A 72,089-nucleotide genomic window follows, 5' to 3' on the forward strand; every position below is an offset into this window, starting at 1 on the left:
TTGGTGGTGGGTGTCAAGAGGAGGGAGGGGATTTGGTGGTCACGCGGAGCTTGATATGGTGTGGACGATGGGGTAGCACAGACGATGGTGGGGCGGAGCCATGATGGGGGCAGCGCGAACGATCGTGACCTGGGCCTCATGCGACGGAGGCAAGGGGTGGGGGGAGGTGGCGGAAGGAAGGGAAGGAAAGTGAAAAAAAAAAAATATTTAGAGAGGGAAGAAAAAAATATTATTATTTTATTATTATTAATAATACAAAAAAAAAATATTAATTTTAAAATAATAATAAAAATATTATTTTTTTCAAAATATTATTTTAAAAAATAAATTTTTATTATTAATTTAAAAATACTTTGTGTATATAACATATTATTTTTAAAAAATTATTTCAAAAAATTAATAATAAAATATTATTTTTTAAAATAATAATAAAAATATTATTAAAATATTAATTTATTATTAATAATAATTTAAAAATAAAATTTTATTATTTTATTAATAATAAAATATTATTATTTTTAATTAATAATAAAATATTATTATTTGATTATAATAAATTATTATTTAATAATAATAAAATATTATTATTTTATTAATAATAAAATATTATATAAAAAGATAATATGTAAGCAGAGGATCCACGATTTTTCTATCTCTCTCGATCGGGGGGTCATGGCTGGGGCATTATGGGCGAGCAAGGGGCGCAGCGGAATCGAGCGAGTGATGGAGCACTAACAGTTGGCAAGAGCGTGGACAAAGAATGGAGGTGACAGAGGATGAAAGAGCTCGTTCCATCGCCCGATGGAGTATCATGCTCTATTTGTGGATAATTTATTAGGTTTGACCTGATTCAGATCTCGAAATATATTATTTTTAAAAAATAATAAAAATATTATTTTTAAAAAATAAATTAGTATGTTATTATTTTTAAATTAAAAATAATATATTATTATTTTTAAATAATAATAAATTAGTATTTTTAAAAAATATTATTATTATTTTTGTAATATTTTATTTTTTAAAATAATATTTTTTTAAAAATATTATTTTCATCTCTTATCCCTCCCCTATTTTTTTTTTCAAATATTATTTTTTAATTTTTTAAAATACTACTTTATTATTATTTAAAAATAATATTTTAAATTATTATTAATAATAAAATAATAATTTTTTTCTTTTTTTCTTCCTCTCCTCAAATATTTTTTTCTTTTTTTTTTTCCCTTTCCTTCCTCTTGTCGCCTCCCCGCCCCCACCCTCATCACGTGAGGCCCGATCGCGTGAGGCCCACTTGCGTCATCTACACCACCCTCATGGTCATCTGTGCGCCCTCGCATGGCCCCGCCCCACCACCATCCGCACCGCACTGCACCGCACCACGGTCAAACCTTCTCCCCTCCCCGCTCCAGCGCCATCAATCTCCCTTGCCTCTTCTCTCCGGCCCTGGGCGCCTCCCTCGCCCCACACGACCACCCCCTGCACCCTCTATACCCCCGCCCCGCCATCGTACCCTCCCCTCCCCCGACTCCGATGAACCCGAGTCTCTGTGACTTCACAAAAGACGATCGTTCACACCTCTCCATCCACATTCCTCGATAGAGCAGAGCAGGAAAAAAATGAAGGGCGGCTGTGTGCAGGAAGAAAAAAAAAAAGGAGGAGAAACGGCTGAAAAAAAAAGGGAATGAAATTGTGGGCTCAGTCCAGACTTCAGTAAAAACGCGGATTGAGCTCACGATTTTAAATTTTTTTGGCTCACATCAGATGAACATGTGGATTTGCAACCTATGATTTCAGCTAGGTGGCATCATAATCGTGAATTCATTGCAAAATAAAATGAAAAATAATTTTCAACCTGCCATAGTTTGAAAATATTTTATTAAAAAATATTATTTTAAAAAAATTTTGCATAAAGCTGCTGTTACCTATTCTCTCTATGTGTGCTCAAGAAGAATTTTCATCATTGAAGCCTTTCCCCCAACCGGAGAAACGAGCAATTTGCTCGCATGAAAAGAAAAAAAAATTAAAAAATATTTTATCCAATCACTGCACACATCAGAATATTTTTTTTTATTAAGATAAAGAAACATCTATCATCTATGAAGAAAATTAAGAGGATAAATTATATTTTTTATTTTTAAATTAAATCAAATTTTTTAAATGATCTTTAAACTATAAAATCATATCTTTTGATCTTTGATCTTTTCGAATCGTCTTAATATTATCTTTCGACCGATTTTTGATACTTACGTGGCTATTTTTTGAAGAGGTGGCGCTGACGTGATAAAACACCAATCGCAAAGCAACTAGAGAAAAAAAAAAGGAACAAAAAGACCCAAGAGTCTTCTCCTTCCTCTTAACCGACCTCTCTGGCCGCACCCCCACCCGCTCGACGCAACCCCCCTACCAGCCCCATCGCAACCCCGCCCGTCCTGATGCCGCCGCGTTGGTGGGTTGTGCACTGGTGCCCCCGCCCCACCCCCATGTGCCCTATGCTTCCACTTCTCAGTGCACGCCACCCTGTAAACCCCCCACCCCCGTCACCGTCGGCTCAACAGGGTGGGAGGCTTGGAGTGATGGAACATAGAAGCTTAGACGACCCCACCACCCTGGAACATCCTCCGCTTATGAGCACATCCTCGAAACCTTCACTGAAAAGCATGTCCTCCCACCCCCTTCCCATCCTCCTCCTCTTCCCTCCGTCGTCTTGCCTAATCCTCTCCTCTTCGCCGCCGCCGCTGCCTCCTCCTCTTGTTTCTTGTTGTCCCCATCCCCATCCTCACTGTCACCTCCCTCCATCAGCCTCTCGCTCTCCCGGCCAGAGGGATGGCTGCTGCTGCTGCCAGTTGTGGTGTAACTGTGCACGGAGGTGGAGTAGGGGCACCCGAGCTGGGCATAGCACTGGAAGGAGGCGGCATGGTGGCTGAGCAGGCTAGAGCAGCAGATGGAGACGGAGAAGGCAGGAGAAAGTGGAGGAGGTGGAGGCTAAGATCCATCGCTGCTGCCCCACCGCCTCCCAAGATGTTCTCCACCTCCGCCATGGATGACTCTAGTGCCGCCGCCCTTATGACCCTCCGCACCCACCTCTGCTCATCGGCAGCGGCCCCACCACCCACACAGCTACGATCTATGCCGTGCGATCCGAGCTCAAGCCCATCATGTTCGAGGGTGGATGGCAAACGACATCACCGTCGATGGCCAGCTCACCACCACACCGACGTCGAGAACTTCCCTAGATTTCCGACGGGCATCCTCGACTTTGACTCATGGACTGCTGTCGTGCCCAGTCGCTCCATTTCGACACCCACATCCTCTCCTAGATCGTCACTACCGTCGACCTCACCGTCCGTCCCTTTCGGGTCCTCTCCTCTCTACCACCATTGTAGAGGGGTGTGGGTGGATGGGGGGGCACCAGCACACAACCCACTGGCGTCGGAGTGGGCGAGGATGGGGCTGGAGGGGGTGGGGCGGGGCAGGCGCTGGGGCGGACGGGGGTGCAGCTGGAGGGGGCAGTCGGGAGGAAGGAGAAGAAGAAGAATAAATAATAATAATAATAATAAAATATTATTTTTTGCAGGCATCAGGGGTGCAGCTGGAGGTGGCGGTTGGGAGGAAGAAGAAGAAGAATGAATAATAATAATAATAATAAAATATTATTTTTTATATATTTATTATATGATAATTAATAAAAAATAAAATATTATTTTTTTATTTCAGATCAGTATCGTGACTGTCACATAAGCACCGGTGACGTCACGTAAGATTTTAGAAAGGATCGAAAATTGTGAAGATAATATTAAAATATTTAAAAAATTTAAAATTAAATTTAAATTTTTATAATTTAAAAATTATTTTAAAAAATTTGATATAATTTAAAAATTATTGATATAATTTATCCAGATTAAAACTATAAACGAAAGTTTAATATTTAATGCCAATAAAAGCAACAGGAGAAGAAGGTTCTCTACTAAATTACAAGGACGAATTGCAGCCATTCCCTATGTTCTGAGATCGCGTTTCCCTATTCCCAGTTCCGTTTCCCCAGCTAATAACCGATGGACGGCCGAGTGGGCATCGGTTCGGACTCCAAAGCCAAGATAAAAACAGATTTAAAAATCCGATGGTCCATCGGAGAGGATCCAGTGCAACACGAATTCTAAGAAATGACCTTGTAGATCGAATAAAGAAATCGACAAACATTTCCCGAATTCCATTTCTTGCAATTCATATTGCAGCGGATCCGCTTTCTTCTATGTACCACGTCCGTCTCCCTGGCTCTCAAATGACCTCTCGCCATTTCTTTGGACCAGAGGCTATTCTTCTTCTTGCGCAGCTAAAGCTCCTGCTCCGAGGGCTTGGTACTCTCTCTCTCTCTCTCTCTCTCTCTCTCTCTCTCTCTCGTGTTCTTAGAGCAAATTAGATGGATATTTCGTTTAATTCTGATGTTGATGGACTGTTTTTTGATTCTTGTTCCCTTTTTTTCCCTTGAATGTTTGATAGCTGGAGGAGGTGAAGTCTTTGTTCAAGTGAGTATTCTTTTCCTTAGGTATGATTTCTTGCTTAGATAGTTCTTTTCTCTCAGTTTATTTTAATTTGATATCGTTGAATTAGAATGTAATTTTTCCACTCCCTGGTCTGTGTGGAAATTATAAAAGTTGTTGTATTTTGGTGCTGAAGCTGAACTTGGTGGTGATTTTTGGATTTTCTTTGGATTATTGGAAGCTGAGCATCTTGATTTATGGAGCTGCTAAAGATTTATATCTTGTTCATCACTGTGATGGTTTGGGAGGGTTTCAGCAACTAATAGTTTGTGTACAAGATGAGAAAGATGCTGTGCCTCCGAAACCACTCAATCCTACTTTTTTTCTTTCTTTGATCTCTGCTAAGAGTTGCTTCTATGCGTTGCACCGAATAGCTCAGAGGTCAATATCGCATGCCATTTGCAGGTCATCTACTTTTCGGTAATTGTTAAGCCGATGACTTCATATTATGATATTGTGAAAAGGTCATGCTATAAAAGCAAACTAAGAACCATTAACTTTGAGCTCGCATACACATCAGATTCCCAGAATGTTTGTGCAATTTATGTCATGTTTTGAGTTGCCTGCAAAATGAACAAGCGGGCTAACAATCTGTGCAACCATTAGCATCCTTCATTTATTAGGAGAAGACTTGACGATTCAAGAGGAAACTTAGTAAATGATACCTACACCTACCACATGAGAGATAAAAATGGTAACAGATCTTTCCGGCAAGATTTTCTTGCTTGGTGAAAATCCAGACAATCATCAAAAAAAAAAAAAAAAAAAAAAAAAGATCGTGCTATATATGTTTAAACTAAGTTTTTCAATATAAAAACTTAATATGCATTTGAGAAGTTATAAAAGAAAATTCATAAACTTTGTTGTATTCTGGTGATACCCCAAGCATGTAATCCTTTTTTATGATTGCTGATGTGATGTAAATGAACAGAAACAGAGTAACATTAGAGATTTTAAATAATCTCCTTTGTATACATACTTCACCCACCAAAAAGGAAAAGAAAAAGAAACATCCATAATAGAGCACTTCAAATCAATATTGATCTTCTAGCATCCACCATGAATCAAGTTGTTTTTTCTAATGTATGAATTGTTGTGTGGGTAATTTGTGGCATAGAGTCATGCTAATGACATTTTGGAATGAGCTTCATGTTTGGAAAACCCAAAAGCTGATGTAATGTATTGCCATATGGTGCTAACTGATATTAATGTAATATGCACCAACTCTTAAAGCCAAGATGTTAGAACAATCTCTAACACCCATCTGCACCTTTCCATACTTGATTCTCTATTTGTTTTTGCATTTATCTAGGAAGTAAACGAATGGGAGATAAATCAACTAAAGCTTCTGAAGTCCCTTCTAGAAAGGTTTGTTAGTTGTGCTTCTCAGCATTTTTTTTTTTAATCGTAAAATGAAAATATTGGCTGTCTTTACATGCTTGCACATTTTCCTTGTCCTTGCAGCCATTGAAGTTCACACCAAAAGTTCCAACCCATAAAACAGCAAAGCCTGCAATTACCGTCATGTTGTTCTCTCGTAGTTTTGCTGCAAATTGTACTGTCGCTCTTCATTTTAGGCATTTATCCTAAAATTTTCATTGCTTGCCATGTTATTCATAGGAAACCACTGAATGAAGCAGAAAATATTGTTGACAAGGAGCTGCTGCAGAGATTGAAGGTGTTTGCAGTTTTTTGCTGTGTTATCCTGTGTTACATGGTAATCAAACTTAGCTTTCTCAAAGTCTTTAATACTTATTTTGTTTTCAGCTGTCTCATAAAGGTTTAGGAAGGAAATCTGCCAAGTCTCCGAGAAAGTGTAAGTGTGATTCATCTCTGTAATTTATATTATTGTGTTGAACAATCAATGACCTTTTAATATTGATGTCTGATATGTTGTGGAAGCATGAAATTGTATTTATTATCTTCAAATCTTTTTTATTTTCCTTTTGTCCATATTTTTAGAAAGCCTACACCAAACTTTTGATGTTGTGGCATGTGAGATGTTAATAAGATGATTCTGGAGTGAGCTAGGCTATGCTTTACTTGTTTGTTTGTTGGATCCAATCTGACTTACTCATATCAACAAAGGGGCAAAAGGGTTGTCTTTCAAAACGGCAGGCATGTTGAACCGAGCTTACCCTTGCCCAATTCTTATGTTCTGGTGCATTATTCTAGGTCTAAGGTCAAATATAGAAAGTATGATTAATAGTTTAAATAGAACAAATAGATATGTGTATATTAATTTCAGTACATTGGCATCAATGGTAGTAGCAGTCAGTTGGTTTCAATCTTGTGTCATATGCCTTCCTCTAAGCTGATCCAGCTTGTCAGTAAACTCAAACTTAACTTTGTTGGTACATTTCCTCTAAGTGCACCAAACTAGTAAGGTGATACCCGGCTACTTAGGGCAACCATCTCACATGACATTGCAAATGTTTGCTTTTCTTTTTAATTGTCTACTTGTTCTTCCATATTAGTTCAATGGTCTAGGCTGTCTAGTGGAGTGGATGCAAGAATGAGGACTCATGAAATAAGTTGTATGTCTCTTGCAGTTTATGTTGTCTTAGGGAACAAAAGAATTGGAAAAAATAAAGCTCAACAATGGATCAACTCCATAACATGGCAGTGCCTGCTTCTATGTATAAAGATTATAATTAGGTACACCATACAAGGTATACAATTTTTTTTTTATTAATATACTAGTGCTAGTGGCTGATGCACGTTATTATTTTGGTTATTTTTTGTTGTTTAGATATGCTGATGTTAAAATTTAGTTTGGTTTGAGTGGATGTTGGCAGAAAAGCAGAAACATTGGTTATTGAAAAAAAAAAAAATCAGATGTGACTTTTATACACTGGCACTATTTTAACTCATGTTAACCAGGTCAGGCTTAATTATGTGGACTATCTATCAAACTTTTCAATGCTTATCCATGTAATAATATGGATAAGTACTTTTGTTGTCCTTGTACGTTTTTTGTGGTGTATGTGAATCCTTAGATGCATAATCTCGAGACTTGAGCTAGAATACTCTGAAAAGCTAGAAGGGCTGGGTTACTTATGGATCAAAATATTAGAAAGAGAGAGAGGGCATATAAGCATAAAACGCACATAGTAATAGGCAGATGTTAAGGTCGATATATTGGATGGGCTATTATAATGTAAAATCAACTAAAGCCGAGCTTTTTGTACAGCCTAAGGATCTACAATAGAAAATAAACATATATAACTTGTGGATGCAATGTTTGATCTAAATGTATTACATATGTGATAATCAATATAAAATAATGAAGCACCTCTCCATATCCTTGCTGGCTTGCCTCCTTTATCTCACAATGGATTAAAAAATAGAAATTAGTAGTTTGTCAAGTTGATGATGTGAATGCTTGAGGTTGCACGGGTCTTCTTGAAATAAACCAAATCTTCATAAAAGTTATGTGAAAAAGTAGTACAAAAATGAATAATACATCATGACACAAATTTTTGTATATTTTATTCATTACCAAAGGTGCCAAGTATGAAACTTAGTGCCTATATCCATTTATTTGTCCTGATATAAGTGGGTAGGAATGGTGAAGGCTCCCAAAAGTTGGAAGAAAAACACATGCAAATGCCAAGCAACTGTCATAATAATGTGAGATTGTGCAAATATGCGATCTTGATTAGCATAAGATATGATATGATGTTTCTTTTTTCCCCACCAAAGGGAATCTTCAAGAATGATACAGAAGCTAATATTTGAATACAAGTCAGAGGGATCATGGGTCTAATTTATGCGCATGTTGGCTACGAGCTTGAAGGAGATGGAACATAAGAGATCGAGCAATTGTTGTTTGGAGATATTGAAGACAAGATGGTAGATGTTCATGGCTAGCATGAGGAACCAAGGTTCGCCAAATTGTACCAAGGTTTGTATTGGCTAGTGGCTGGTTCAGTATAGTACTGGTATGTACCATACCAAGCTAGGGCATACCAAACCAAGGGGAAGGAGAGGGAGAAGAGAAATGAAGATAGAGGTGAATAGAGAGAGGAGAGAGGGAAGAAGAGAGGGGCTTACAAAGAGGGGGGAGGGGGAAAAGGAGAGGGAGGATAGAGGGAGAGGGAGTGGAGAGAGAGAATGGGGCTTTCTGGAGGGGGGAGAGGGAGGGAGGGAGCGGCAAGAGAGAGGGGGGGGCTTAGCTCGAGGGTGATAATGTTGGTTGGCATCAAAGATGGGGGGAGAGAGCAAGGGAGCATGAGGTTAAGAGTCCTTTGAAAGGCTATCAAACCATCAAAGTGGCCCATGGGGGTGGGGGGTGCGGTTTATAAACTGAACTGATTGGATATATTGAATGATCTTGATTTGGTATTGGTTGGGTTCGGTACAGGCCGAACGACCTAGTCGGATTGGTTCAGCACATGCTGTGAGGAACATTAATGAATTCAACATGCAATTTTTTGCATGGCTATTTGGTCATCAGAAGGTAAGTAGACAAACCATCTATTAATTAACAGTGTGGATGAGTGTTAGTTCTCAAAGGAACTTAGCACTGAATGGAGCTTTTTGGTGGGATATCACTGATGCCTATTATCCAAAAGGCTTGATTTATCAAGAATGTATACTTACTGCAAGGAGAGGAGGAGTCCTCAAGGATTAGGAACTTGATGTCTGCCAATGCTGTTCATCTCAATTTAGCTTCTAATATGCTGCATGGATAAGTAAATGCAAAAGAAACATCATTACAAAAATTCATATTCATTTGGATAGAGTAGTGTCACAACGCTGCTAGAGGAATGCTGTTAGAACTTCAACAAGAGCATAAATGTTATTTCTCTCAGTGAAGCCACTGGTGGAAATGCTCAACCAGTCGCAGGAACTTTGTTTGATTATCTTGAAAGCAACATTCACTGAAAGGAGGCTTTGACAGATTTAGAGTAGTCAGCATGTAAAGAGGTCAGTATGTACCTTTGATCCTCGCATCAGGGAAAAGTCATCTTCAAGACAGAGTGGTGATCTTCCCATCATCAATGCCATACTCTAGAATGAAGCCAGAGGCAAACTAGTTTTGAAGCACTCCATCAAACTACCAGGAAATGTCTTAGCTTTGTAGACTACTTGCAGTTGTTGGGTACCTTTCATGGTAGCAGGCTTCCAAAACACAAGCTTTTTTGAAAAGCTTAACACCTTAGTCAAAGTGGTTTTGTCAATTTGGATAAGTGAGGTTTCCCAATAAAACTTAGTGGGTGTGAGTTATTATAAGAAAGAATTGAAACTGTAAAAACTTGGTTCTAGCTTTAATAATGTTTAATTAAACAGTAATCAGGAGCATGACAGCTTGTGTGCTTAGGACGGTAATTTGGGGAAGAAGTAAAGCATCATTTACTTTATATGGAAAAGGCAGATGGGAGAAACATCACTATGAATTTTAATGCAAATTTAAATAGCTATGCTTTAATGTTTGCCATTGCTCGCTTGTAGTTGAGCGTTCATCAAAAATCCATGTTGTCTTGATAGTGCAAAATCTTTCAGGGATGATTAAATAACTTAATCAGCATTTAGCATGGATCATGGCATTCTGTTATGTAACATTGAAGCAATGTTTTGCACCAAATGCAACATGAGCATGTAACCTCTGAGAATATGGAGTGGTTCTTGGAGGCTAATTTTTATAAATTTATGGTTAAAAATAAGCACATTAAATGCTATTAGTAGTTGTATATATGCAGTTGAGGTTTTAGTGAAACTTTCAATAGCTAATGAGATGCCCAAAGGCACAAGCTTTTACTATGTTGTCCTTATTGTTCAGAAAATGAAAATGAAGATGAGGATTGATAAGGTGGAGATTATTACAACTACATGCTAAGAAGACTGGAGTAAAATTAAGACGATTGTATGCCTCGCAAGGTTTTATGGATTAAAATGCCATGTAAGACTGAACTTTTAAGGTGAGTGTGTGGTAAAACTAGAAAAGAATTATAAAATTCAATTAAATTAGTGGTAACTTTGTAGTCACACAAATATTGGAAGAAGCAATGAGAAAGGCCTAGAGGCTACATAAAGGTGGACAGGAATTGGGAAAGATAATGGAAGATACTGATCTTCAAGAATATGCATGGCTTTGGAAATAGGATGTAAGCAGGTTCATAATGCCAAACTTGAAAAGATGGCTAAGGCTTTATAATCAAAGTTCATCGTCTCATTTGTCAACTGTTGAACATCCATGATCTTCCTAATGTAGAAGCTCATTTCCTTGGCTTTAGCAATTATTTAATGGTGTACTGAATATTGTGACATCCAAAACATGTAAAGGCATAACATTGCAAATATCTTCAAATTGTTTGGTCGAAGGTGATTGATGTATCAAATATTTGTCTTCTTAAGCAAGTGTGCTGTCCTTAACTGAAAGCCATTCATGCTACCATGTGTCTGTTGCCCAAGATCTTTGAATTTTCATAATCCAGCCATACCTTTTAAGTCATTGCTGGGCTTGTCATATTACTGTTGTTATTAGTTCAACATTTTTCTGTATGACTTATGAACACCAGTATGCTGAGAATCTTATTGGTGCTCTTCACATTGACCATCTAAAATTTTAGTTCGTTCCTGAACAACAACTTTTTTGCACATCAAATATGATTTTGAAAAGTGGGACAATCTATTTCTGGTTTTATTTACTGTAGAAAGATAAGCAGGTATCTGTAGGGGTCTATATGAGGACTTCAAAATTATGATTAGTGGACATACAAGAGGCTCAAAGAATGCACAAGGTTCCATCCAAAGCAAGAGGTTGATTATGGAGCACTAGCAATCTCTTACCAAGCCAATGACTCATGTTCCCCCTCATTCACAAGCTGATCATCAGAGGGATTGATCTTAGATATGCCTGTTGGAATGTGATTGCAATTTTGGCCTTAAGTCTTTAGATATAATCCGTTAAACTTCGTAAGTATTTTTGACTCTTGAAAAGACTGAATGAGAGGAGTGGGGAGGGGGGGAGGGGGGGGGGACGGACGTGGGTTTGGTTTATCTTTTGGGTAACAATTCTCACCCCTGTTTAATATCCTCTTCTGCACCAAAGATGGATTATCTTTTGGTCAACAATTCTCACCCTTGTTTGGCATCCTCTTCTGCACCAAAAATGGATGACTGTCGCCCTATTATAACAGGAATTTCAATTATGTATTTACCCATCTGAATTTTGTGACCTCAATTTTCAATGTTGTAAGATGTTTCACTATCTGCATGTGTTAATTGCTAGTTAACCTTTATTCTCAATTGCATGATCTATAGCCTCTCAGACCCATCTGTTCATTGATTCTGCATGCTATATGTTTGACTCTGTGTAAGTAACCAGGACATAAATCAATCTTTTAACTCTTGGTATCAGGCTTCATTCTGGTACCTTACTTGTATCAACACATGCATGGTACAGTATTGGAGTACTTAAAATGATAATGTAATTTATGGTTCTTATACCAGTGATCCTCTAATTTGCAGTGGAGCCAATGCACATCAATCGAGGTGAATCAACATGTGCAAGGTCATTTGGTGTTTCTCCTGGCAGTATTGATGGAAGGAAACATCAAGATCCCAGTATTGATGGAAGCAAACATCAAGGTCCCATGTCCAACAACCATCTCATTTTCTAGTTCGACTTGGCAGATGGTTTACCATCCTCACACAATGGAATATTTTTTTTCTGCAGATAGCAGCAATATAGTCACCCCATTAGCGAAGAACAAATATGTTCAGCCATGGGTGAGTGACCAGAGTTCGTTCTGTCTTATATATGATTTCTGCTTGAAACTTGATAAAAACAAGGGATTGCTGTGTTTATGCCTGCACCTTCTGCTGCAGAAAAAGGACTCGTATTATCCAGTCACTCTTCCTTTGAGGAGGTCAGATGACATAGATCCAGGTAGATTTTTATTTACCGCTCAGAACCGTCTTGCTAAAGAATGATCCTTCATCGTATCAAACTTTGATTACCCACAGAAGTTCTTGATGAAGAGGAATTCGGGGAGGCTTCTGCAAGTTCAACTCAAGATGAGACCTGTATTAAGCCAGCTGAAGAGCTTGGTCTGCTGGTATGTCCCGATCAGTACTTTGTTGGATATATGCAGTATTTTGACTCTTTATTTGTTTTGGCAGGAGGAAAGTGAGAAACCACAGATGCTCTTTTTCCAGCTACCTGCATCTTTGCCATTTGAAAAGCTGCCCGCTCTTGGTGGGAGGGGGAAAGAGATTGCAGGACAGAAGAGTGCCTTGGAGAAGGGATGTGGTTTGCAAGAGCTGCCTGCAGGATTCATGGGGAAAATGATGGTGTATAAGAGTGGCATTGTTAAGATGAAGCTGGGAGACACCCTTTTCGATGTGAGTACAGTCAAACCAGATCTTACAATCTGCATTTATTTACCATCAGGAAGGGTATCATTGAGATTGGGAGTTGTAGCAGAGTGTTCATTCCAGGTCAATGACACATGCCATGTATCACTAAGGTAGGTTTGAGTGCAGGTTACTACAGTGTGTGGTGGTAATGGTTCATACACTGGATTCATGTGGGACCAAACAACTGCATGGTCATAGTTTTAAGACGGTGATTCATTGAACTGTCAGTTATTGAAGAGTACACTTTTTGATGGGCCCTACCTGAGTGTAAATATGTATATTCCCAATGGGAAACACTCCCATTTGGCATGCTGTTGATTTTGTGGGCACTCCTGGGCCCCATGGCTTAATGCTGTTTAAGCGGCCTGTCACATTCAATAGCTTTGAAACTGGAAAACAAGTTTGCAATGTAGAGTGGCTTTATGTACCTTAGCTCATGTACCTTACATGCCTTTGTAGCAGTTGTTTAGAGATTCCACAGCTCCAAGCAATGACACTAGCTTGAAATACATTTTCTAACCTTAATTTTATGGTGGCAGGTTTCTCCTGGGGTGAACTGCATCTTTCCTCAGGATGTTGCAGCAATAAATACCAAAGAGAAGCACTGTTGCATTCTTGGGAACATTGATAGGCGTGTCGTAGTAACCCCAGATCTGGATTCCCTCTTGGATGGTATAACGAATTAATATTGCTGTTTGATTGACGGTAGTACGTGTTTGGTCATGTAAATTTCATCCATGTGTAGATGATGTCTCTTTATGATGTAAGGAGCTCCAGCTACATTCAAGATTGAAACCAGGTGCTGGGCAGTAATCACCAAAATGTGTTGTTTATATATAAAAATAGGTTAAGGTTCAATCTGTTAGTCGACTAAGCCGCATCTAGCATCTATCTTTTCTAATAACTGAAGCTTTATTAAGATTTGAATACTACACGATGCAGGACAGGTTTTAAGATCAATTAATTGAAATAGACATCAAAGAGCCATGTTTGCTTATTTGAATGCCCTGATGTTCTGTCCTTCCCGACCATCCCTGCATGCTGGGATGCCTCTCCTACAGATGGTGGCAATTTGTTAGCCTTGTCAGCAAAGAAGGGACATATTCAGCCAGGGGTGAATGAGTGGACCACTTTCTCTTGTCATGCCTTCCCTTCTTTAGCTACTCTTCATGTAGCTTGCCGGGCACGGAGAAATGGATGTGATTAGATGATTAGGCTCTTTGTTTATCTTTAATATTTGCAGCTGTAGAATGAGGGCCTTCCTCTGGATTCAGGTGACGCGGTTTGAAGTTGAGTTAATACAGGAGTGACAAAATATATGCACAATGAAGGGGCCTAAGCTTAGTGCTTTATTCAGATTTCTTCTAGGGAGGGCTGGGAAGGATTTGCCAAGTTTCGAGACCGGGCTAAAATTCAGACAGACATGAAGCTTGGCCTGATGGTACATTATTTTGATTAGCATAATATTACTTATTGGGCATATGTGATGCCCTTATGCTTTATTGGTGTTCAGGATCAATGTGAGGATGATCAAATGCTCGTTTTCCTACTGCCCTCATCCCTTCCGGTTGAAAAGCAGGCTAACGCCGCTGTTGTGAAGGAGAGAGAAATCAAGGTACAAGGGACGAGACTTGTAAGAGATGCCACAGTTTAGGCGACGCAGCTTCCAAGAACTGCCATAGGGTTAATCAGGAAGATGCTGCTGTATGCAGCATTGTAAGGCTGAAATTGCAATGCATGATTTTGACGTGGGTACATGATTTCATCGGTTTATCCTTCAGGATGGATCTACTATCACTATTGTAGGAAACATTGGGTACCAAAGCGTCCGTCTCTCCTACGTCTGCAATAGGTGATGTTTGTGAACGGACGGGGAATTATGTCGATTTTTAAAAGCGGCCATTCTTGGTCGCTTCAGGCCTCAAGAGTTGCCAATTTGAGAGTACAGCTAAATAGAATGCTGATATCAAACATAGAAATCTGGCTTTTGGAAATTAGGTAGTCAGTGTTGGACCATCATGCAAGCTATGTATGTTCTATTATGCTTATGCTAGTACTTCCTGGTTTCAGGAGCACGTAATCTTAAAAAGGATGCATCTTGATTCCGAAGCTCGGCTTGTTATGTTTGTTCCTCTGCCCTCGCTTGTAGGTTAGAAATACCCCCTTCAATAATTCCACCAATTTGCTTCTACCATTCTGCAAAGAATAACTTACTTTGCAGATTTTTCCACATGAGGAAATCAAATTTACCCACTATGTTGCATCAGCTATCAACATTAGAAAGAAGCCTTGCTGCGATCTAGCCAAGATCAAGAAGCATGTTATTGTGACACCAGATGTGGACTCCCTTCTGGATTGTATGATTCCGACTGATGCTGGTGATGTTTTCGAATTCAACTTCTCTCAAACAGGCAAGAAAATCGTAAATACCAACTGTTGTAGATAAAGAGATCTCATTCTTGTATGAAAAGTCGCATATAGCAACAGAAAACTGATAGTGATATGACGTACCGAAGAACAAGATCTATAGCTGATTGTACAGGAGCATATATAAGATATAGGATAAATTTCCTGGAAATTTTCCTAATATACTTGCAATTTTTGCTGCTAGACAGGGTGCATCATATTCATTCCTTTCGGATTTCTTACTGAAGTCAGGCACCAATTTTTGCTGCTAGACAGGGTGCATCATATTCATTCCTTTTGGATTTCTTGCAGAAGTCAGGCACCAGAAGCTTGAAAGATAAAACTGCCAGTTAATTTCAGTGAACATCTTTTTTGGATTGTAAATATCTTGTTTTCAAACCCCTATTCAAGTTTTCGCCCTTCACTTTGCGCACTCAAATGTCAATTTATATAGTTAACAGTTTTGTTCATTTTATTTGTTATAGTTCAACAAGGCACACTGCTTGGTGGGATATGATGAAAATGACTACTTAAACAATGTAACTTTTCACTTTCTGTAGGCCAGAATGAAAATTGTGATGTATGATCCAGGGGGGAAGTGACATCACATATGCCCTTAGAACAGAAAGCAGTTGTGTTTGAGAATGGACTAGATGTGTCTACCGAATGGTTTATTTTACTGACAGCACACTGACTGCTTTCTTTATTATACTGACAGCACACAACTTCCTGAGCCAAAACAAGATGAAATCTCTTATCAAAATCCAACTAAGCTTAAATTATTGATGAGCCGCAGCTCACTGTGAATGAAGTTTCTGTTCGAGTGAAAATAGATTAACAACCACAAAGAAAGGGCTGTTGTGGGTCAGATTATCTAAACTTGCAGGCTAGATGCTGATATGAGTACAAGAGGGAGAGAGAGCATTACCCAGGAAGTCTTCCAAAAAGTTCACAGAGCATTACCCAGGAAGTCTTCTAAAAAGTTCACCCTTAGTGTTGGGTGAATGGGATGAGAATGGTCCTCTTAAAAAATAAGGTGATGAAAATTGGGTCTTTGCAACTTTTGTGACCATGCACATGAAGATTTCAGCAGAAGAAACTTTAAGTACATGGTTATCAAGACAGGGAAGCCTGTGTGAATACATTACTGAACATCACCATTTATTTTCATGATCCCATTACCTCATGCTTGCAAGATTAAATATCTGCACCTACAATTACCCAATAGACCATGGTGAATTTTGTTGATGAAAAGTTCATTGCTTTATTATGACCTAAAGCAAATTACTCCGAACGCCAATGAATAGGAAATGCAGTTTATCTCAGATGGAGATGAATCTGAATTGGTGAAGTTTTAGTATCATACTTACCAAGTAGACATGGTGAAAAAACACTAAATATTGGTGCAATTGAAGGCAATTGGCCACCACTCAGTTTGCATTTCTCAGCTCACAAGTACTCATCATTGCATCCCAGAATGCAGGTACAGCATCATAATCAGGGACTTCCTTGAATGCAGGAAGATAGTTTAGGTCCACTATGAAATTTGCACGACGAAAGATAAAGAAACATCATTTAACTTTCTTGCTTAAAAAATGAATCTTTCATAGTTCAATTAACAGTTTTAAAGAACTCCCAAATCAGTATGTAGAGAACCCTAACAAACCTTATATCATGTGAATCATGGTGGATATTGTCAAATTCTGCTCAGCAGCAGCAACGGTAGGGCTCAAACATTTCCAGTAGAGAAGGGCATGGATCACTTACAACAACATCAAGTCCAAAAAAACATTTCATTCACATGGAGAATCATAGCCATTCAAATTCCTATCAGACACTGTTTAGCATTGGTGCAGATGTCATCTTGCTTCTAAACCACACAGATTTGGCATTACACTCATCACTCAGTTTATTTTCCTACAGGATGAAAAGATAGAATTGCATACAGCAAAATGTAAGAGCATTTATTAAGCTACATAAATAAAAGGGGAAAAAAATTGATCAGATAAGATGATCACAGCCATCTATATTTCATTCCATTTACATGGCATTGCAGGGATCTAATTTAACATAATCCAACATTAATAGCCTCAAAATGATGAGAAGCACTTCAATTTTATAAGTGAATTTCAGTTTATACTTTATAGACACAGAGAACCACTGGTTGAACTTACAATCATTTCAGCTTGACAGCATACAGGCTGCAGAAAAGAAATAAAACACCAACATATTTTGCTAGTGCTGAACAAAAGAACAGCAACACATTAAATTAACTTGGTTCTTGTGCCAACAGGAGCAATTTTCCAACAAAAATTACTGTCAAAATTATGAAAGACAAATAAATTTGCTATCCTACTGAATTCTTGATTCTACAAACTTGATTTCTCCAGGCTCTTTGGTTGTGATAAAAATGGGGGTAGTACAATAATTCATTCAGTGATAATCAGTGAAAAGGAACTGCTCTGCCTTCCACTCATTCGCATCATTGAGAGGAGTCGAGTTGACATCTGTATGTCAAAAGCTATTTAGCTGAACATATTGGGTAGAGGTCTGACAGCCATGAAAGCATCCACCATCTGGAAAAGAAAAAAAAACAGTGAGATTTGTTAGTCATCGAACTCATTCTGGCTTAAATTTAAACAAGAGCTATGAATTAGGGAAAGGGAGGAACAAAAAAGTTCATGTTATGGCAAGAAAGAGGAGATAAAAATAAGAAGATTTCATAAGGTCCAATGTATGGTTCTAACTTGATGGTGGAACAAACATTATATGAAAACTCAAGTGTGACAAGAAGATTTGACAAAATCAAAAGCAGAATAGACATACTACTTAGTTCTCCTGAATGTTTCAGCCTTTTTTTCCTTTGAATATATATATATATATATATATATATATTGGTAATAGAAGATGCTTCTCAATCTTCAAGAAGGCAGTTAGCAATCATTTTTGTGGACCAAAGGGTACCACATGATTCTTCAGTCTGAAAGGAAGATGACAAGAACTTCTCCATCTTTCGATGCATGAATGGGTTGTTAATGCATACGTACCCAGATGTGAGAGAGTTAATAAAATGAAGAAGACATTGAACAGACAGGACAAGGTGGCATTCACCATTTTCAGAGGTGGAAGGTTGTAGTCAAGGATAAGTTAAATCACCTTCTAAATCAAATTCATTATCCTAGTTTTTAGGGGATAGCAAGCGCCCACAACCACCAGCAATCTATTCAATTTCTCCAGATACCTCACAGCTCCTCAACCCTGCTCATCTGAGGGAGTTTGTGCATGAAAAGCCTGTGCGTGCATCCAAACAGGGCCTAAAAGCTTGTACTAGGAGGTCCCATGGAAGATTGAAAAGAATCAAAACTGATATTTCTACTAACTCTTCTTTATGAAGGACACTTAAGTCTTTTTGAAAGTGAACAGGTTGCAAAAAATGGTTCTGCTTAGTTGCATACCTCATCAGTAACTGCAGCTCGAGCCTTGCGATGTCTCTCAACCAACTCTGAGAGGACCTCAATAAGACGTTTCTTGACCTCGCCGGTCAGCATCCTTCCAGCACCATATTCCTGTAATATTTCATGAAAGGAACAGTGGAATTAGATAAACAAAACCCAGTAGGCACCAAATTAAAGGGTAACTTGATTATAAATAAAAAAAGAAAAGGTTAACCTTAAACTAAACAAAACAAATCTAGAAAAAAATACCTTCTTGATTTGCTCAAGTTCAGCATCATCTTCAAGAAAGAAACTTAGGTACTTGACAGGAATATCCACCTAAGAAAAATCCAGAACAGGAGAATTATTGAATTGTAAAATTGTTCAATGAGCAGACTTCAAATGCTCAGTCTAACAGATATGTGAATCTTACAATCTTATAATGTAGATAATCAACATAAAGTGCAGCAAGTTCAGTAAACATCCTCAAGGATGAAGAGGAATAACACAGCTATGGATGCCATGACATGGATCAGACACCAAGGACTAAGCAACAAAGGACATGCACATTGTATACCAATTCTCAAAGATAAACTTCCATGTGATGAACTCCATGAACTTATGCATGTACCTTACCAAAATAAAAGTAAATTATTGACTTTATCCTATATTTCTCGATCACCTTCATGCATCATTTCTTGGATCTGGTTCCTTCCAATGGCCAAATCCTCAAAGGAATCTTGAATGCCCATCTCACAACCTCTACCCAAGGTTTTGTTCTTTTTGCTTTGGTTTGACTTGTTTTCCATCTTCTCCAGCTTAATCCGCAAATGCCCTTGTATTACACAACCTTTTATGCCTGTTTGGACACTTGAGCACCCTTCTTCCATGCAGGTGGGTGTTGCTAGATAAAGGGAAGGAAAACTGAAGCAAGAAACACAATGGAAGATTCCTGGGAAGCTGAAAACCATTCAAAAAGATGGTTCTTGAAATCCCAAAATTCTTGGGTTTGCAGGAGCTTGGAATCTTGGATTCCTTCAATCACTCCAACCTCATCCTTCCATCTCATCTGTTAAGCCACTCCACTCCCATGAAGATATCCAATAGGCCTCTGATCAATGTATGATTGATTGATTGATCAATCAATGTATCCATGTATGCTGAACTTGTATAACCAAAATTTATGTACATCATATGCACATTATAAGCACAGACGACGACAACAAGGAAAGCTTTGAACTGCTAATGCCTCAACCAAGGGGTCAGATGAAATTAAGATTATCTATAAATAATGTTGAAAAAACTAAGAAACTTTCCAATGAAAATTTTGATAAAAACTACATCAGCACTTGCAACTGCTTAGTATAATCATAGTAATATTAACTACTAAAATTATGTCTCTCATGCCATATATCTACAAGAGCAATGAACTTGATGAGCTTAACAAACATAACAAACAAAATAGAGAAGACACCATACCTCTAGGTTGGCTCCATATTTCCTGTGGTTCTCTATAGAATCTTGGCCACCAGAGAAGGCATACCTATTCACCTTTTTAAAGAAAAAGAAAGAAGAAAGCATCAATATAGATAATGCCATTTTTTGCTGGAAACATACACAGATATCATACATGTTCATTCATGACATGCAAATAGGGTTTGCAAAGGGTCAGGCTGGGCTAGGTCAGCCTTCACAAAGATCGACCAGGACCCAACCAGAGCCATCAAAATTTGCGTTATTCAACCAATAGCCATGAGCAAGTCAGATGCTCCAGGCAAACTTGCCATCCATCCTATCTAATACCAAACCAGCTCAATCTAAATAACAGCTTAAATTTCATTTTTTGGTCAATAATTTTAAATACAAACCCTCATCAATTTTAGTGAACAAAGCCTCATTCACTTACATAACGAGAATGAAAGACAAAGTAATGAGAAAACCAGCACGTATATTGATCCTTTTATATAGTTATTTTTTGTTGTTATATGGAAAAAGCATTTACAAAAGCATTTGTCTTGGTTGTTTCAATATATAAATAGCATGCATGTATATTCTCGTCCAAACCCCCAAATTAGCTGTAGGACATAAGAAACGCAAGACTTTTGCAAATTTATTTTTAATACCAACATCCTTCATCAATCTGTAAAAAGAAGGCCTACAGCCTACTAATGTTATTATGTGGGTGAAGCAAACTCTACATTATTTCCTTGGTAAAGAATTCAATGATTCAAAAACCAATCTCAGAACATCCATGTTTGATCGCAATCTACGCCACCAAAAATGCCTTGAAATCATATATTATATGTATTCAAGGTCAAGGTTGCTGCCCCATGCAGCCAAATAGAGGACTACATCACATGCCTCCTTGACTTTTAGAAGGCAGGTAACGCAGTGCTGTTAAGTAACACTATAAATTACAATGTTGGATGGAGAAAAGTGCCCTAGATCTTAAGAATGGTAGAGAAAAATAAGTGGGGACACAAGCAATAGAAGAGTCTAAAATGAGTGCATTATTACGCCAACAGAAGAGAAATTGAGGATTGATTCTACTGAGACAGTGTTGGCAACAAAGAAATGAGCAAACCCCAATGATGACACTCATACATATGTTTATGGAACAAGGAGTGAAGATCTCAGATTCTAAGAAGCAACAGTGTAAGCTGGCAATGAAAATGGTTGTAGCTCGTGGTAGAATCAAATGCAGACCCCACATAGTCAGGAGTCAGGACAGAAGCTTATTGGTTATGGTTGAAGGTAGCATAACACAATTGAATATACGCGACAAAATACTTGCATTGTGTGTAATTAAGGCTAGGACGCAAAGCCTCAAAAATCAGTCATAAAATAGTTTTCTCATATGAGATGTGGGATGTAGAAAAGCTTAGCAGATTTGCAGTAACCATCATATGTTATTCACAAAAATGGACAGATGTAGCTCAAGTCTCGATTACATTGGCATGTCATTGTCAGCATCTGCCTAATGTTCTAAACTTGAATGCACCATTGACTAAAATATTTTAGAGAAAATGCATGAGCAAATTAATAACCTTGAAAAAATAATTACTAGGAAAAATTAGGCAGCTGAAATGAGAGAAGTGAAATCTAGAATGTATTGAAAACTCCTACACTATTTTTTGTACCATAAAATTATCATATAGGAAAAACTTCAAGAATACAGTTTCTGTTTGATCAATTTTCAAATGCACTAAGGCAGTCAATTAATTTACTAGTGTGATACAGTCTATTTTAGTTGCTAATCAAATATCTAGCATCGAGGATTCTTCATACACTAAACAATATCCTAGTCTAACCTGATACGAATGATCTGATAAAGCATACCAGAACTATAGGAGCTCATGTGAAATGCCATGATCAAAAAAATATATAGCAAAGAACAAATATGGATCCAAATCCTGGAACAATGAAAAGTGAAACTTCAACTAGAGGAAAATGCCTAGTTAACATTCAGGATTACCAATACAAGTTAAACCTTAATTTTAATAAAAATTGACACATAACATACAGAGAAACAAAAAAATGGGTGATGTGATGTAGAAGACCAACCTTGTTTTTTATGTCTTTGGAGGAATCTGTCACATATATAGCAGAATTAGGATCACTTGCCGACATCTTTCCTGTCTCCCCCTGATCATATTCAGGTTCAGAAAATGAATAGGCATGAGCGGCTGGTTCATTGGAAAACATACATCTAAATGGAACTCACTCAAATCGGTAAACTCTTGTACAAGAAAATCACGGAGGTCAAGAGACAATGAGTGGATTACAAACAGCAGTCTCATTCAATATGAATAATGATTATCAAGTGTTTATATACCTAGTCATTCTTATCTTCAGATGAACATGCAGAAAAAGTAATCATAGATCTCATTCCATAGTACCACAATTCACTCCATATGAACTGATAAAGGCAGATGCCACTGCATGCCACAAAAAACTAGCCACCAGTTGTCCTGGTATAGTGCTTACCTGGCGTGTGGAATATTAATAAGGCAAGTAGAACATCAACGCATATATCTCGCTATAGTATCATGTTAAACATATATCTTGCAAAATTGTCATGGATCTGAGAACTTGATCACCTGATGCTACATGTTAATGATTTGTTTAGATCTGAAATGATACTCAAATATTTTAAGTTGTAAACTTTTATTTTTAAGATTGATAACTAAGAGATTTAATATGCATCTGACAAGCAAAAAAAGTGAAACAAGACACTTGCCCATGAGAAGGCAAGCAATAAGAACAAACATGGAAGTTATTCTTACCACTTCATAGCAACAAATGCATGTCCTTGTCAAGTCAAACTCAGTCAGTTTATTTGTTGCCCCATTTCAATTTTTATGCATGCTATATGTGGCGGGGGTGGGGTGGGGGTGGGGGTGGGGGTGGGGTGGGAAAAGGTTTCACATGATATAACACTTGCCCAACCAACAAGATGATTTTCAAATAAGCAACATAGAATTATGAAGGAATATATGCAGCCAAGCTTACTCTAGTGGGCTCTCATTTTCGCCAAGGAACTTGATGCTGCTATTTCACCTATAATAATGGCGAAGAACTTCTTAATTATGCTTAGACAAATAATGGATGAAAGGTTCAGCATACATGCTAGGACAGAATTATACGCTGATGGGGTAGCCATGGTGGGCACTAGTATACTCTCCACTCTCATTACCACCTCAAAACATGCCTTACATGTTAATGATGGCACCACCACCCTAATTTAGAATGACCTCCGCACTATTGTATTCCTCTATTAAATCTTTTAGAGACTATACCACCAACAACCTCACATAATTCCTTCTCTTCATGAAACAAATCTCCTTAGAAACAACCACCTACTTATCAATTTTATCAGTTTCCACATCCCTCCAAATCTGAATCACCATAACCATCTTTCCTTTGAAGTCATCAATTTCCACCAAAATCAGCAGAGCGTCTTCTTACTTCCCAACATGTGAATATCTCAAAGTATTACCTGCTACCTCATCATCACACTTCATGCTCATAGTCCTAATCACATCTTTCCCTAACCCAAGGTTTTAAATCCCGTGGGATAGAGGTGTCCTAGTATCTTTATGGAACGGGATATCCCGCTGTCCCGTCCCATCCCGATAGCCGTCCCAATTATACATCCCCGTAGATATCCTCCATCTCTATGCTCTTCTTCTTTCCTTTCTTTCTTTATTTTTTCTTTCCTTCTTTCTTTCTTTCTTTTTCTTTGACCTTACTTTCTTTCCTTTTTTTCTTTCTTTTTCTTATCCCTTCGTTTCTTTTTTTGTTTTGTTTTCTTCATCTTTCTCTTTTCCTTCTTCTTTCTTTCCTTCATTTCTATTTATTCTCCCTTCCTTTCATTCTTTCATTTTTCTTCTACTTCTTTCTTTTCATTTTTTCTCTTTTCTCATCTTCCTTTCTTTCCTCTTTCTTCTTTTTTTTTCTACATGGATGGGTTTCAAAGTCCCAGTTCCATTTTCTCACAAGAACAGGACAGGATGCCCCCTGTTTCATTGAGACATAAAACCTTGCATTGACCATCATTCTGGAACTGAAGGCAACCCCTTTAGATATTATTAAAAAAAGAGAAGAAAACTAAAGGCCTAGTGAATTATATGGAGTATATAAAAGAAAGCAACAAAAAGAAACCAAAAAAAGGCTAACTAACATAACAAAGCTCATAGATGTGATCAATGCAGTTTTTCGTATCTATAAGAAGGATATAACCATTGAATCTTTGAAAAGAAGATAAGTAGATGTACAGTCACATCCTTGCTTGTTGATTGTCAAAAATCTTAACCAGAATGCCATTTTCAATGATTACAGACAAAACTTGGATGTAAATATTATGCATCCATCAAATCTTTCAGTGCATACATAAAATATGTTCCTTCTCGCTAGATTCATGTGTTATCCATGCATTAATAATGCTCCTGAGTTTATTTTTCTAGCAAGTAGGCATAATCAAAATGTTGAAAAAAATGTTATACTTGACACAGACATGCACTTCTTACTTTGAAAAAATATAATAAAAAAATGACATGAATTTATACCTTGAAAATGCAATTTATCACACTCACTAGTTGTTTAAGTTGTCATCTTGGTGAAATTTAACTAGCAGCAAATTTCATGGATAATTTGAAAGAGTAAGCATGACAAGAATTTTGGAGGAGGTTGAAGACAGTCTGTGCATGCAAATGACATATGAAAAAGTTTGGGGAAAAAGCCTTAGACATGCACCAGCTGGACTTCTAATGAAGAGAGATACATGGTCAAAACAATGCTAGTTTATTGTGCTGAGACAAGGCTCAATCAATGCAAGGAAGATTAAATTAATGAAAAAAATAGTGGAAATATATAATGATGAAATGATAGGACCTACTTGTTTCAATTGGAAGAGCGACTGCTATGTTCTTTGTTTTAGGGGTCCATCCAAGCCTACAAGGGCTACGAGTGAAACTAAATAGAAACTATATGTATTGATTTAACCTAGTAAGTCATGAACGTATATCTAGTTGGTCTTCAAAAATAAAGAAGAAAATGTGTCGTACAGTTAAATGTTTGGTCAGGGAGCCAGTGCTTTTTATAGCTGACAGATTTCACAAAAAATTATTTGGTGCAATCCAGATGTTGCTTCCCAATGATGGATTCTGAGCTCCCTTTCTTCTTATCCTTACTGTTATCCCCCATCAGCTAGCAAACCTATAACTATCTTGGTTTACACTAGTGTAGTTGTACAATAGAAGTACTATTTTGCAACAACAATACATCCATAACATAACCGATGACAGCGAATAAGTGCTAATCTTTTTCTAAATTGAATAAAACATACAACTTCAGATAGAGAGAAAAATCAAATCATGAATTTCATTAAATACTACCATAGTACAGCATGTGATATTGGTGCAAATCCAATTGCAAATGAATTCCACTTAACTACCTGAAGAGCAGGAAAGAATGACGATTCAATTAAAGCTGGTTTTTGGTATCCTATCCTGGGAGCAACATCTCGTGTCATTCTGAAATAAGGATCCTGGAATGAAGGGGGAAACAAAGTAGGGTTGGGAAAGTGGTCAGAAACATATATGTTATATCATAGTATACAAGGGAAATGGTCATGAAACATGAAATTTTAAGAAAAACATAATTATGGAGCAAGAAAATAATTAAAGATCAGGTACAAGTACAAGTAAAATCAAACAACCAGAAAGCAGAGATACAAACATATCGATCTCTTACAAGGCTTGACCGACAAGACACATGTAGAAGAACGAAAAAATAGCATGATACATCATATCAACCTCAAATATAACTCATCTGAAGTGAATAAGCAATTCATCTATTTGTTTATCATAAAAAGCTTAACTAAAGATTACCAATCTCTAATTACAAAGATCTTTGACAGAAATTTCAAAAGATTATAGTGACAAGAAGAATGCTTTGTTATTTGTATGATCAATGACATTGTATGGTAAATAATAATTTCTTAGCGGCGATAATAGCCATCGTATACAAACAAGAGTTTGCAAATACCAACAATAAGAGTAAGCTCGCCTATCTTAGATACACAGGTGTGCATAGGCAAGTTCCATATCGACATAAAAAAAGTAAAAAAAATACACATCAACCCCTCTTGGACATGGTGAACAAAGTAGCATTTTCTGAAGCAGAAGTGAACGGCCTTGTATGTCTGACATCTGCAATGTAATTGGCAATTGTCGATAGAAAAGCAAGAGCTTATTAACAAGTGATGAGAACAAAGCGTGAATCAGACTACATTACATATGCTCATTGTGAATAATAAAAATAGTTGCAAATTAAATTGCATTGCATGTATGCTAGGATTTGCCAGCAGCGAATGATCTCTAACATGTGTTGTTAGATGGTCCCAACTTTAGAGCCAGAATTTGAGATAAAACATGGCTTTCTGCTTTTCAAATAAAAGAAACAGAAGAAAGATTTAAAAGCTAGAACCAATCAGTGGAAATACTAATAAACAGCATCAATGCAACAATATAGAGAGATGAATTTGGTTGAAGAAGGCGGCAAGTGACTGATGATTTCAATTAATAAATCAAATAATGCTTTCAAAAAGCGCATGTTGGTTGGACCTTGGAGCACTAACAACATGCCTTGCAAAGCAAATTACGAATGAGGGGTGGACTGATGGAGTATCCGATAGTTCCTACAATAGCAAGCTGAATCTTTCAGGACCTATTGGAGGGCTCAAATGGTGAGTTGAACAGAGGTTAACCACTTATTTGGTCCAGTGTAAAGCATTAAAATATCGATCTAAACCAACACTTATAGCTTTTAAAAGCTATTGGAACACCTTATTAAGGTTTAGCAATGACCAAAAGCTGTAAAGTATGACAAGCAAAATTGAATATTTATGTCCCATATCTTAGGTAGTTCTAATTCTTCAAAACAGATGCATTAGCAAGGTATCCCCAAACAGTCTACATCATTGGTTACCAAACAACTAGGAAGTGGGTCAAGAAATCAAGCTATAATAATCAACCATGAGATAGAGGTAACACAACCATGTTTGATGACTTCATTTTGTACAAACCAGTCTGTCAAGATGTGATTCAAAAATTGAAATATGATGTCCTCACATTGTCTCTAAGTTGTCTCACTACTCTTGCTTGCTTTATCACGCTCACAGACAAGCAAAGAGTTCCAGATTTTGATCATGTCCCTGTGAAGTACGGGCTTATTACCAAGTGTGCCACCTCTCTTCAATAGATAATATCCATACTTATGCCAAGATTTTCATGAACTAATTAATCCAATAGCAGACCAGTATGTTGACGACTACTTCCAAAACCAATAATAGAAACCTAAGAAAATGCAACCAACAATGCTTTCTCATAACATCAAAGAACTTCTAAACTTGTATATGAAGAGTTTGTAGAGTCTATGGATAATAAGGTTCTTCCATCACAGTATCAACTGATATTTTTCATTATTCTAGTGATCTATAAAGCAACAATTGATTACTTTAAAGTCCAGGACATTCGAAATATCATTGCACCTCAACATTTTGACACTGAATAAAATGACACTGCACTGCTTGACATGACATTTTGTAATACAATTATACACCACTTTTCATGTCAACCATTGAAACTTGACATTATTTCCCAAATGAGCACTTGGAATTTGTAGTGAACAGTGTCAACCATAACATAACATCAGGGTCTTGTTAATATTTTCGAAACATAAGGAAGCAAATCCATCAATTTGTACATTATTTGAATAAGTCCAATGAAGTTATACATAAAAGTCACAGATTCCACCCCCTCCTCCCACCAATGCATAGGCACGTGGGCTTGCACGTGCAAGGTATAGGACAGAAACCAGACTAAACTGGCAATTGATAATTTCTATGTTACTTACATAGCATATAAATAAAAAAGGGAGCACCAGGCTCAATTTTTAAATGTTTGAGGCAGAATCCTCAGGACACCCTGACCATGTGCCATGTGCCCAGGTTCAAAAAAAAAAAAAAAACAGTCATTCACTTGTGCCAAATCAGTGATCAGTACAAACAATAACCTAGTTAAGTGGGTAAGTGACAATCTTTACTACATCATATACCCACTTTTACATTCCAAAATATAGTATTGAAGAATAAGGAATTAGCACCTGGTCAATGGCACATGGTATCAAGCAACGAAGCTGGTCCTTGCCAGGGAAGAGGTGTGGAAATGAACTAGGAAATGATGGGACTGCCTGCAGAAGAAAAAATTTATGTATGACATTAAGCTCAAGCAGTTCTTTCTAAACTGCCAATGCAGATATATTAGAGAAAAGAGCAAGTCAGGTGCACAAACATATAAAACCTTGTATACATAAACCATAAAGCAAAATATCTTAAAATTCATAAGTATTTTAACAGCATTTTTAACAGAACCTGAACAGGTGGGAAGCTAATTTTTCCAATATGATCTTCCAGTGTGAAGCCAAATATTCCCACAACCTAAGTTGCACAAATGCAAGAAAAAGCTTTTCTACATCAGGTGGTGATTCATGTACATTACTATAATAACAGAGCATATCCACAAAAGATTTAACATTTACCTTATTAAATGTAACGCATTTTGCAACCTTGACCATGTTCTCATAGAAGGCACTGCAATAAAATCCAGAGCATTAGGAGGCAAAACCTATTGAATGAGAGTTAAATTCAGTATCACATGAAAGTTTTATGGATGAATGCATGAGGAATGGCTAAGATTCGGCATCTTAATATTAAATCACATACCAGTTCCATCTTATTTCAATGTTAGTACACCTGGTATGGTATCCGATTCGGCGTATCAAGTATCAGTATGCCCCTCATACCATATACCGGCTCAGTACCGAGATGGTTGGTATGCACCGGTACCGACTAGTACGGAAAAACTTTCAAATAGCATAGAAGTTGCCATGCCACCCTCTAGTTTCCTTTGTTTTATAAAACCAAGAAACTAACGAGACAGAGATATATATGCACAGGACAGTTGTGAGGATTTCTGTGTTTTTGTCCCATAAACACCATTGAATATTCTTCTGCAGCCTGCAGTTACTTATTCATTTTATTTGTCTAAAAAACATCGGGGTCATTATTTTATAAATGATGAGTTCAAAATTATCCAAAATTCTGTATGCGTGTTACCACTTCAGCTGAAGTTGAAAACCAAAAAATAAAAAGAAAAATGATGATGATCATGATCATGATGATTACATGAATAATGCTGCAACCTATCAAGTTTAATGCCCATTGCCAGCATACACCAATGAACTTTTTGTATATCAATAAGACAACAAAAAACGTCAATCTCAATGATAGGAAGAACTCAACAACATCCACAATGCAAATGGAATTAAAGTCATCTTGAGGTCAACCACATAAGAATATTCAGCACAATGATAACTTAGCTTTAAGTTATACGAGCAAAGTATCTAAGCATATCAATGCCCCATTGTGAAATATATGAACTAAGGAGAAAATATGAAATAGAAGCCCAATGGATATGGCATTAATTCTACATCAAACATAACCTCAATAACAACACTGTTGTCAGTGCCTTCCCACATGTGGATGCAGCCACTAGATATTGGCATATCTATTCATGCGAATGAAAAGAAAATATTCAACCACAACTTACCCACCAACAAAATTAAAATCTGAGAAAATAAATGTTCTTGTTATGTCAAAGCCACACGCAATTATGTCTTTTGCATTCTCACGAGCAAGCCTTTTACTCTCTTCTACTGAGAGGTTCTTCCACATGCACTTCTCATCATCAGTTAGCTGTATTACGAGAGGAACCTTAAAAGCATCCTGCAAATATCTGCAAACAATCATAAGGAAAACCTATTAGTAAGTTACTGATTTATCTTTTTCTAGAAAATTGATAAAGCTAGAGAACTTACAGAAGATAAAATGCACACCATGTAGAGGGAAAAGAACATATCATTGATAAAACTTGTCTATGACAACTTCAGCACAAGTCCAAGCATGATTAAGTAGATTGGCTGCACTAGGTCATGATTAAAGCTGGGCCAATAGATGATGGGTTATAGAAATATGCATTCATTCCTTTTCAATATGTCTATTTTCATGTCACAATCATCAAATTTTCTATATAAAAATTGAGCCTATGTCAGTAAGGATTTGAAAGAACTGGAAGTAACAATGGACAAAGCCTAATAGTTGACTTCTAAGAGAAGGAGACTCTTAAGGAATAAAAGCACATCTTCACAGCCCTCATTTTTAAGGGGTTTAAAGCTGATATACTTGAAGAAATAAAATGATTTACAAAATTCCAAGGGGGAAACTATAAGAAAATATCTTACTATGGGTTGTCATACATCTGAGCAAAAATGGTTCATCAGAGATTCAGAGGTAACTAAATTAACAAATTTTCCTAAGGTGAAGTCCATCAAAGTGCTATATAAGTGAATATATAGCCTAGAGAAAAGTGGCTTAACCCAACAAATCATGCTTTTCTAGAATGGAAAGAGTGAATGGCTTATTTCTCCATCAAATCAGATTAGCCAGGAGAACAATTAATGATTCTATCAAGCCCACATGTTGATCAAGCTGACAGGAATGAAAAAATAACAAGGTTTTACTTAAAAACATCAAGAAGGCATGTGATAAGAAAGTTGAAATTCCCAACCTCAAGTTGAAAAAGGAAAAACAAAGCATTAATACGAATTCCTTTTTTTTCTTGCCTGACAATGCAAATCCAGCTGAATTCTTCAAGTTATAGTGCATTGGACAATATTACCTGGACATGTCATATAGTCTCAAGGTGTCTTTAAAAGAGGGAGGGGGGTGACAGCACAAATTAAAAACAACCGTATTTTATATACACAAAAATCCATAATATATAGAATATTAAGATTAGTTGTGTGGCATAGCTTAATAATTAAACAAGACCCAAAAGTACAGTATTTATACCTAACACTTTCCCCAAAATTTGAAGCAAATAAAAGATACATTTGTAGGCATACGTCAATATAAAGTGTCCAGATAAACCAATAAGTGTTCAAGGACCCAAGTACTGACATATCCCAAAATGCCAAAGTCTCCTAAATCACTAACATGTCAAAGAACCCAAGAGGAATGTAAATTTCATGTTCAAGCTCGACAAAGCAACAAGCATCATCACGCAGTCAAGGCATACAGAAAATTCTTTTAATTGGGTTTAGAGTTCACAGAACAAGAAAAGAAGCAAATCCCAATCAACCAAATGAAGAACTCGTATCCTCATGACTCAAGTGGATTACACCCTGTAATAATGAAACGGAAATTCAATTCAACAAAGAGAAAGACACCATCGGTGAATTTTTTCTGGCATTGTTTTGCTGACAGATTTTGTTTCTTGTCAGTATTTTTCATTTATTATATTGATCGAACCAATATGAAACAGGCACAGTATTCATCATATGATTATCAAGACTGTGAATTGGGATTGCGTTTAGCTCCACACTTGCCATCAAAAAATTTTTATACCGATACATCTAAAGATTAAATTTTGACAACACCCAGCCGCAAAAAACCAAAATTAGTGCAACAAGCAAGCGAGGTTTTCTTTACATCACACTGATGAATGTGAATCGAGTTGAACTCATATACAGACTATCAACAAAGTCAATAACAACCAAAGAGTCAAGTGAGACGAAAACTTACTTTGTGAACATGAAGGGAACCAGATGACCCAGATGCAGAGCTTCCGACGATGGCCCCCTCCCCGTATACAAATAGAACTTCTCCCCCCTCTCGTACACATCAAGTACCTCATTGAAGTCCCTATGAGGCAACAATCCAGACGGAAATCACTCAATACCACCATCAAAACGTAGAGGGCAACGGAAAAGATCCGATTTTTGAGAGAGATAGAGGGACCTGTGGGCGAAGAAGACGCCGCGGCGGAGGAAGACGTGGGCGGGGCGGCCGGTGAGGCGCTCGACGCGGTCGACGAGGAAGCGGTCAAGCGCTGGCAGCCGAACTTCTCGATCAGCTTGTCGTAGTCGATCTTGCCGCCGTCTTTGGCGGTGACCTCCCACGGATTCACCACCTGCTCCCCTTCTTCTCCTCTCTTCTGCCCGTCGTCCGCCATTGGAGATGGTTGTCGAGATGGTGGAGCTAGCGTTTTGGCTAGGAAGAAAGGAGGAGGGGAGACGTTGAGGTGGGTTAGAAGCGGAGGTAGCAGGGATTAGGGTTCAGACGGCAGGGTTGGGCTCCTCCCCCAAAGTCTGCATTGCAGGCAACGAGATTGGGATATCTAAGCGGACCGCATGTCCAGCGGATCAAATCTTGAGATCGGGATATCTACGCCAGGGGGTATCCAATAGCATTGTGTCTGAGTAATGAGAATTTTTTTAAAAATATTATTCTTTTAAAACTCAATTCCTAACATATCTCATTCTAAACTTATTTATACATCTACAGTAGTTTACATGATGTAGGATACCACGTCAATCGGCGATTTCATTGCCATGCAGAACAAAAACGTGGGTTAAACCATCATTTCCTTTTAAAATCATGATTTCTCAATAAAATCATAAGTTCAACCTATAATTTCATAAAATTATGGTTTTACTCCCTTGGTGGAAGGCAAAGTCGGTGCACGACAATGAAAAGCCACAGAGCGCAATATGGTGTGGAGCCCGATATGGTGTGAGCCCCATACAATGTAAAGAGTTGTGGTGGCCATCTATTAAAGATTCCATTGATCTCATGTCATACATGAAATATAATGCATAAACTCACACTGCTACTATGATATTAATGCATCATTTATAAGCCTCACATCGGAATCAAGGAATGTGATGAAAGAAATAATTAATGGCTTTATTATTTCAGCTAATAGTGGGGGAAGAGTTTAATCTGTTAATAGTTTATTTTTCTAGAGATGAAACTATGAGGATGGCCACATATCTCACGGACATAATCCATAAATGAATGACCTACTTCTATATAAAAATATTTAAATAATGATTCTAAAATGAAAAAATGTTGATCTCTAATTTAAAGAAAATTTTGGGATGTACAAAATTATTTTTGATCTTCCCTATATAGCTCTAATTCTTGGTCCAATATCTTATTGTTTGATGTGCTACTTTTTAGGCTCTTTTCATCCCCAAGGATGTTTTAACATTTGTTCACCTAGTATAATCTCTTGTTATGTTTTTCGATGTAATAATTCATCTACTGTTGAACATCTCATTGCTATTATACCTCGTTGGATTCGACTGACAAATAGTATTATTCTAATTTACATCAAATTTGTACATGGATTTTTTTGGATCAATAAATAGGTAATCAAATATCTTAGAGCTACTTGATTGTTAGTAATTTTTAAATAGTTGGACAATTGTGAAACCACATATTATATTTTATTATAATATTAAAAAATTTCACGCTTCACAAATTAAGTTTTAAGTATTAAAATCTTCAAGAATTAGACTCGAATTTTGATTTTATCAATATGATAAAAAAAATTGCTATCCATCTCTCTCTATTTATGGTTTTATATGAGTATTTTTTTAAAATATCGGATAAATAATAAAAATATCCTCTCAATTTTAGTTCAATTTTACTTATATCTTTTTTATTTTAAAAAATATTAAACTAGCGCTGTAAGTTTTTAAGATATTCTAAAGTCGTTCTGATTTACTTACCAATAAATAATATTAGTTTATCATTTTAATAGACGAAAATATTCCTCGCTCATATAGGAGGAGTCATCGGTAAAGAATGGATAGAGACAGGTGGAGCCACTGTGAAATAGGAGGGTGGGGTCTCGAAGGTCGACATGAAAGAGGAGGATGGTGTTGAAGGCTTCATGGATGGCATTTCAGGAGGAAGAGGATGAGGAGGAGAAGGATATGAGGAAAAAGAGGAGGGGAAGAAAAGGTTGCTAGCAAGGAAGGAGCAAAAGTAGAGAAAACCACCATAAAAGAGGATGGCTTATAGGTGAAATTGGAGGAGGACGACGACAAGGAGGAGAAGGGGGTGACAAGGAAGAAGAGGGGAAAGGAGGGTTTACTAGCAGGAAAGGAGCAGAGGTAGAGGGAGCCTCCATGGAGGGAGAGGGCTCATGGGTGGGCTTGAGAGAGGAGGTCAAGGAGAAGAAGGGGGTGAAGAGAAAAGAGAGAGGAAAGGAGGGGTTACTCAAGAGAAAAGACGGAGGTGGAGAGAGCCACCATTGAGGGAGAGGGCTCTTAGATGGGCTTTGGGGAGGAGGACAACAAAGAGAAGGGGTGAGAAAAAAGAAGAGAGGGAAGGAGGGGTTACCAACAAGAAGGTTAGAAGTGGAAAGAGTTATCGTAGAAAGGGATAACTTATATTGGACTTAGAGGAGGAGAAAGATAAAGAGGAGGAGAAGTAGATAAGGAGGAAGGGAAGGAGAGAAAGGAGGAGGGAGAAGGAAGGACATTGGAATGGAAGAAGAGGGGAGCAATCAAGGAGGAAGGAGGGATGAGATAGGGATAAAAATAGTTTGATCATTTTATAAAATGATGATATCATGTGATGGTTATATGACATCATTTCATTAATGAAGATAAATAGTAGAATTATTTTGAAACATCTCAAAAATTTGAAGGATTAATTTGATATTTTTTTAAGTCAAAGAATATGAATGAAATTAGGTTAAAGTTAAGAGGGTATTCTTATAATTTATCCTTGAAGCAATACCTGAAATATAAACAAATCATAAATACTTATAAAGGTGAGAGAGAGGGAAATAATTTGAAAATAATTTTATGGATATTGTAAATGCATTAAGCTAAATAATCATAAATTATGTCTATTCAATGAGGTAATATAATACCTCCTCAGGGAGATCTAAACTATTACTAAAATATATAAGTTTTAGTATAGGCAAGTAAATAATACTTTTGCCTTTGCTCAAGTATAAATCGAAAAACCCAAGAAGTAGGGGATGCCTTGGGAAATATAACAAGAGATTATATTAGGTGAACAAATGTTAAAATATTCTTCGGGGATAAAAAGAGCTTAAGTAGTAACACATCAAACAACAAATTAAGTACTAAAGGTCCCAATAAAAAAGCATCCAAGTCTTGCATTCCAAGAAGTAGAATTAGGTGGGAAAGATCAAGAGCATCTTGTACATACCAAAATTCTCTTTAAACTAGAGATTCAGCACTCTTTGGTTTTAGAATCATTATATGAAAGCACGTCATTTATTCATGGATCATGTCTATGAGATATATGACCATCCTCATAGTTTCATCACTAGCAAGTAAACTACTGACAAACTAAACTCTTCCTCCACTATTAGCTGAAATAATAAAATCATTAATCATTTTCTTCATCACATTCCATGATTCGAAACTAGAAATGCAAATGAGTTAAGCCACTCACAAGCTACTTGAGCTGGACTCGATTGATATCGAGCTCGACTAGTGAAATTCTTAGCTCGAAGGCTCATGAGCCTACTCTAATATTTATATATTATATTAATTTAATATTTTAAATTATAATATATATTGTTGGGTACAAAATACCCACGGCCGAAGTTCTCAGCAGGATTAGCCCTTGCGAGCCCCGCCCGGCCTCCTACGGGAGCCGGGCTTCGTCGCCAACGTCAACCGCCGGTAAGGTCCGTCCGGACTCCTACGGGAGCCGGACTCCGCCAACAACTTCAACCGCAAGTAGACTCCGCCCGGACTCCTACGGGAGCCGGGCTCCGTCCTCAACATTAGCTGCCGGTAAGCCTTGTCCGGACTCCTACGGGAGCCGGACTTCGCCTGTAACTTTAATTGTAGGAAGACTCCGCCCGGACTCCTACGGGAGCCGGGCTTCATCCTCGACTCCAACGGCTGCAGACAAACTTCGTCCGGACTCCTATGGGAGTCGGACTCCGCCAACAACTTCAACCGCAAGTAGACTCCGCCCGGACTCCTACGGGAGCCGGGCTCCGTCCTCAACATCAGCTGCCAGTAAGCCTTGTCCGGACTCCTACGGGAGCCGGACTTCGCCTTTAACTTTAACTGCAAGTAGACTTCGTCCGGACTCCTACGGGAGCCGGACTTCGCCTTTAACTTTAATTGCAGGAAGACTCCGCCCGGACTCCTACGGGAGCCGGGCTTCATCCTCGACTCCAACGGCTGCAGACAAACTTCGTCCGGACTCCTACGGGAGCCGGACTCCACCAACAACTTCAACCGCAAGTAGACTCCGCCCGGACTCCTACGGGAGCCGGGCTCCATCCTCAATATTAGCTGCCGGTAAGCCTTGTCCGGACTCCTACGGGAGCCGGACTTCGTCTGTAACTTTAATTGCAGGAAGACTCCGTCCGGACTCCTACGGGAGCCGGGCTTCATCCTCGACTCCAACGACTGCAGACAAACTTCGTCCGGACTCCGCCAACAACTTCAACCGCAAGTAGACTCCGCCCGGACTCCTATGGAAGCCGGGCTCCGTCCTCAACATCAGCTACCGGTAAGCCTTGTCCGGACTCCTACGAGAGCTGGACTTCGCCTTTAACTTTAACTGCAAGTAGACTTCGTCCGGACTCCTACGGGAGCCGGACTTCGCCTTTAACTTTAATTGCAGGAAGACTCCGCCCGGACTCCTACGGGAGCCGGGCTTCATCCTTGACTCCAACGGCTGCAGACAAACTTCGTCCGGACTCCTACGGGAGCCGGACTCCGCCAACAACTTCAACCGCAAGTAGACTCCGCCCGGACTCCTACGGGAGCCGGGCTCCATCCTCAACATCAGCTGCCGGTAAGCCTTGTCCAGACTCCTACGGGAGCCGAACTTCGCCTTTAACTTTAACTGCAAGTAGGCTTCGTCCGGACTCCTACGGAAGCCAGACTCCGTCTTCTATTCCGACTGCGGGAAGACCTCGCCCAAACTCCTATGGATACCGGACCTCGCTACCGACTCCAACCGAACTTCGACCGACAAGTCTGGACCCCCTAGCAGGCCACAGTAACGAACAACACTGCTCCACTCCCTACGGCGGACCCTACGCAGCTCCATTACTCCCTGACAGGCCATATTAACGGCCACGATTCTGCTCCACTCCCTGCGGCGGATCCTGTGCGATCCCACCACTCCATGACGAGTCACGACAGCGAACGCCGCTCCACTCCCCATAACTGACTCCACGTGGCACACCCCGGTGATAGCCACGGGTCCACTCCACTACTCTTCGCAGCAAACTCCGTCTGACCCTGGGCAGCCCACTGCCAGACGGTTACAGATGTCGCTATCAGGCTACTGCCTCCTCCGCCTATAAAAGGAGACCCCAGATACGTTATTCTATAAGCTTTCATCTTTCATCTAAAAACTCTGCTAAATTCTCCGTTCGAGCACTCCATTCTTGTTGAGGCAGAGAACTGACTTGAGCATCGGAGGGTCTTGCCGGAGCAACCCCACCTCCAGTTTAGACTTCCTTTGCAGGTCCCGGCGGCGACCACGACTTCCTCGACTCCAGCTTCTCCGGCGCGAGCGGATTTTTGCACCAACAGGATTGACGCTAGAGAAAAGGCGTGTGTCTTCGCAGTACCCTTGTTCTTAAAGGAGCGCTCAACGGATCCACCTCCGGTCATCTTGTCCGGCACCCACTCCTCCTTTCCTCATCTGATGCCTTCTCGTGAGGCCTTCGCACAACTACCTCCGGCTATGGTCGCCGACAAGGAGTGGCCGGACGATCGGCCTCTATCGGATTCCGTCAACACCATTTCGGGGGGATCCCAGCGGGAGGCAACCAACATACCAGCTGTATCCCCCAAGCGGCAAAAAGTTGAAGAACCCATAACCTTTACCAAAGAAGACACCCAGGGAGTCCAATTTTCTCATAACGATGCGGTCGTAGTTTCCTTGAATATAGCAAATTACGACGTCCGTCGCATTCTTGTCGACAACGGAAGTTCGGCCGACATCTTGTTCTACGATGCCTTTTCAAGAATGTCCGCTCTTGACGGTCATCTGAGGCCGATTTACTCCCCCCTGGTAGGGTTTACCGGTGACGCCGTTCTGACGGAAGGAATGATAGCTTTGACTGTGGCCGCGGGTCAATATCCAAAGCAATCCAGGGCTCTGGTGAATTTCTTGATGGTGAAGGCGCCATCCACCTACAATGCAATCCTTGGCCGACCCGGCCTCAATGCCCTCCGAGCTATCGTTTCGACCTACCATTTGAAGTTGAAGTTTCCCACCAACCAGGGGATCGGAGAGGTCCGGGGAGACCAGGCCCTGGCCAGACACTGCTACAACATCGCCTTGCAAAGAAGCGATCAGGCTGACCCCTGTCCCGTCGATGGACTCGATGCTCACGATGACCTCACCGAAGAAAGGGGCGGCCCAATCGAAGATCTGGTACCAATCCCTTTGAATGATGGGAACGCGGAGCATGTGGCGTTGATTGGCTCCAACCTGGGGGAGGAGGTGCGGATGCGTCTTATTGATTTCCTCCGAAGGAATGCGGATGTTTTCACTTGGGTTCCAGCAGACATACCGGGGATTGACACGAAAGTCATGGAGCATCATCTGGCAGTCGATCCGAAGCATCGACCGACAAAAGAAAAAATCCGGAGTCATGCCCCGGAGAGGCAAAAGGCGATAGCCGAGGAAGTGGATAAGCTTCTCAAGGCCGGATTCATTAAGGAAGTCAATTATCCTGATTGGATTTCCAATGTTATTCTGGTCAAAAAAGCAAACGGCAAGTGGAGGATGTGCATAGACTTCAAAAAGCTGAATAAGGCTTGTCCAAAGGATAGCTACCCCCTCCCCAGAATCGACCAACTGGTGGACGCGACCTCAGGCCATGAGCTCCTCACCTTTATAGACGCGTTCTCTGGCTATAATCAAATTAGAATGGCGTCTGAAGATGAAGAAAAGATAGCTTTCATCACTAATCGCGGCCTTTACTGTTACAGGGTCATGCCTTTCGATCTCAAGAATGCGGGCGCAACCTACCAATGGTTGGTGAACAAAATCTTCAAAGAGCAGATCGGCTGAAACATGGAGGTCTACGTGGACGATATGCTCGTAAAAAGCAAGTCTTCCAGGAATCATGTCGCCGACCTCGAGGAGACCTTTGACGCCCTCCGAAAGTATAGAATGAAGCTGAACCCAACTAAATACGCTTTCGGAGTAACCTCAGGAAAGTTTCTGGGCTTCATGGTATTAGGGTGCGGGATTGAGGCCAATCCAGAGAAAATTCGCACCATCCAGGAGATGACCGCCCCCAAGTCGATCAAAGAGGTTCAGCGCCTCACAGGGAGGATAGCGGCTCTTAATCGCTTCGTCGCGAGGTCGGCCGAACGGTGCTTGCCCTTCTTTCAAACCCTCAAGCAGCCGAAGAACTTCTGTTGGACCCCTGAGTGCCAACAGGCGTTCGAGGAGTTAAGAAGCTACCTTAGCTCACCCCCACTGTTGGCAAAGCCTGAACCTGGAGAGGAACTATTTTTATACCTAACGGTCTCTCCCATGGCCCTCGCGGCCGTCCTTGTCAAAGAAGAAGCGAAAGTCCAGCGACCAGTCTACTACATTAGCTGCGCGCTGAGGGACGCCGAGACCAGGTACACCAAATTAGAAAAACTGACCTACGCCTTGTTGGTTGCAGCTCGGAGGCTCCGACCCTACTTTCAAGGGCACACCGTGACGCTACTCACCGATCAACCGATCAAGGCGGTTTTACACCGGGCTGACACCTCCGGAAGAATAGCAAAATGGGCGATCGAGCTCACGGAATTCGACATCAACTACAGACCTAGACCAGCAGTAAAGGCCCAAATACTGGCAGATTTCATAGTAGAGTGCACCATCCTAGAGGAGGTCGAACCTGAGCAAAGCAAAGTTGACGACCTGAAGTCTCAACCGAACTCCCCCAACGAAGAGGCCAATCCCTCCGATTGCTTTTGGACCCTCTATGTGGATGGATCTTCCAACATGTCGGGCGTAGGTGCAGGCCTGATCTTGGTCAGTCCGGAGGGAGTCATAGCGGAGTACGCTCTGCGTTTCGAGTTCCCCGCAACAAACAATGGAGCGGAATATGAAGCTCTGATCGCAGGACTAAGGATCGCCAGAGAGCTGGGAATAAGTCAGCTCCGGGTGCACAGTGACTCTCAACTGGTGGTGGGGCAAGTCAGTGGGAGTTATGAAGCGCGGGAGGATAGTATGGTCAGATACCTTGAGAAGGTAAAGGAGCTCACCCCCGCCTTCAGCAGCTTCAACATTAGACAGATTCCCAGGCTGGAGAATACCAGGATCGATCTTCTCTCCAAGCTGGCAACATCGGCTCCGGCCGAATTGCCCAGAGGCATCCTCTTCGAAGTTCTAAAACATCCGAGTACAGAAGAATCGCGGCCCGTAATGGAGATCGACCACGAGCCCAGCTGGGTCGACCCGCTGATAACCTATCTTAAGGATGGAGTTCTCCCCCAGGATGCGAAGGAGGCTCGGAAGCTCCGAAATCAAGCCTCCCGGTACATCCTTTATGAGGGCAAATTGTACAAAAGATCATACTCCTTGCCCCTCTTGAAATGTCTCCGGCCCTCGGAAGCTGACTACGCCTTGTGGGAAGTACACGAGGGGATTTGCGGAAACCATTTGGGGGCTAGATCTTTATCCCACAAGCTGCTCCGCCAGGGATATTACTGGCCAACAATGCATCGTGATTCAATTGAATATGTCAAAAAGTGTGATCGATGCCAGAGGTACGCCAACATCCAGAGACAGCCCACCACCGAACTCACACCCTTGAGTGCCCCATGGCCTTTTGCACAATGAGGGATGGATATCCTTAGCCCTTTTCCCATGGCATCTGGGCAAAGGAAGTTCCTCCTCGTAGCGATCGACTACTTCACCAAATAGGTTGAAGCCGAACCACTAGCAAAATCACGGAAGCAAAGTTCAAGATTTCGTTTGAAAATCGATCGTGTGTAGGTTCGGTCTGCCTAGAACCCTAATCACTGATAATGGACGATAATTTGTGGGAGCGAAATCCGCCGAATTCTGTGAAGATCTAAACATCTCCCACAACTTCACATCAGTAGCCCATCCCCAGGCGAACGGTGAAGCTGAGGTGACCAACAGAACCCTTTTGCAGGGGATTAAGACAAGGCTCAAAAAAGCGAAGGAAACTTGGGCGGACGAACTTTATCATGTGTTGTGGGCGTATCGAACTACTCAGAGGCTACCTATGGGGGAGACCCCTTTCGCTTTAGCCTTCGGTACGGAAGCCGTCATCCCCATCGAGCTTAAACTCCCGTCAGCACGAGTCGTGGTGTTCGACGAACATCAAAGTTCGCAAGGTCTTAGAGCCAACCTCGACCAACTGGAAGAAAGACGGGAGATAGCTCAGGTTCGGATGGCAGCCTACAGACAGAAGGTTGCTCGATATTACAACGCCCGGATTAAGAACAAAGCCTTTAGAGCGGGAGATCTAGTGCTTCGACGAGCCGCTGTCTCGCAACCTCAGGACCGAGGAAAACTCGCCCCAAACTGGGAGGGACCGTATGAAGTCAAAGAAGTAGTCCGGCCCGAAACTTATTATCTTAAAGAACTCGGAGGAGCCGACCTCCCGCGACCGTGGAGCTCGAAAAACTTGCGGATGTACTACCAGTAATTTTATTTCAATTGAAAATCACATACCTATATGTCCTTGGACAATGCGAACAAACTATATCAAAAATGAAAGGGAAACCTCATCCCGACAAGGTCGAAGGCCCGGTTCCATTTAGACTGGATGGGGGGAGAGGTCCTACAACGCCCATATGCGCCCCCACAGCCCTGTTAGGGACAGGAAGAGAACCTCACCCTAACTTGAGCAAAATCGAAGGCCCGGTTCCATTTAGACCGGATGGGGGGAGAGGCCCTACAGCGCCCTACTGTGCCCCCACAGCCATGTCAGGAACAGGAGGAGAACCTCGTCCTGACATGAGCAAAGTCGAAGGCCCGGTTTCATTTAGACCGGATGAGGGGAAAGGCCCTACAGCACCCTAATGTGCCCCCATAGCCATGTCAGGAACAGGAGGAGAACCTTATCCTGACATGAGCAAAGTCAAAGGCCCGGTTCTTTAGACCGGATGGGGGGAGAGGCCCTACAGCGCCCTAATGTGCCCCCACAGCCGTGTCAGGAACAGGAGGAGAACCTCGTCCTGACATGAGCAAAGTCAAAGGCCCGGTTCTTTTAGACCGGATGGGGGGAAAGGCCTTACAGCACCCTAACGTGCCCCCACAGCCGGGCCGGGAACGGGAAGAGAACCTCGCCCTGGTTCGAGCAAAGTGGAAGGCCCGGACTCCTACGGGAGCCGGGCTTCGTCCACGACACCAAGGAAGACTCCACCCGAACTCCTACGGGAGCCGGGCTTCGTCCTCGACGTCAAGAAAGATGCCACCCGGACTCCTACGGGAGCCGGGCTCCGCCCACGACCCCAATCACAGGAGGGTTCCGTCCGGACTCCCACGGGAGCCGAACTTCGCCTTGACTTCAACGGAGAAAATTTTTGAGCGAAAAGGAAAAAGGAAGGCAACGGACCAGGACAGCTATGGTTGGAAAACGGACAGTGGTCGAGGTACAGAAAACTCCGTCACCGCAAGGACTGGGGCTCCCATCGGGAGTCCCAGCTTTTGGGGAAGTTTTCAACACAAAATAAGATAATTTACTTAGGGTGACAGAAGCTCAGATCCCCGAATTCAAGCCCTGGGAGGGACCCCAGGCCCGAATGGCCCCAAGCGAGCCTGCAGCCATTGACGGAAAAATGACAATCGGGTATCTTCGAACGGCATAAAAGTCGAAAAGGAGCTCGGCAAGTAACAATCCTACATGAATAAAAGAGGCCGTCGATGACCTTAGGACGATGTGAAAAAGAAAAGAAGAAAAGGAGGAAGAGAGAAGAAAGAAGAATAAAGAAGTTCGATGGATGACTATTCGATGCAAGATGCAGACGAGATAATAAAATCTCCTTTTCATTTTTCAACCAACAAGGTATACGTTACAAGACCCGGTGGGCCAAAAAAAAAAAAATATATATATATATATAAATACATCATCGACGACATCGAGAACACGGTTTGGAAAGGATACGCCGGAAGCCGCTTCAAGCTGCAAACTTCTCTTCCTATTTCATGTCCAGTGCGTGTGGCGGGCCTATCGGCTTTCATCCCGCCTTGCTTCGCCCCACCTCTGAAGTCCCAACCTCAGGGGGAAAAGGATGGGATAGATTCTTGGGGGCGGTAAGGGCAACGGTAGCGGTGACAAAGACCTATTTCAAGAAGAACCGGAGTCACCTTGGGGGCAACAGTGGCGCCAGAAATATGCGTCATCACTGAATACTCCGTGGTGGCCACCATCCAGAACGCTCCGGCAAGGTCGGCATGCGCTACTTCCACCACCCTCGCAACAAGTTTTACTGCCCCACCATCGACGTCGACCGCTTCTGATCCCTCGGCCCCGACGGCATCAAGGATCCCACCACAGCTTGTGACGACAGCTCTGTCCTCTTGACCGGTATCACCCCGCCTTGCTACTCCAAAATTTTCGGGCAGAACACCTTTACCGACGGCCCCCGTTATTAAACCCCTGTTGTTGAAGAAATTCTTCCTTGAGCCCCCTTTGAGACGACGGGGATCCTCAGCGGCCACTTGATGACCGAAGAACTCACCAACCGCTGTTCTCCTCCTCGCCTTCCTCCAAGCCCTAGACATCCCTTCGAGGATGGCCTCCGGGGTGGAGGACATGACGTGAGAACCCCTTAGAGAAGAATCGAGGAGCTGAAGATGGCAAGGACCGGTGCGGAGGAAGTGGCTGAGTAGCTAGGCTCTCAGACGGAAGAAAGGTGCCGTCCTCTCGACAGGATGAAGCCCCGAAGGAAGAGCAGGGGGTTTAAATAGCCAACGGATCTTAGCACAGTTATGGCGGCGGGCATCCCTAGGCCAACTGGTGCGTGCCACGTGTCCCGCGTGTTCCACTCGCCGCTATCGAGGATTGACTGTTCGCAAATTTCCGTAACGCGACGCTTGAGATCACGTTTCGATGGGAGTTTCGAAAAGACTCTTCAGGTTGCCCTAACCGAAAAAAGGGCTCTGACGTGCGCACATTAAATGCCAACATATCCGCGCAGGATTCGAGGGGATAACTTCGGCCATCTCTCTGTACTTCCTTCATTCGAACTTCAAACTCGGAAGTAGGGGGACTAGTGTTGGGTACAAAATACCCACGACCGAAGTTCTCAGCAGGATTAGCCCTTGCGAGACCCGCCCGGCCTCCTACGGGAGCCGGGCTTCGTCGCCAACGTCAACCGCTGGTAAGGTCCGTCCGGACTCCTACGGGAGTCGGACTCCGCCAACAACTTCAACCGCAAGTAGACTCCGCCCGGACTCCTACGGGAGCCGGGCTCCGTCCTCAACATTAGCTGCCGGTAAGCCTTGTCCGGACTCCTACGGGAACCGGACTTCGCCTGTAACTTTAATTGCAGGAAGACTCCGCCCGGACTCCTACGGGAGCCGGGCTTCATCCTCGACTCCAACGGCTGCAGACAAACTTCGTCCGGACTCCTACGGGAGCCGGACTCCCTCAACAACTTCAACCGCAAGTAGACTCCGCCCGGACTCCTACGGGAGCCTGGCTCCATCCTCAACATCAGCTGCCGGTAAGCCTTGTCCGAACTCCTATGGGAGCCAGACTTCGCCTTTAACTTTAACTGCAAGTAGACTTCGTCCGGACTCCTACGGGAGCCGGACTTCGCCTTTAACTTTAATTGCAGGAAGACTCCGCCCGAACTCCTACGGGAGCCGGGCTTCATCCTCGACTCCAATGGCTACAGACAAACTTCGTCCGGACTCCTACGGGAGCCGGACTCCGCCAACAACTTCAACCGCAAGTAGACTCCGCCCGGACTCCTACGGGAGTCGGGCTCCGTCCTCAACATTAGCTGCCGGTAAGCCTTGTCCGGACTCCTACGGGAGCCGGACTTCGCCTGTAACTTTAATTGCAGGAAGACTTCGTCCGGACTCCTACGGGAGCCGGGCTTCATCCTCGACTCCAACGGCTGCAGACAAACTTCGTCCGGACTCTTACGAGAGCCGAACTCCGCCAACAACTTCAACTGCAAGTAGACTCCGCCCGGACTCCTACGGGAGCCGGGCTCCGTCCTCAACATCAGCTGCCGGTAAGCCTTGTCCGGATTCCTATGGGAGCCAGACTTCGCCTTTAACTTTAACTGCAAGTAGACTTCGTCCGGACTCCTACGGGAGCCAGACTTCGCCTTTAACTTTAATTGCAGGAAGACTCCGTCCGGACTCCTACGGGAGCCGGGCTTCATCCTCGACTCCAACGGCTGCAGACAAACTTCGTCCGGACTCCTACGGGAGCCGGACTCCGCCAACAACTTCAACCGCAAGTAGACTCTGCCGGACTCCTACGGGAGCCGGGCTCCGTCCTCAACATTAGCTGCCGGTAAGCCTTGTCCGGACTCCTACGGGAGCCGGACTTCGCCTGTAACTTTAATTGCAGGAAGACTCCGCCCGGACTCCTACGGGAGTCGGGCTTCATCCTCGACTCCAACGGCTGCAGACAAACTTCGTCCGGACTCCTACGGGAACCGGACTCCGCCAACAACTTCAACCGCAAGTAGACTCCGCCCGGACTCCTACGGGAGCCGGGCTCCGTCCTCAACATCAGCTACCGGTAAGCTTTGTCCAGACTCCTACGGGAGCCGGAGTTCGCCTTTAACTTTAACTGCAAGTAGGCTTCGTCCGGACTCCTACGGAAGCCAGACTCCGTCTTCTATTCCGACTGCGGGAAGATCTCGCCCAAACTTCTACGGATACCGGACCTCGCTACCGACTCCAACCGAACTTTGACCGACAAGTCTGGACCCCCTGGCAGGCCACAGTAACGGACAACACTGCTCCACTCCCTGCGGCGGACCCTACGCAGCTCCATTACTCCCTGACAGGCCGTATTAACGGCCACGATTCTGCTCCACTCCCTACGGCGGATCCTGTGCGATCCCACCACTCCATGACGAGTCACGACAGCGAACGCCGCTCTACTCCCCGTAACTGACTCCACGTGGCACACCCCGGTGATAGCCACGGGTCCACTCCACTACTCTTCGCAGCAAACTTCGCCTGACCCTGGGCAGCCCACTGCCAGACGGTTACAGATGTCGCTATCAAGCTACTGCCCCCTCCGCCTATAAAAGGGGACCCCAGATACGTTATTCTATAAGCTTTCATCTTTCATCTAAAAACTCTGCTAAATTCTCCGTTCGAGCACTCCATTCTTGTTGAGGCAGAGAACTGACTTGAGCATCGGAGGATCTTGCCGGAGCAACCCCACCTCCGATTTAGACTTCCTTTGCAGGTCCCGACGGCGACCGCGACTTCCTCGACTCCAGCTTCTCCGGCGCGAGCGGATTTTTGCACCAAAATATATATATTAAGATATATTATTTTTTAATTTTAATTGGTTAAGTAGTAAAGTTTAACCACTTAACAGTTAACACTAAAGCCTAAAGCCCCTAAATACCCGTCCTTCTCGAAGACCGTCCACTACCAAAGCCTCTCCAAATCTAGGATTTCTTCTCATCGCCGCTAGCAATCTTGCCCTCGCCAGCAATCTGGCCACCACTAGCAACCTCGTCGCCTCACCGTGCCTATCAACTTCATCGATCACCGCCTCGCCATGTCTATCAGCCTTGTCGTACCCAGCAATCTCGTCATGCTCTTCCACCGACTGCCTAAAGCAAATCACCACCATTCTATCACTCAATACCGCCGACATCCCCTTCTCTCGTGGTCATCACTTCAGTCACCTCTATTGTCAACACCCTAGTTGCCTTAATATCGATCAACCACCATCGATCACCTCATGACCTCTCCCTTCTCCTCGAACAGTCATTATTACTCATCATCGATTCATCGTTAGCCACCATCAGCTTTTTTAAGGCCTCTACCTACTACCATAGTTCCATTAAAAGTCCGTTCAGTCTCCGTGAGATTGCCGGCTTGCTGCTCATAGCTGTGACTAACCCCTCCCCTTCCCACTTCATCATCATTAAGAAACCTCGAGAATTGAGATCCCTTTCGGGCCTTCCATCTATAGCACCTCTCCTCTGTTTGGACTTTGGAGCTGTGGTTCACCGGCATATGGCATTGGGAGCCTCTCCCCTCCCTCGATAGATCGAGTAGCATGATCTACAATTAGTTCGGATAAACATGCTTAGCATTATGGTTTTGATTGATTTGTTGCATAAGGCCTCTTTTAGCTTATATCCAATAGATTTTTTTTTATTGATTTTCAACTCTCAGTAAAATAATTTTATATTAATGCTTATAGAGACTCACCAAATCTTTGAAAGAGCTCTTGATAATTTTAGCACCAATTTTCTTGATAGCTGAGCTTCACATAATGTTTAAGTTTGGATCTTATCCTAATAAATCAGTTTTGAGTGATCTTATTTTCTATTATCAATCAGGGGCTGTAAGGCTCAAGTTTCTACTAATTTTACAAGCATAGGTTTTTTGAAAATTAGACGTGACTCATTTATGAGTCAAGTCCTAAACCAAGGCTTGAGTTAATTTTATTTTCTAACTAGGCAGGTCGTGTTGATTTGAATATGTCTTGTTTATGAATAACATTGTTTATTTTCAATCATGATCTTATCTTCGAGGTTCATCAGCTGACCACATGTTGGATCCTTAGGGAGATCTAACAGTCGTGAGCTCCTCTAACTTTTTTCCCTTATAGTTAATTGATTTCATGTTTTGTTACAAATTTTATTAAATTTGGGTTATATTTGCAATTAGTTCTTTAATTTTTTTGAGATTTTAATAATAGAATATATATATTATTATGTATATACTGAAATTTTATAGATTTATATAATATAATGGATAGTTTTTAATTTTTAAATTTACAAATATGTTAACTAGCCCACTAGAAGTTTCTTCCACATCAATTTGTTCTAGAGAAAATTTATCTCCAAGTAAAATCATGTTGGATGATGATTATTGTCCAGAATAAATAATGAATATAACTAATCCAACAACAAATAATAAGACTGCCCTTGTAACTACCACCACTACCAATGGTTCTGGTGCTATAGAGGGGCATAATGAAGATGATGATACCAACCCATTTCAAAAGAAGAAGAGAGCAAGAACATCTCAAATTTGGTTAAAACTCAAAGAGATTGAGCTTTTGAATGGTTCTAAGAAGGTGCAATGCATCCATTATAAGTCACAGCTTTCAATCATTGCTAGTAGAAATGCAACTCATTTTGGAAGGTACTTGAAAGATTGTCTTCAATGAAAGCTTACTGAAAAGAAACAACAAAAGTGTAGTTTTCAGCCAACTGATTCGGATGCTCATTCCGACCCCTTTCTCCATGATGGCAAATTTGATATGGCAAAGATGAGAGAGGCTGTAGCATGTTGGGTTCTAATGCATAAGCATCCATTTATAATTTTGGAGAAGGAAGGCTTTAACTTGATGCAAAAATATAGGATGCCCAAATAGCAAAAAATAACATACACGACAAGCAAAAATGATTGTGCGAAGATGTATGAGATAAAAAAAAAAGAAATTAAAAATGATATTGAAGAATGTTAGCAAAATCAGTTTGACGATAGATTTGTGGAAATCTAAAAATCAAAAGATTGAGTATATGGTTCTTATAGGGCATTGGATTGATTCTAATTGAAAATTATAGAAACATGTTCTCAATTTTGTTCACATTCCTCCTCCTTGTCATGGTGTTGAAATTATTGATTCTATTTTCAAATGTTTGAAGGAATGGAGAATTGAGAATAAGGTATACATAATCTCGATGGATAATGCCTTGAACAATAATTCTGTGATAAGGATCTTGAAGGATAATTTCTCAAGAAATAAGAATTTGTTTTATGGGAGAAAATTATTTCATATTTGGTACTATGCACATATCTTGAACCTGATGGTTCAAGATGGTCTTGATGAAGTTGGTGACATCATTAAGAATATATGTAAAAGTGTGAACTATCTTAATTGAATCGAGAGGAGGCTTATGTTGTTAGCTAAGATTGTATAATAATTATAATTACCTGCAAGGAAGCTGATTCATGATTGTAGAATCCGATGGACTTCAACTTATGAGATGTTGGCAACTATAGTTAAGTTCAAAGAAGTCTTTCCAAGGTTCAAGGATCGAGAGCCACATTATGTTTGTTGTCTAAGTCTGCAGGACTGAGATAAAGTTGAAAAAATTTGCTCAATTTTGGAAGTATTTTGGATAGCCACTCATATCATTGCTGAAAGTGAGTGTCCAACATCAAATTTGTTTCTTGATGAAGTATATAGGGTGAAAGTATTGTTGGATAAAAAAATACAAGATGAAGATGATTTTTATTCAAGCATGGGTTAAAAAAATGGAACAAAAATTTGATAAGTATTTGGGGGAGTGTAATTTATTGATGGCTATAGCTACTATTTTGGATCCATGATGCAAGATGTGAGTGATTGAGTTTTGCTTGCCTAATATATGCAACATATGAAGCACAAGCAAATATTGCAAAGGTTCAAGAAGCTTTGTATGATCTTTATGGGGAATATGTAGACATACATATTAGTAGTGAAGATGAGAAAAGTATGAAAAATCAAATATCTAGTTCTTCAAGTAGGCCTAATGGTTGTGTTGAAGCTTCTTCTTCTAGTTGGTCAAATTTTTTTGATTATTTGAGGATGGTTGAAACTATTTTGCTCCAAAAATTTGATCTAGATATACATTGAGAGGAGGATTGTTACATTTGTGATTCAAATTCAGATAAATTTGTTGCTTTAGAATGGTGGATGGTAAATATATTGAAGTATAGAATTTTGTCTAAGATGGCTTGTAATATACTCACCATCCTTATCACCATAGTAGTTTCAGAGGCTATCTTTAGTGTTGGAACCAGAGTTATTAATGCATATCATGCTTCATTATCTTCAGATACGATGCAAGTATTGATATGTGTAAGAAATTGGTGTCACAATATTCATGGAGTCAAGAAGAAGAACAAAATAAGTTTTAAATAAAAAGTCTTTTTTTCTCTTTAATACAAAAATTTATGCTAGTCTGATTTTTTTTTTGTCTTTGCAGAAAGAGAAAAATATCAAAAAAATATTTTACCTATCCCTTGATGTGCTCAAGAAGGAGTTGAGCTAGCTGGTGAGGTTTATTCAAATAATTCATGTTTATATCATCAAATCTGCTTGTTTTACTATAGTTGATCATTGAGTATAGAGTAACTATATGTTGCTATTGATATTTGTAGGTTGTTGTGGACTGATCCAATCCCTTGTGCATGTTCCTCTTCAATTTTGAATTTAGTGCTGGAATTTGTTATGGAATGATGGAGAAGATATTTTAGTATTAAAATATTATTATGGTGTACTATGAAAATGACCGAAACCTTAGCACCAAGTCTATAACTCTATATATGCTTATTGAGGACAATGTGTCTTATTCTCATTTGACTTTAAGTTTTTGGTCTCAAGAATTTTTTTGTTTGATTTTCTGTTGCCTTAAAGTACCAATATGCAATGTTCACCTCCTATAGTAATATGACTCATATCTAAACCTATGTGTCTTTGTACAACCTCATGAGAAAAGTAGTGGTATAAGGAGCCCTTGTTATATGCTTTGATGAGATGACCGTTTTCATATTTTGCAGGATAGTAGGAAATCCATGTCATGAAAAATTATTGTGAATACTTTAAGGTTGCCTTTTTTATCAGTTGCATGATTTACTTTTATATTTAAGTTGTTCTATTAAATATGTATTGATCTAATATTCTAGTTTATTACTCTGATATTGTAGGCTCATGTTGGATGCTTCTTTTGTATGCTGACATGAAAAATGGAAGGCAAGGACCATGCACGGAGGAAAAGACAATGAAAACCAAGGCATGGTATGATGTGGGGCCCATACGATGTAAAGGATTGTGGTGGCCATCTATTAAAAATTTCATTGATCTCATCTCGTACATAAAACATGCGAAACTCACATTGATATCATGCTACTAATGCATTGTTTACAAGCCTCACTCCAAAATCATGGAATGTGTGAAAGAAATGATTAATGACTTCATTATTTTAGCCAATAGTGGGGAAAGAGTTTAATTTGCTAGTAGTTTACTTTGCTAGTGATGAAACTATGAGGACGGTCACATTCCTCATGGACATGATCTATGGATGAATGGACCTACTTCTATATAAAAATATGTGAATAATAATTCTAAAACCAAAGAGTGTTGAATCTATGATTTAAAGAGAATTTTAGCACATACAAGATGATCCTGATCTTCCCCACCTAGCTTTACTTGGAATGCAAGACTTAGATGCTTTTTCATTGGGAGCTCCAATACTTTGTTGTTTGATGTGTTTCTTATTAGGCTCTTTCATTTCCTAAGATCATTTTAACATTTGTTCACCTAGTATAATCTCTTGTTGTATTTCTCAATGTAATAATTCATCTGCTATTAGACATCTCATTGCTATTATATTGTATTAGATTCAAATAACAAATAGTGTTATTCCAATTTGTATCAAATTTTTACATGGTTTTTTTTTGAGTCAATAAACAAGTAATCAAATACCTTAGGGCTGCTTGGTTGTTAATATTTTTTAAATAGTTGGACAATTGGGAAACCACATATTATATTTGATTATAATATTAAGAAATTTCACACTTCATAAATTAGATTTTAAATGTTAAAATCTTCAAGAATTAGACTCGAATTCTGATTTAATCATTATAATCAAAAAAAAATTGCCCATCTCTATCTCTGACTGTGGTTTCAGATGAGCAATTTTTTAAATATTGGATAAATAATAAGAATATCCTCTCAGTTTTAGCTCAATTTCATTCTATCTCTTTAATTTTAAAAAATATTAAACTAGCTCTTCAAATTTTTGAGATATTTCAAAGTCGTCTTTCTTTACTTACCAACAAATAGTATTAGTTTATTATTTTAATAGATAAAAATATCACTCACTCAGATAAAAGGAGTCATCAGTAAGGAAAAGATAGAGAGAGATGAAGCCATCGTGAAAGGGGAGGGTGGGGTCACGGAGATCGACATAGAGAAAGATGGTATCGAAGACCTCGTGGATGGAATTTGAGAAGAAAGAGGATGAGGAGGAGAAGGGTATGAGAAGAAAGAGGAGGAGGAGGGGTTGATGGCAGGGAAAGAGCAGAGATATGGAGAGAACCATCATGGAGAAGGATGGCTTATGGATGGGTTGGAGAAGGACAACAAGGAGGAGAGGGGGTGAGGAGGAAGAGGGGGAGGAAGAAGGCGGGTTCGCTAATGAGTAAGGAGTAGATGTGGAGAGAGAGAGGGCTCATGTGTGGGCTTGGAGGAGGAGGACAAGAAGGAGAAGGGGGTGAGGAGGAAAGAGAGAAGGAATGAGGGGTTATATACCGATGAGAAAAGATGAGGGTGGAAGGGCCACCATGAAGGGGGAGGGCTCGTGGGTAGGCTTTGAAGAGGAGGACGAGAAGGAGGAGGTAAGAAAAAAGAAGGAGAGGAAGGAGAGGTTACCAACAAGAAGGCGAAAGTAGAGAGAGACACCATAGAAAGGGATAACTCATGGTTAGACTTGGAGGAGAAGGATGAGGAAGAAAAGGAGGAGGAGGGATAAGGAAGGCCATTGACGATGGAAGAAGAGGAGAGCAATCAAAAAGGAGAGAGGGATAAGATGGGGATAAAGATAATTTGATCATTTTATAAAATGATGATATCATATGATGGTCATATGATATTATTTCATTAATAGAGATAAATGGTAGAACTACTTTGAAACATCTTGAAAACTTGAAGGACTAATTTGATATTTTAAAGTCAAAAAAATATAAGTAAAATTAGGTTCAAATTGAGAGGATGTTCTTGTAATTTATCCTTAAATGCAAGAAATGTAAGAAAAATAATAATTTAGATTGCATTATTTTACAAATCACAAATACTTATGAACATGAGAGAGAGGGAAATAATTTGAAAACAATTGTGTGGATATTGTAAAGGAATTGAGCCAAATAATCGTAAATTACATCTATTCAGCAAGGCAATATAACACCTTCTCAAGGAGATGTAAACTATCACTAAAATATATAAGTTTTAGCATATACAAGTAAATAATACCTTTGTTTTTGCTCGAGTATAAATAAAAAAACTCAAGAAATAGGAGACGCCTTGGGAGACATAATAAGAGATTGTACTAGCTAAACAAATGTTAAAATATCCTTGGAGGATGAAAATAACCTAAGAAGCAGCACATCAAACAACGAAGTATTAGAGATCCCAATGAAAAAGCATCCAAGTCTTGCATTCCCAGAAATAGAACTAGATAGAAAAGATCAAGATCATCTTGTATGTACCAAAATTCTCTTTAAATTGGAGATTCAATACTCTTTGATTTAAGAATCATTATTTAAATATTTTTATATACAAGTAGATCATTCATTCATGGACCATGTCTGTGAGATATGTGGCCATCCTCATAGTTTCGTCACTAGTAAAGTAAACTATTAGCAAATTAAACTCTTCCCCCATTATTAACTGAAATAATAAAGTCATTAATTATTTTTTATTATATTTTATGATTTTAAAGTAGGATGCAAATGAGTCAAGCTGCTCGTGAGCTATTTGAGCTCGATTCGAATTCAAACTCAACTTGACTCGACTAATATTGAGCTCGAATAGCTCGATTAGTTTTTCGAGCTGAGCTTGAGTAGCGAAATACTTGACTCGACAGCTTGCGAACCTGCTTGAATATTTATATATTATATTAATTTAATATTTTAAATTATAATATATATATTAAGATATATTATTTTTTAATTTAATTGATTAAGAAGCTAAGTCTAACCACTTAACAGTTAACACTAAGGCCTAAAGACCCTAAACACCTATCCCACTCCTACTCGGCTAAGTCCTCAACCCATCCCTCCCGAAGGCTGTCCACTCCAAATCTAGAGTTTCTTCTTGCTGCCACTATCAACCTCACTACCTCCCTGTGCCCATCAATCTCATCGGTCGCCACCTCATCATACTCATCCACTGACTGCCTAAGGTGGATCACTGCTATTCTACCACTTAGCACTATCGATATCCTCTTCTTTCATGGCCATCCCTTCGATTGCCTCTATTTTCAATACCTCAGTCACCTCACCATCGATCAACCACTACCGATCGCCTCATTGCCTCTCCCTTCTCCTTGGACAACCATTGTTACTCACCATCGGTCCATTGTTAGCCACCATCAATTCTTTTAAGACCCCCACCTGCTATCATAGTGCCACCAAGAGCCCATTTAGTCCCCTCCTTGAGGTTGCCGGCTTGCCGCTCACAATCGTGATTAACCCTTACCCTTCCCACTTCATCGCCATTAGAAAATCTCGAGAGTCGAGATCCCTTTCAGGCCTTCCATCTATAGCATCTCCCCTCTATTTGGATTTTGAAGCCACTGCTCACTGGCATGTGGCATCAAGAGCCCCTCCCCTCCCTCGGTAGATCGAGTAGCATGATCTGCAATAGTTCAGGTAAACATGCTTAGCATTGCGGTTTTGATTAATCTACTGCACAAGGTCTCTTTTAGTTTATGTCCAATAGATTTTTTTTTATTGATTTTTAACTCTCAGCAAAATAATTTTATGCCAATGCTTACAGAGACTCACCAAATCTTTAAAAAATCTCATAATAATTTCAACATTGATTATCTTGATAGTCGAGCTTGACATAATATTGAAGCTTGGATCTTATCCTAGTAAACTAGCTGGAATGAGCCCATTTTCTATCATCAATCAGGGGCTGTAGAGATCAAGTTTCTTCTAATTTTACAAGCATAATTTTTTTGGAAATTGGATTTGACTCATTTATGAGTCAAGCCCTAAACCAAGGCTTGAGTTGATCTTAACTAGACAGATCATACCGATTTGAGTATATCTTGTTCATAAATAATATAGTTTATTTGCAGTTATGATCTTATCTCTGAGGTTCATTAGCTAACCACATGTCGGGATCCTGAGAAAGCACTAAGATTCATGAGTTTCTCTTACTTTCCCCCTTATAGTTAATTAATTTTATGTTTTATTGCAAGTTTTATCAAATTTGAGCTATATTTATAATTAATTCTTTAATTTTTCTGAAATTTTGAGAATATGTATGTAATACATGTATATGCTAAAATTTTGTAGATTTATATAATATAATGAATAGCTTTTAATTTTTAAGTTTATAGATATATCAACTAGCCCACCAAAAGTTTTTTCTGCATAATTTCATTCTAGAGAGGATTCATCTGCAAGTCGGATCATAATATTGAATGATGATTATTGTCCAAAACAAACAATGAATAAAACCAATCCAACAACAAATGATGAGGCTGCATTTGTAACTACCACCACTACTGATGGTACTAGTGCTACAGTGGGGCATAATGAAGATGATGGTGCCAATCCATTTCAAAAGAAGAAGAGAGCAAGAATATCTCAAATTTGATTAGAATTCAAAGAGATTGAGTTTTCAGATGGTTCTAAAAAGGTGCAATGCATCCATTATAAGTCATAGCTTTCAATCATTACTAGTAGAAGTATAGCTCATTTTGGAAGGCACTTGAAAGATTATCTTCAATGAAAGCTTACTGAAAAGAAATAATAAAAGCTTAATTTTCAGCCAACTAATTCATGTGCTCATTCAAACCCCCCTCTACATGATGGCAAATTGATATGGCAAAGATCAGGGAGGCTGCAGCACCTTAGGTTCTAATACATGAGAATCCATTTATAATTTTGGAGGAGCAAGGCTTTAACTTGATGCAAAAATATGGAATGCTAGAATAGCAAAAAAAATAACATGCATGACAAGCAAGAATGATTATACGAAGGTGTATGAGATGGAAAAAAATAAATTAAAAATGATATTGAAAAATGCTAGCAAAATTAGTTTGATGATGGATCTATGAAAATCTAAGAGTCAAAAGATTGAGTATATGGTTCTTACGAGGTATTGGATTGATTCTAATTAGAAATTGTAGAAACATGTTCTCAATTTTGTTCACATTCCTCCTTTTCATCATGGTGTTGAAATTGCTGATTCCATTTTCAAATATTTGAAAGAATGGGGAATTGAGAAAAAGATATACACAATCTCAGTAGATAATGCCTCAAACAATGATTATGTAATAAGAATCTTAAAGGATAATTTCTCAAGAAATAGGAATTTACTTTGTGAGGAAAAATTATTTTATATTCCGTGTTGTGCACATATCTTGAACCTGATGGTTCAAGATGGTCTTGATAAAATTGGTGACATTATTAAGAATATATGTAAAAATGTGGATTATCTTAATCAAATAGAGAATAGGCTTATGTTGTTTGCTGAGATTATACAATAATTACAATTATTTGCAAGAAAGCTGATTCATGATTGTAGAACCTGATGGAATTCAACCTATCCAAGATTCAAGGATCGAGAGCCACGCTATGATTGTTGTCCAAGTCCTGAGGATTGGGATAAAGTTGAAAAAGCTGCTCAATTTTGAAGGTATTTTGGACAGCCATTCATATCATTTATGAGAGTGAGTATCCAATATCAAATTTATTTCTTAATGAAGTATATAGGGTGAAGGTGTTGTTGGATAAAAAAATACAAGATGAAGATGATTTTATTCGAGTATTGGTTAGAAAAATGAAGCAGAAATTTGATTAGTATTGGTGGGAATGTAATTATTGATGGCTATAACTGCCATTTTGGATCCATGGTGCAAGATACGAGTAATTGAGTTTTGCTTCCCTAAAATGTATGCACCATATGAAGCACAAGCAAATATTACAAAGGTTTCGAGAAGCTTTTTATGATCTTTATAGGGAACACATAGCCATTCATAACAATAGTGAAGGTAAGAAAAGTATAGAAAATCAAGTGCTTGATTCTTCAAGTGGGCCTAGTGGCTATGTTGAAGCTTCTTTTTCTAGTTGGTCAATATTTTTTGATTATCTAAGGATGGTCAAAACTATTTTACCACACAAATCTGATTTAGATATATATTTAGAGGAGGGTTGGTACACATGTGATTCAAATTCAGATAAATTTGTTGCTTTTTAATGATGGAAGGTAAATATATTGAAATATTGAACTTTGTCTAAGATGGCTTGTGATATACTTGCTATCCTTATCACCACCATAGCTTCAAAGGCTACCTTTAGTGCTGGAACCAAAGTTATTGATGCATATTATGCTTCATTATCTCCAAACACGGTGCAAGTATTGATGAATGCAGGAGATTGGTATCATAATATTCGTGGAGTCAAGAAGAAGAACAAAATAATTTTTAAATAATTTTTTTAATTTTTAATACAAAAATTTATGTTAATCTGATTTTTTATGTCTTGCATAAATAAAAAAACCAAAAAAAAATCATTTTACCTATCCCTTGATGTGCCCAAGAAGGAGCTGAGCTAGCTGGTGAAGTTTATTTAAATAATTAATATTTATATTATCAAATCTACTTGTTTTGCTATTGCTTATCATTGAATATAGAGTAATCTATATATTACTATCGACATTTATAGGTTGTTATGGACTGATCGAATTCCTTGTGCATGTTGCTCTTCAATTTTGAATTTGATGTTGGAATTTGTTTATGACATGATAGAGAAGATATTTTAGTATTGGGATACTGTTATGGTGTTGTAATATGAAAATGACTGAAATCTTAGCACCAACTCTATGACTCTATGTATGCTTATCAAGGACAATGTGTCTTATTCTCATACTTGGTCTCCGGATTTTTTTGTTTGATTTTCTGTTGTCTTAAAATATCAATATGCAATATTCACCTCCTATAGTTATAAAACTCATATCTAAACCTTTGTGTCTTTGCACAACCGCATGAGAAAATTAGTGGTGTAAGGAGCCCTTGTTATATCCTTTGGTGAGATAAAATTGACTGCTTTCATATTCTAAGGTTGTCTTTTTTATCAGTTGCATGATTTACTTTTATATTTGAGTTGTTTTGTTAAACATGTGCTGATCTTGTAGGCTCATGTTGAATGCTCCTTTAGTATGCTGATGTGAAAAGGATTTTAAGGCTACTTTTCCTCTTATGTTGAGAATAACATCAAGCTACTTGTGTATTTTGGGGAATTTGATCCCTTTTTCATCTGACTTGGTAAGGCTGTAGAAATGAGATTTATAACTTTTTAATCCCTTTGATTACTAAAAAGTGATGCATGACAAAACTTTTGGCTTTGTATTATGCTCCATATACAAGTATTGTGCTAAAAGTAGTAGATGTTACTTTTAGTTTTTCTGCTCAACGTTCTTTTTTAGGAATATATATGGCTGAAGTTTCTAGTTTTTCCTTTTGCTCTCATTTTCTATATGTTCATGCATGCTTGCTCTCATTAGCAACCCTATATTAAAAGATAGAAATGACCAGCATGCAAGCAATGGGTTTGGAATTGGATCCATTGAATTTGCACATGATCATCTTTCTTGGACTACAAATAACTACATTTGCTTCTTAAAGAGATGCATATAGCTTATTTGTCTTTCTATTTTTTAATAATTAAACTATGAATTACATATATTCACTAAATTTACATTAGCTAATTTGCTACTATATGAAAATTTTTAATTTTTACTGTCTATGTTGCAAGGATATAGGTGTCTGGCACATATTATTGAGTTCCCCAATGTTAAAGTTCTGAAAATATGGATAGAAAATATGACTCAAAATTTTGAATCCAATAATATATTTCATAGTCTTATGAACATAGGAACCATTTTATTGTTTAAATTATTTACATATCAGGAATAATTGTCAAGTTATCCTTCATTTTGTATGAAAGTCAAATCGTTCTTCCTTAGAAGTTAGAAAACTATGCTTATTGCCTTATTTTTATCATATTTTTAAATAATTTTATAACAGGCTAAGGCTTGAATTCGAACTCAAGTATGGCTCGATTGACATTCGAGCCGAGCCGAGTTGAGCTCGAGTATTACTTTTTATTGTCGAGTCAAGTTCAAGCTTTAAATATTAAGGTTCGATTAATTTCGAGCCGAGTTTCAAGTCTGAATATTTTGAGTTGAGCCAAGCTCGAACTTTTAGATATTCGACTCTACTTAGCTCGTTTGCACGCCTATTATGGAATGAGGCTTATAAACCATGCATTAATATCATAGCATCAATACAAGTTTCGCATCATGTTTCACGTACGATACGAGACCAGTGCAATCTTTAATAGATGATCACCACAACCCTTTATATTGTCCTGGTCCCATACCATACCAAGCCCTTAACTTTCTATTGTCTTTTCCTTCACACACCGCCCTTACCTTCCACCCATGGAGTAAACCGATAATTTTATTAGATGGTGGGTTCAACCCATGATTTCAGTGACACCTTAACAAAGCACTTCAAAAAGAAATCGTGAGTTCAACCCACCATTTCGACTTGCGTGGCGATGAAATCATAGGTTCGATCCATGATTTCATGCATAGCAACCCACATCACTCAAACTACAATGAATCTATAAATAAATTTAAAATCGAGTATTTTGGAAATTAAGTTTTAAAAATAATATTTAAAAAAATCAAGTAAAGAAGGCATCTGATGAGGTTTATCAGAGCTTTGACTCTGGCTATCGAGAACGTCCATCCATCATCGACTTATTTGGTTTTGATGACTATAGATACCAGGGACTCCTTTTTTTATCATTCAGAGTTTTCATCATCTAAGAGCCTCCACCCTCAAGTACCTCAAAGTCAACTTCGATAGCACTGTAGTCAATAGTAGACGAGCTGGGTTTGTGATCCGTGTGCCGAACTCGAGACTAGCGACCACAGATGATAGTCATCTTCTCAAACCCACCATTCCAAAAGCCAAGCTGCAAGCAGTCTTAGCAAGTATTGCTTACACAAAGCAAACCTTAGAAGCCGACCACCTCATCATTAAGGGGATTCAACCATGGGGGTCTGATGGGTTCAGAGGCATACAAAGGTGGACACCATAGATCCATTCTTATGTGACATCTCGAGGTTGCTAAGAGAGTGTATCTTATTGGACACCAAGCACGTCTACTAAGAGGAAACTAATGTCGTAGACTGTATTACCTCCTTTACTGTAGAAAATTTTTTGGACGTATTGTGAATAGATGTGTGGGCTACTCTGATGTTGTTTCATGATATTTTATTTTTTTTTTGGTTATATTCATACCACATACAAATGCTCTATCTTAAAAAAAAGGGTGGGAGTGGGGTGCAAAAAAGACTACTATTTCTCATTTTTTTAATCTATATGATTAATTTTTAAAAAATTATAAGAATATTTTTTAATTTTATTCCAATTTATATTACACTCCTATATTTTAAAAAGTATTAAAGTAATCCTTCTAATTATCGATATCTTTTAATAGTGGTTTAGTTGTCTATTTGTATTAATAGAAAGATATCACACGACTATCACATGATACCATTATTTTATAAAATGATGAAAATATCCTTATCTCCATCTCTTTTCTCTCTAATTGGTATCTTCCTCCTCCGTCATCGGCATTCCTCTTTCCTCCTCCTTTTTCCTCCTCCTGCCCTTCCTCCTTATCCATTTCTCCTCCTTCATGGTGGCTCCCTCCATCTCTATCTATTCCTCCACCCCTCTCCTTCCTCCTCATTCATTTCTCCTCCTCTATTAAATATATGCCCTAGAAGCCAATCAGACTGACCTATATATTTATTCTAAGATATAATTTATGTTTAATATTTTTATTATTGGGTTATTTATTTTATTCATATTTTATATGTCTATAAATTTTTTAAAAAATTAATAAGATGATGACACATATTCTCAAGAATTAAAAATTTGTGACATATGTCATTAGTGATTAATTCCTAAATTACTCTCGATCAATAGATCATCATCGGGATAGTGATTGATTCGGATAAATTGGTACACGAATCGCTTCTCTTTTAGAATAGACGACTCTCGAGTCTATATTATAAAAATATTAGAGCGAGAGTGTAAGTGATTGTTAAAGAGTAAAGATACCGAGTGTGATCAATATAAAAAGTCATTTGGATGTCTACTCACTCGTCAGTGACTTACTCGATGTTGCAGTAGTATGACTGCTCTTTTGACCTACATGCCATAGCTATTTACAATAGAGTTATTGTAGTTTAACTGCACATATACTTGGTCTTCTAGTCATATAGATCCTTACAGTATATGTTGGATGCAGTAGGTTCATTATAGGAATTAATAGGATATGTATCTAAATAAAATTTATCACCTTTAGTAGATAAGAAAATTAGTCCTATGTGATTAATAAGATCATGTTCAGGAGACCTTAGCCAGGGCAGTGTTAATAGTGAAAAGAGTTTCCATAATATTCACATCAGAAACTCGAGTCGAATAAATTTGACATATAACAGATGATGGGGTTCGATAAAAAATTTTATAACCTCTGTCTTGTCGGGACTCACGATTGAGGGACTGTATCATATAGTAACTATACCTAAAAGTTTATCTATTTTATTTTGCTGGAATGCCACTATATACTGCTAGGCATCATCGATGGATTGTGAGACTCATGAGAATTATTTTGATGGTCAATAATTCTTATTAAGTGAGTTGAAATTATTCCAACTCATTGAAAGGAGTTAAAATGATATTATTGATGAAGATCATAATACTTCTCACTACCAGACATAATACAATCTATGGGGTCACACACAAGAGATTGTGTCTGATCAGATGGTTGGATTTAATTTGATATGTCAAAGAGTTGACATGATCAAATCCAAATGCAATTGGACTCCTTATGAGATAAGAATTTTGATTTGATCCAATCCCATTCATTATGAGATAAAGATTTTGATTTGATCAAAGTCCATGCAACTTGAGATTCTATCCATCAAAGATGTTTGACATATAGAAGGATTCCTCCCTCCCATTGTTGACGCCCCACTTATTTTTTCATGCCACTTCTCTCATGTAAAAGAGGGTGGATCCCACAGGAATCCATGCCTAAAAGGATAAGGACTTGGATGCCGACAAGATTCCATATGTGCCAAGGATTTCTCATGCCATAAGAAGAGATTAGATCTCATGCTTCTTTTGGATTTGATCCAACACCCTCTTATGATTGATGCCCTCCATTTTGTTTTGGTGCATTGATTTTGCACGCTTTATATATCCTCCATGTGAAAGAAGTCCAATGTGAGGACTCTTGATGCTAAGAGGCACTAAAGAGGGCACACCCGAGGAGAACACGTGAAAAAATTCATGTACAGATCCATCCACACCCTAAGGTCATTACATCCCAAAAAATGTTGCACCTCTCTACCCTTCATGCCTTGAAGAGGTTACACGCCTCCCTTGGTTAGATGTCTCAATTGGATGGGCACCTTCCTTGAGTTCACACAAAAAGTTTTTGATGTGAAAGAGGCTTCATACCTCAAGTCAAGAAAGGTTCTTGACAAAGGAGAAAAGAAATTAAGAAGAGTTCTTTGGAGAGGCAAAGAGAGAAAAGGCATGCTGATTTTTTTGACAAGAAAATCAAGAAAAGATCAGGAAAGATTTCTAGTCCGTTCGCATACGATGTATGATCTGCAAAGAGAAAAGACTGAAATCCTCGAGAAAGATTTTCAGCATATAGAGAAAAAATAAATCCATCATCAAAGAGGACCTTTGCAAAAGAGTTAGCACCTCGGTAAGATCAGATACTTTGATTAGAAGATGACCTCATGTAGATATCTGTAGAGGTCGGACGTATATGTGGCTTCAAAGGAACCATGAAGATATTCATGATCATTAAATTACGGTGAAGAGCTATCCATGCAAAGATGAAGATATGATCTTCTATTCCTTTTAATCTTAATCTTAACTACTATGAGGAATCTGAGATTGATACGAGATGAAATTTCACCTTAATTAATCTCAAATTAATTTTTATTTTGATGCATGGTTAATTAAAATTTTAATTTATATTTCTGCTGCATATTTCAATCAACCCCTCCTTTCTCATAGGGATATCAGAGCCACCCTCATATATTTTAAGATTAGATTACTGATTTGAATATTGTGAATCATTTAACCATATTTGAAGTATGAAAAATTTTAATCTTATTGACTAATTTGATCGGTCAATATCGATGGTCGATAAGATTAGAAAGTCGTAATGATGAGATCACACAATATTCATTCAAATTCATATTAAACGATCAACCCAATATCCAAATCAGATATTTTCTATTTTATGTATGAGATACATATGGTGATGATCATAAGATTGCGACCCCTTTTTATGACGTCTGTGATGTATCATGCTTGTGGACCTGTGTATGTAAATTGTTCATCTCATTTGTGTAATTTAGAGACATGCAAGTCTCATATGATAAAAGATTGTAATTAATTTTTCATGGTATGTATTTTATTGGTCCTATCTATGAATGTTTGCACGTTAATAGTTGATCGATTGCAAGCCTATGCACACGATGAGACTGGATCAAGATATTGATCATGATGAGATTGAGGATATGCTTCGAATCAATCAGGGGGTTAAAAATGATCAAACTAGTTGACATATCTGTGCTTGTACCTTTGACCCATATGTTGGAATTTCATAAGAATATATGCATGTGTATTTCAAAAATTTTTTTTTGAAACAATGTAGTAGAATTATAGATTAAAACTCCTTTTAATATAAACATGCATGCATAAGAACAAAGCACTCAAGGATCTACTTCGTATGCTAAAATTAACATATGCTGATTTTATGCTGAAATTAAATATGATCAGATCACATATCTGTTTTGCTAATTTTTTTTTCGAATCTAGATCTGAAAGAAGATGGATTCTCACTTAGCCACACAAGCATATAGCCTCTACGGGTATCCACTTAGGATCAGTCTGGATTAGCTTTCTTTGAGGTAGATCTTTCTTCTCCAAAAAGATCTTTCTGCGAATCTGATCAGTACATCAAATATGTCATAAAAAGTATTAAAATTCTTGATATTTAATTCTTATTATTTTGAATTTGATATTTTTTATATTTTTTTTCAAAAAATAATTAATTATGAGAAATTAATCATAAATCAACAAGTTAACACGTGCGGATGAAGCTTATATCCAAATTTAAATTTATTATATGTGTGACATGTAAAAAAATATACTAACATCAAAAATTCATCGAATAAAAGAAAATATGAGTATGTTAGGATTTGATGCCTCGAGAATCAGCCCATATTGAGCCTACAGCGAGGTTCGCGGTAAAAAATGAAGTCCAACGAGATCAAGATCACCCCAAACGGAGCTCGGATAAAGGAGATACGAGCTTTTGAAGTCGACACGAGATCTGAGACGGCAGAAGACCATCGGCAGCCGGCGGAGCGGCGGCGGCGCGCGGCCCAGGCGGGGCCAATGTGCGGGATGCGCAACCTAGGCGTGCGGCCCGGGCGGGCGGGCGACCAAGCCAGGCGTGCGGCTCGGGCGGGCGGACGGCCCAGTCGGGCGCCCTGGCGGGCGGGCAGCCCAGCAGGGGCCTACGCACGGGCCTACGGCGGGCGCGGCCCAGGCCTGCGCGTGCGGGCCGGCCCAAGCCCAGGCACCTTGCCTGGGCCTGTACCCCGGTCCACCGTGGATCGGGTAGCCCATGGAGGATCGCGTGGACCACGTGGGCATTTCCCATGCGTTTCTCGCGGTCCACGGTACTATTCTATGGACCGATCGTGATCGGACGGTCCAGGGAGTTTTCGGTCTTGATTCGACGGTTCAGGAGCTTGATTTGGCTTGTTTAGGAGATCTAAACCTAATCTAATTAGGTTTAACCCTTGTTTAAGGCCTTTAAAAGGCCTGTGCCTCAACAGAGAAGGGAGGTGTGGTCTGGTTTTGCCGGAGGACGCTTCGTACGGAGCCGTACGGAACTCCAGAAAAGAAAGGGAGGCTGAAGCACTGAGAGAGAAGGAGAAGAAGGCTCCTGGACAGCGGACACCAAGCACTTCAGGGGTTCAGATGATCTTCCAAGAGAGAGAGAGCTTTTGAGAGAGAAACTTCTAGTGAGAGAAAATTGGGTGTACAAGGGTTGAGGGTGAGATTTCCTCTTGTAAAATTTTTTTTCATAGTGAAGTTTGCATGCCCGTGGAGGCAAGCCCTTTGTGGCTGATCCATGTATTTTGATTATTTTTATTTTATTTCTTCTTTCTTTCTACTGCATCGCGTGGTACTGAAAAGGTCTCGAGAGATGGTGTCCTGACTAGACATCCACCCAACAAGTGGTATCAGAGCAAAGGAGCAGGAGGCTCCTGGACTGCGAACGCCAGGCACTTCAGGGGTTCAGGGGATCTTTCAAGAGAGAGAGATTTTGAGAGGAGAACTTCTAGTGAGAGAGAATTGGATGTACAAGGGTTGAGAGTGAGATCTCCTCTTATAAATTTTTTTTTATAGTGAAGTTTGCATGCCTCGTGGAGGTGAGCCCTTTTGTGGCTGATCCACATATTTTGATTGTTTTTATTTTATTTCTTCTTTCTTCCTACTGCATTGCGTGGTACTGAAAAGATCTTGGAAGGTGGTATCCTGGCCAGACATCCATCCAACAAGTGGTATCAAAGCAAGGTGGTACAAAGATGCAGATTACAGCAGTGGTGAGCAAGACTGAAGATGGAGAAGACAGGAACAATCAAGATGGAGATCAACAAGTTCGATGGTAAGAGCAATTTCTCCTTGTGGCAGGCAAGGGTGAAGGACGTGCTCATCCAACAGGGGTTGATCGATGCTCTCTTGTGCGATGAGAAATCGACCACCATGGAGGTGCGGGATTAGAAACGGCTACAGATGCAGGCGGTGAGCACCATCCGCATGTACTTGGCGGATGAGGTGGTGATCCATGTGCTGAGCGAGACTTCTCCGATGGTGCTGTGGTCGAAACTCAAAGAGTTGTACATGACAAAGTCTCTCACCAACACTCTTTTCCTCTGGAGGCAGTTCTACCAACTGCGAATAATTGAGGGATAAAGTGTGCAGAAGCATCTCAGCCACTTTCAGAAGATCAGCCACTTCCAGAAGATCCTCACCGACCTCCTTAGCATTGGTGAGAATGTTGAGGAGAAGACCAGGATGCTGGTTTTGCTAACGTTGCTTCCACCTTCATACGAGTCCTTGGTGACTGCTCTTCTAGTGGAGAAGAGTACCATCAAGATGGATGAGGTCACTGCGGTGATACTCTAGAATGAGGTTCTCAAGAGGGAGAACCCAGCTTCGAGCTCAGGTGGTGGTAGTTCAGTTTTGGTGGCTTCTGAAGGAGCAAGAGGCGATAGACTGAGCGTATCACAACGAGGGTGGTCCAAGTCCAGGAGAGACTTGAGCAAAACCAAGTGTTACCGGTGTGAGGAGTAGGGGCATCTAGCCAGAGATTGCCCTCAACTCAAAAATTGGACGGTGGCTGCTGTAGCGACGGCCGACAGTGATTCAGATGGAGATGTCTTGGAGATATCTGATGAGGTATCTACTTCTTTCCAGCAGTGGATATTAGATTCTGCATGCCCCTATCATGTATGTTACAGGGAGGAGCAGTTTGACTCTCTAGAGAATAGTGATGGCACTGTATATCTATCGGATGGATCGAGCTGTGCGATCAGGGGCATTGGGATGGTCAGTTGGAGGATACATGACGGTGCAGTGAAGAGATTGGGGGAAGTCCGATACATATCCAATTTCAGACGGAATGTTATCTAACTTAGCAGACTGGATTCGAGAGGCTATAGGATGGTAGCTGGTGGAGGAATCCTGAGGGTGCTACGCGGTGATAGGATTGTGCTGGAGGGAAGAAGGGGAGCAGAGGACATTATTACCTGACAGAAAGTCCAGTGCGAGGTGGAGCTTCGGGAGCCAGGCGGAGAACAAAGCGAGGTGGAGCTCCAGGAGGCGGATCGAGTGTGAGACAGGAGACTCGGGAGGATGAGAGGTGACGTCGCAAGGTGAGATTCTTATTGCCGCAGGACGATGCCCCAAGTAGGTCTCAGGTCAGGAGGAGCACAGCATACGACGGAGATGAGATCGAGCAGTCTGGCTCGACTCCTATGTTTGCCCATCTATGATCAGCAGGCGATTGCCCCAGGGCATGGGGGCGAGGAGATCTAGAAGCTCTCGGGTTTGGAGGAGGTCGAATATCGAGTCGAAGTGGAGCTTGTTAGAATTTGATACCTCGAGATTCAGTCCATATTGAGCCCATAACGAGGTTCGCAGTGAAAAATGGAGTCCAATAAGACCAAGATCACCCCAAACGGAGCTTGGATGGAGAAGATACGAGCTTTTGAAATCGGCACGAGATCTGAGGCGGTGGAGGACCGTCGGCGGCCGGCGGAGCAGCGGCGGCGCGGCCGCAGGCGGCGGCGCACGACCCAGGCGAGGCCAACGTGCGGGACGCGCGACCCAAGTGCGCCGCCCGGGCGGGCGCGCGGCCTAGCCGTGCACAGGCCCGTGCGCGGGTGCGGCCCAGGCCCGCGCCCGCGGGCCGGCCCAGGCCCAAGCGCTTTGCCTGGGCCTGTACCCCAGTCCACCATGGACCGGGCGGTCCATTGCAGACTGCGTGGACCGCGTGGGCGTTTTTCATGCATTTCTCACAGTCTACGGCACTATTCCATAGACTGATCGCGATCGGACGGCCCAGGGAGTTTCCGGTCTTGATCCGACGGTTCAGAGGCTTGATTTGACTTGTTTAGGAGATCTAAACCTAATCTAATTAGGTTTAACCCTTGTTTAAGGCCTTTAAAAGGCCTGTGCCTCAACAGAGAAGAGAGGTGTGGTCTGGTTTTGCCAGAGGATGCGCCATACGAAGCCGTACGGAACTCCAGAGAAGAAAAGGAGGCTGAAGCGTTGAGAGAGGAGCAGGAGGCTCCTGGACAGTGGACGCCAAGCACTTCAGGGGATCTTCCAAGAGAGAGAGAGCTTTTAAGAGGAAAATTTTTAGTGAGAGAGAATTGGGTGTACAAAGGTTGAAGGTAATATTTCTCTTGTAAAATTTTTTTTCATAGTGAAGTTTGCATACCCCATGGAGACGAGTCTTTTTGTAGCTGATCCACGTATTTTGATTATTTTTATTTTTATTTTTTTCTTCTTGTTGCATCACGTAGTATTGAAAAAGTTTTGAAAAATGATGTCTTGATCAGATATCCATCCAACAGAGTATTTAATGAAGATGGGATCTGTGGCTTTTGAGAGAGAGAGAGAGAGAGAGAGAGAGAGGAGTTTAATTCAAACGTGTGAAGGGTGCACAGGGATTTAAAAAGAGAAGCATGGCTTAAATGTGGGCCTTTACGTGTGCTGGTAATTTAAATATGAATATGCAAGGGGTAAAAAAAAAAAAAAGAAAGAAAGAAAGAAAGAAAGGACGCATGGTTGAGCGTGAATTGTGGGAGTGTAGCTGGGAGGTTTGGCGCGGGAGCGTGGCTGGCTGGCATACACGCGAGACCTGTACGCAGCGAAGAAAAGAACGACATATTGCACAATCCTAAAAGCATAAGAGGAGATTGAGATTGAGATTGATTCAACTATCAAATCCGAGCGGAATTATTTTTTTACAGTATGTAACATCCTGTATCCCACATTGGTAAAATCGAAAAATTTTTTCCCTCCTAAAGCCTATAAAAAGAACCTCAGATTACAAAAAAAAAAATCATCCAAAAATGAGAGAGACATAGAGAGAGGACAGAAGCATAGCTTTAGATTGCGGAGAAGGCTTTTAAGATAGCATACACCATCTTGAAGATTAAATCCAAAGAGAAAAAAGAAGAAAAGTCAGTTCACTCTATGGAGTACGAAAGAAGAAAGAGAGGTCATCAACCATCTTCTCGACGAGACTGCATCAATCGACTTCGAAGTCTTTGTTACAGTTTTATTTTATTTTATTTTATTTTAAATTTTTTATATTTAAATTTTAATTTCAATTAATACAAAATTTATTTATTTTTTTTTAATTTTTTTTTTTTTTTTTTTACAAGTAGATGATATGATCTACTTAGTAGATCTTAGTACCAATTTATTTTATGCACTTTAAATTTTTATTATTTATTTTTATTGCAAGTAGATACTAGGATCTAATTAGTAGATATTAGTATTCGATTTATTTTTCATGCTTTTAATTTTTATTTTTTGACTTAAAATTACTTTCTTCGAAATTTTATTTTTTTTTAAAATCAAAGATTTCAAATCAAAATCTTATCTTCTATGTGGATTCGATCCGACTCGCTACTTTCTATGTGTTTTTAATTTTTATTGAAGTCGGAATTAAATTGATAATCATGATGTCCTAACGATAATATAGCCATTATTTTATTTATATACTCTCCGACAATAGCTTCAAAAATTGATACGAAATGTTGTCATTAGGATACCGTAATTATCAATCTAATTCTAATTTTTATAAAAATTAAAAATACATAGAAAGTAGCGAATTTGGTCGAATTCACAGAGAAAACAAGATTTTGATTTGAAATCTTTGACTTTAGAAAAAAAAATAAAATTTCGAAGAAAGTAATTTTAAGTCGAAAAATAGAAATTAAAAATATGAAAAATAAATCGGATACTAAGATCTACTAACTAGATTCTAGCATCTACTTACAATAAAAATAAATAATAAAAATTTAAAATATATAAAATAAATTGGTACCAAGATCTACTAACTAGATCCTAGCATCTACTTGCAAAAAAAAAAAAAAAATATAAGAATTTAAAATAAAAAAATAAATTTTATATTAATTAAAATTAAAATTTAAATGTAAAAAATTTAAAAGAATAATAAAATAAAATAAAACTGTAATAAATACTCCGAAGTCGATTGGCACAGCCTCGTCAGAAAGGTGGTTGATGACCTCTCTTTCTTCCTTCGTACTCCGTAGAGCAAACTGACTTTTCTTCTTCTTTTTTTTGGATCTGATCTTTGAGATGGTGTATGCTCTCTTAGAAGTATTCTCCATAATACAAAGCTATGCTTGCTGCTCTCTCGCTGTGTCTCTCCCACTCTTGGATAATTTTTTTCTTGTAATTTGAAATTTTTTTATAGGTTTTAGGAGGGAAGAAATTTCTCTATTTTATCGGTGTGGGAAACAGGACGTTACATGCTGTGGAAAAATAATTCCGCTCGGATTTGATAGTTGAATCCATCTCAATCTCGCTTTTAAGCCGTTCTTTTCTTCGCTGCGTATAGGTCTCATGTGTATGCCGGCCAGCCACGCTCCCGCGCCAAACCTCCCAGCTACACTCCCCTAATTCACGCTCAACCATGCCTCCTTTCTTTCTCTGTTTTTTTTTTATGAGCCGTTGGGAAAGACTCATGAGCCACGCACTCATGTGGCCACCAAAGACCGCCACCAAAGACCGCTTCAAGCTTTCTGTTTCCCACCTTTAAAACAACACATGACCCCTGTGAGCCTACACGTGAAGACCCTTCATATTTAAATTACCAACACACGTGAAGGCCCACATTTAAGCCATGCTTCTCCTTTTAAATCCCTGTGCACCTTTCACACGCTTGAATTAAACTCCTCTCTCTCTCTCTCTCTCTCTCTCTCTCTCTCGTTCAAAAGCCACGGATCCCATCTTCATTAAATACTCATATTTTTTTTATTCGATAAATTTTTAATATTAGTATATTTTTTTATATATCGCACATATAATAGATTTAAATTTGGATATAAACTTCATCCGCACGTGCTGAAGTGTCATTGCTCGTTGATTTATGATTAATTTCTCATAATTAATTATTTTTTAAAAAAAATATAAAAAATATCAAATTCAAAATAATAAAAATTAAATATTAAAATTTTTAATATTTTTTATGACATATTTAATGTACTAATCACACCTCTCAACTTGAACTTTACCCATCCTCGAGTAAAGAAAGAATTTAAAATTAAGTACTGTTTCACTTAAAATTTTAAATTTCACCAAATAATTTTTAAAAAAGATCACTAATGTCCCGTAGAGCGTGAGTAAGATTTGTCATTGGAGTATTAATACTAATTAATATGAGAGTTAAACTAAGAACATTAAATTTTTTTTGAACTTTTTCAAATTATTCCTATCTTTATTTTTAAATCATTAATCTTCGTATAGACAAGTATATTGTTACTTCCATTCTTCATTTATTGATTAATTTTTTTTAATATTGTACCGCTATTGAATGTCTTAACCCCTTATGCTTTTTGTTTGATCCTTATAGTGAGTTTTCAGCCAATGACTCCCAAACCAGACAGCTTTAGAACACTAGGTATAGAATACCTCTCGGACCTACTTGCTCGAATCAAACAGGCTACGAGTTAAAATTAGCTTTACAATAAAGCTTCTTTGTCCTTCATACCTTTTGACACGAAATTCAATGCTTGATTAAGCAAAGAGGCATGATTACTCAGTATGAAGTACTTGATTTTTTTTTTTTATAATATATATATGAAGAAATGTATAGTTACCCTACACAAGCCCATAAAAAGTTAACTCTTCTTTGATGCTGGTAGAAAAATTTAGAAATGCTCAAAGAAAACTGTTTAAGTTCTAAACTTAACTCTTTATTGAGTTTTCTTAATACTTGATCCCTCAATATCTCACAAACTCTCTAATCTATACATTAATTTTTTTTAAAAATACATGATTTAACTCGATTCTTAAGTGTAATCAGGTACTTAAATACTAAATACTAACTTACTTGAAAATTTTTAGAAATTCAAAAATTTTTATTATTCTCCCCCCAACTTAATCGACATTGTCCTCAATAGAGTAAGAAAAATGAAGGGTGTATATAAAGAGAAAGAAAAAGAAGAGATACCACCTG

At 39.5% G+C, this 72,089-nt stretch overlaps 2 protein-coding genes across 5 annotated transcripts; one reads left to right on the top strand and one right to left on the bottom strand.

Moving 5' to 3' along the window:
- The first annotated feature begins 4,237 nt into the window (after window positions 1-4,237).
- Window positions 4,238-13,760, top strand: LOC105049821 (uncharacterized). 4 transcript variants are annotated; one of them, XM_073262057.1, is made up of 12 exons: window positions 4,238-4,352; window positions 4,495-4,520; window positions 5,848-5,903; window positions 6,000-6,061; window positions 6,156-6,213; window positions 6,303-6,351; window positions 12,012-12,131; window positions 12,220-12,272; window positions 12,372-12,432; window positions 12,510-12,601; window positions 12,666-12,887; window positions 13,442-13,760. In XM_073262057.1, exons 3-12 carry the CDS (start codon window positions 5,859-5,861, stop codon window positions 13,586-13,588), a joined length of 909 nt encoding a protein of 302 aa, XP_073118158.1. In that variant the 5' UTR covers window positions 4,238-4,352; window positions 4,495-4,520; window positions 5,848-5,858; the 3' UTR covers window positions 13,589-13,760. The 4 variants fall into 4 exon arrangements, with proteins under 4 accessions (XP_073118158.1, XP_073118159.1, XP_029121864.2 ...); XM_073262058.1 differs by having other exon boundaries at window positions 4,271-4,352; window positions 4,495-4,540; XM_029266031.2 differs by lacking the exons at window positions 4,238-4,352; window positions 4,495-4,520 and adding an exon at window positions 4,722-4,955.
- A 3,778-nt stretch (window positions 13,761-17,538) lies between these two features.
- LOC105049820 (tryptophan--tRNA ligase, cytoplasmic) lies at window positions 17,539-32,522 on the bottom strand. Its single transcript, XM_010929581.4, is given in 13 exon segments — window positions 17,539-17,884; window positions 18,764-18,874; window positions 19,013-19,081; window positions 20,222-20,293; window positions 22,307-22,387; window positions 25,698-25,790; window positions 28,409-28,495; window positions 28,677-28,742; window positions 28,844-28,895; window positions 29,914-30,099; window positions 31,947-32,066; window positions 32,163-32,250; window positions 32,253-32,522. Coding segments are annotated over 13 exon segments (1,200 nt in total). The 5' UTR covers window positions 32,377-32,522; the 3' UTR covers window positions 17,539-17,833.
- Between the last annotated feature and the right edge of the window lie 39,567 nt (window positions 32,523-72,089).

Source organism: Elaeis guineensis, chromosome 8 (assembly GCF_000442705.2).
Source record: "Elaeis guineensis isolate ETL-2024a chromosome 8, EG11, whole genome shotgun sequence".
Lineage (NCBI taxonomy): Eukaryota > Viridiplantae > Streptophyta > Magnoliopsida > Arecales > Arecaceae > Elaeis > Elaeis guineensis.

Coding starts and splice junctions, on each gene's coding strand:
- LOC105049821 (XM_029266031.2), top strand. CDS start 4,928: ATGCCATTTGCAGGTCATCTACTTTTCG. Junction 12,132..12,219: donor TGATGGAAGCAAACATCAAG/GTCCCATGTCCA, acceptor TTTTTTCTGCAG/ATAGCAGCAATATAGTCACC. Junction 12,888..13,441: donor TGGGAGACACCCTTTTCGAT/GTGAGTACAGTC, acceptor TTATGGTGGCAG/GTTTCTCCTGGGGTGAACTG.